General features: G+C 31.9%; 4 protein-coding genes and 1 long non-coding RNA gene across 10 annotated transcripts in view; 3 read left to right on the top strand and 2 right to left on the bottom strand.

Moving 5' to 3' along the window:
- The window catches only part of LOC130825272 (WRKY transcription factor 23-like), a 3,135-nt gene extending 1,344 nt beyond the window's left edge, over positions 1–1,791 (top strand). The window contains exons 2-3 of the mRNA XM_057690410.1: positions 5–151; positions 841–1,791. Coding sequence (XP_057546393.1) covers positions 5–151; positions 841–1,327 — 634 coding nt within the window. The 3' untranslated portion in view covers positions 1,328–1,791. The remainder of the gene's footprint in view (positions 1–4; positions 152–840) is intronic.
- An 8,146-nt stretch (positions 1,792–9,937) lies between these two features.
- Positions 9,938–12,295, top strand: LOC130825271 (uncharacterized). The gene is made up of 3 exons (XR_009046866.1): positions 9,938–10,118; positions 11,017–11,075; positions 11,960–12,295. It is a non-coding gene; the product is annotated as an uncharacterized LOC130825271 (long non-coding RNA).
- An 11,653-nt stretch (positions 12,296–23,948) lies between these two features.
- LOC130825269 (flowering time control protein FCA) lies at positions 23,949–48,611 on the bottom strand. Of its 5 annotated transcripts, none has more exons than XM_057690405.1 (19): positions 48,078–48,611; positions 42,098–42,168; positions 41,021–41,099; positions 36,669–36,751; positions 36,540–36,597; positions 35,664–35,731; positions 30,850–30,916; positions 29,961–30,040; positions 29,816–29,880; positions 28,072–28,128; positions 27,698–27,866; positions 26,995–27,075; positions 26,358–26,903; positions 25,479–25,673; positions 25,199–25,378; positions 25,070–25,108; positions 24,634–24,699; positions 24,507–24,552; positions 23,949–24,400 (listed from the first exon to the last, which is right to left on the bottom strand). In XM_057690405.1, exons 1-19 carry the CDS (start codon positions 48,490–48,492, stop codon positions 24,393–24,395), a joined length of 2,373 nt encoding a protein of 790 aa, XP_057546388.1. In that variant the 5' UTR covers positions 48,493–48,611; the 3' UTR covers positions 23,949–24,392. The 5 variants fall into 5 exon arrangements, with proteins under 5 accessions (XP_057546388.1, XP_057546389.1, XP_057546391.1 ...); XM_057690406.1 differs by having other exon boundaries at positions 23,949–24,343; XM_057690408.1 differs by having other exon boundaries at positions 35,664–35,725.
- Positions 48,612–49,462: 851 nt separating this feature from the next.
- Positions 49,463–51,144, top strand: LOC130824799 (uncharacterized). Its single transcript, XM_057689816.1, has 3 exons — positions 49,463–49,469; positions 50,465–50,781; positions 50,914–51,144. Exons 1-3 carry the CDS (start codon positions 49,463–49,465, stop codon positions 51,142–51,144), a joined length of 555 nt encoding a protein of 184 aa, XP_057545799.1.
- A 9,284-nt stretch (positions 51,145–60,428) lies between these two features.
- Positions 60,429–64,311, bottom strand: LOC130825268 (cell division cycle 20.2, cofactor of APC complex-like). 2 transcript variants are annotated; one of them, XM_057690404.1, is made up of 6 exons: positions 63,906–64,298; positions 62,991–63,260; positions 62,391–62,660; positions 61,705–62,283; positions 61,462–61,609; positions 60,429–60,937 (listed from the first exon to the last, which is right to left on the bottom strand). In XM_057690404.1, the coding sequence occupies exons 1-5, from the start codon at positions 63,963–63,965 to the stop codon at positions 61,472–61,474; spliced, it is 1,317 nt and encodes a 438-aa protein (XP_057546387.1). In that variant the 5' UTR covers positions 63,966–64,298; the 3' UTR covers positions 60,429–60,937; positions 61,462–61,471. The 2 variants fall into 2 exon arrangements, with proteins under 2 accessions (XP_057546387.1, XP_057546386.1); XM_057690403.1 differs by lacking the exon at positions 60,429–60,937 and having other exon boundaries at positions 61,163–61,609; positions 63,906–64,311.
- Positions 64,312–72,089: the final 7,778 nt, after the last annotated feature.

Genomic DNA, 72,089 nt, shown 5'->3' with positions numbered 1-72,089 from the left:
ATAGGTCGTTGAAGCCAAAAAAGAAGAACCAGAAAAAACAGAAAGAGCCCAGATTTGCATTCATGACTAAAAGCGAGGTTGATCATCTTGATGATGGCTATCGTTGGCGCAAGTATGGCCAAAAAGCTGTTAAGAACAGCCCTTTTCCCAGGTATTCTTATTTTACATTTTCATTACCTTCTTTTCTCTTTTAATTTAGTATACACCTGAGAATCTCTATTCTATGTACCATGGTTGAAGACCCAGTTTATGTTATATTTCCTTTTTCTTTTAAAATAACATCCTTTGACTCCAAAAGCTCTCATATTATTGAATCAAATGATGCGATTGGAGTATACTCTAATGCGACTCTTCACACAAAAGTCTTTTGAGTTAGAAGTGTGAATGTAATATTAGCACTCATCATGCCTAGTGCTAAATATTTCATTGTAAATGGGATGGTTGAGATTTAAACCCATAATCTCATGTCACGATGACTTCTAATACCATATCAAAGAATCAACTCAACTAAATTTTAAAATGATGGTTAAAGCCTTATATTATATTATATTATATACTGTAATAGTACATGATAAGAATCAAAGAAAATGTCCATAAATACCAAGCTAACCCAAGATTCTCCGTTTTTACTCCCTTTGAATTAATATTTTATTTCAAAATATTTGATTTTTTATTTCATTAATTCAATTCATTTATTTATGCACCCTCTTTTGATAAAAAGTGCCAAAATTAAGTAACCTTTTTGAATTTAAATTAAACTATTAAGACTTTTTATTGACATTATATAGAAGTATATCTATGATATTCACTAAATGATGTCTTTGAACTTTATGATTATAGGAGTTACTATCGTTGCACCACCGCCGCATGTGGAGTTAAGAAACGAGTGGAACGCTCTTCCGATGATCCAACCATCGTGGTAACCACTTACGAAGGCCAACATACCCACCCGTGTCCAGTAATGACACGAGGTGGGATTGGCCTTAGAGTGGATATGAGTATGGGGGTCGGAGTGATCCCAACACCAAATCCTATGTATCAATGCAACACCGATTTCACTGAAGTCGGTGCTGCATCCTCTATTTTAACTCCAAATTCACAAATCTATTTTCATAACAATTTCTTTCCTCTTAACAACCAATTTCCAAATCACTTTATTAACCCATCTCCAACTTTCTCACTAGGGGGTGGCCCACAAACTAAATTCAACAAAAACATACCATGTCCTCCTCATTCTTCCTCTTTGAACCAAGTTAAAGATGATGGACTTCTTCAAGATCTTGTTCCATCACAAATGAGAAATGATCAACTTCCTAAAGAAGAGTGAAATAAATCTCTTTTTAATTATGAAGGGCTCCAATTTAAAAATAAACAGAGCCTCGAAATTGTTTGCTCCGCCCCTGTTCAGGCCAATCATTATAATATGGGGATTTTTGTTACATAGTTGTAGTATTAGTGTATAATATTAATGTTTATTTTCTTAAAATTTCTTAATTAATTAGTAATTAGCAAGTATTAATTCTAACTTTCAAGGATAAGCTGGTTTATCACCATCTTTGAGGCAGGAGGAAGAGGATAAAGATTAACCCAAACTTCATCATTTTTAGGAGACTGCCCTCAGTAATTTTGATGTGGATTATTGTAATTACTGAGGTGTAATTTTTATTGATAATTTGGGTTTCTGAATTTCCTATATTCTTTTCTTCTTTTTTTAAAATATTTTTGTGTATATCAAACTGTTGCTAGTTTTCAGATATGAAGAATATTTATAAGTAGTATATATTCATATGCTTTTATTTGTTTCTTTAATTTTATCCATTTATTATATATATATATATATATATATATATATATATATATATATATATATATATATATATATATATATATATATATATATATATATATATATATATATATATATATATATATATATATATATATATATATATATATAGGAGAGAAGGAGAAGTAGTATATATGCTCTAAATTAAAACAGACTGAATTCTTATATTTAATTAGTGCTTTTTAAGTACATGTAAATCGATGGAAAATGAAGGGTAGCGAGAATATCCAACTAAAAATATATGCTCTAAATGAGAACAGACTCGATACTCGTATTTAATTAGTACTTTTTTAGTATATGCAAGGATCTAACATGGATTTACTTGGAAAAAGTAAAATATATTCTCTAAATGAGAATAGACTCAATTCTAGTATTTAATAAATGCTTTTTACTGAGATACTTGAATGGTTTTTTACCACAAAATTTTAGGGTTAGGGTTTTGGATAGAGCATTAATATATGAGTGAGAATGCAAGTTTCAGCAAAGGTTTGTTCTCTTTTTGTGTGCATGAAAGTTTAGAATAGTTGAAGAAGTGAAGAGGCTCGCATTACCAAATCCTTGGAAATTGGAACTTGAACCCTTGCCTTTTGTTATACTTCAGATGATAAGAATGAGGAAACCCTAAAAGATGATGGAATGTGAAAGTAACCTTCTTGTTTCATTGTTGATAGTAATTTTCTTTCATTATCACTACTACTTTACCATTTCTTCTTTAATTAATAATTCATTAATTAATTACTGTTTTTGTATTATTCTTTTGTTTACTGCTTTTTTAAGTATAATTTCTAGGTGGATGGGCTAAAAGTTAACCTTACTATAAATACTAATAAGTTTGAAATACTTTCTCCGTTTTCTAATGTTCTTCTTGTTTAGAATATTTTATTTTGGAGTAAGAAATTTGATTACAATTTTTAAGACATATGTAAATGATAAAATTTATCCATGTGAGATCTCGTTAGATTCGTCTTAATATATACTTTTTTTTCACTATACATATTTTTTTATAAGTTTTTATGATACATATTTAGAGATATTAAAGCTTAAAATTTACTTTGAGAAAACTGAGAAAAATTAAACGAGAATAATAAAAAAACGGAGGAACGAAGTATCACTTTTTTGTTAATTGTAATATTAATTTGTAGTTAAAAAAATAACAAAAGTTGTTAATTGGTGGGGAAATGAGTAGATGAAATGAACTGAGAAAATAATTTTGTAAATGAGATTAGAATGAAAAGCGAATAAAATAAGCATTATCCAAAAGGAAAAGAGTGAGATAAACTTAATTATAGATCAAATGAGTGCAAGTTCTTGAGGACAGAATAATTGTCTATCAAGATGGAAATTTAAATTTAATGACAGTAAGCACCATTTAGTACAATTAAATATTTTAAGTTTGGAAAATTTTATAATCTTTGACATAGTATTATATTCGAAGTATTATATGATTTTAAACTCGAAATATTTTCATTATTATACTCAGTAAGCAATATACAAGAGTGGGAAGACGAAAAACCATAACTTATCAAATGAGATTACGGTTAAAAAAACAACCCTCGACTCAAGAAAGATATATGTGCAAATATACATTCATATAGTTTTAATCTCAAATATATTTTTATATATAAATGTCTAATATTAACCATTCTTCTCATCTTACATTTTGACTAGTTCTTTTCTCATTATAATACAATTTATTTTTCTCTCTTCATCCGTATAATAGATATAAATTCACTAATAAGTTTTAGGTCAAGTTTGTGTCAATGACATATAATAAATCAATTTGAACCAAATAGGCAATCTTAGACTCATATGTGCTTGATATTAAAAGAAGACTAGTCTCACGCTTAATCTCCATGGTTAGTATGTATGTAGAAAAGACATGGAAACACAAGCTTAGGAACGTTCTATTAAGAATAGTCTCTCTGTCTTTTACAGTTTTCTCTTCAATGACAATATATCACTTTTAATAACAAATTCAAATGAATAGAGGTTTTTTTATTTTAAGAGCGGGTCTTGGACGAAACGACCTCATAATGAGACCGTCAATTTGGGTCGACTCAATTTGCGCGTGTAACAACCTAGGTATTTTTTTCATTTTCTGGGCATTTTTCAATTATGATCTTAAAGGTATCAATTTTCACCTTAAAAATATCAATTTTGAAAATCGATATATTTAAGGTCAAAATTGATAAATGCCCAGAAAATTAAAATATTGTTACACACGCGAATAATTAGGCCAGCCCAAATTAATGGTCTCATAATGAGACTGTCTCATCCAACTTTTTTTTGTATTTTTAAACCTTATATAATTCATTTCTTTTTTTTTTTTTTGTCATTTGAGAGTGGAAGGTTGAGTCTTGGGGAAGTGGACAACCAAACAAGAGACTATATTTAGTACAAACCATTCCCTACCGCTATGAGCCTTTTGGTAGAAACTAGAGTTATGGGTTTTAATTATGAGGATAATTAAGGTTCTACTCATAGTTCATTGTGTAATGTTCATCAAGTTAATGCATTGCACTTTCTTGTTTAGCTTCTTAATAATGGAGGTATGGTGTCTATTCAATTAAGGTTTTATTTTTGATCTCAAATAGCTCATTAGCTTCTAACTTGATAGCTTCTTATTTGCATATGAGTGTTGAGGTCTTAACATTTTCTTAATTATAAGTATACATAATTTTACTTGCTAATTAAACTTGTTATTCAAGATTCTAGGAAGTAAATTAGAGTTTGGCCTTATTAAGTTTATAAGATCACCTTTTATTTATTTTTATTATTCAAGAGTATGTTAGGAAACCCTACAAATAAAAGGAAAAAGTGAATTTTCTATAGTAAATAAAAACGAAAGGGATAAAGAATTGAAACGAAGTCATTTCTTATATGTTGCGAGTAATAAATTTTGTAATGAGGATTTGATTCTCATCGCTTAAAAAAAATATTAATCATCTCTCTCTTATTTGTAGAAAGATTCAAATTAAAGAATTTCTTCTTACAATGGAGAGATTTAAAAGAAAAAACTTGACTCTCTTTCATGCACATCCTTTCCCTTTATTTCTTTTTTTTTCTTAATCCAAATATGCTCTTACTATCAAGGCGTCTTTGACATTTTTGAGGCCCTGAGCGAAAGCGAAATATTAAGTTCTTAAAATATCTATTTTATGCCTTTTTAAACTACTAATTTTGTATCAATTAGACAAAACACTAATATACTCTATTAACTTGGAAAATACAATAAATTTAAAAATATCATTATTTAGTTACTTATATTATTGATGAAAAAACTATCAAAAGATATCCACAAACCAATAACCCAAAAACAAATAAGCAGTTATTAACAAGGTCACAAACGACCATTCATTAATTATGAAAAATCATTGTTATTAATTATATTATGTTATCACTTTTATATTATAGCTCTTTTTTAATAAATAATAAAAATTAATTTTTAAAAAAAATTAGGCGACTCAAAATAATGAGGTTCTATGCGGTTGCTCATGGTGCTCTTTTTAAAGAGCCAGCCCTGCTTACCATCACATACCTTCACGAGAATCTTGGTATATAAATTGTATAATTAGAGTCCAAACTGAATAAACTAGACATGGGCATACCTTCTTAGAAGGATCCCAAACCCAAAACGCAAGAGCTTGTTCGACACTTTCCACTCTACTCCACCCACCGGTCAAATTCCTTCAATTTTTTTATTTTAGTTTGTTTTAATAAATTTGTCCAATTTTATTTATGGATAAAAAATTCTTCATTTTACTTTTTATATTCCTTCTTAATTATATTATATTTAATTTTTTAATCTTCATGCCAAAAGAAAATAAAGTTAAATAACTGATACAGATGGAGTATATAGTAATCTCCTAAATGTGTATTTGACCCTCTTATTTGATTACTTGTTTGATTTGTTTAACCACCCTCATGAGTTAAAGCCTTTTTTGCTTGAAGTTCATTACTAATTAATCACATTATATTGGAAAAAAAAAATTATTATTGTCATTATATATAATAGTTGAAAATTTAGTGTTTGGATGTTATCCATTTATAAATTAACATGGAAGAATAATATCCTTTTGAGAAAGGCGTATGACATTATATTGATTAGAATGAAATCAGATCTAAAAATATATATACCGTACCATTCATTTTAAATTGTTATTTTTTTTTTAATCCTTGATGATCCATGTTTATAGTTTCCATGCTTTCGCTTTATTACTCTCGTAATCTCTCATCCATTGCCATAAACTTTGTATTCTATTATGGTTACAACAATTAAAAATGAAAAAATTTGTGGAAAACTATCTAGGAAATTTTTTTTCAAAAACTAATTAACTAATGATTTTTTTTTAAAAATAACTATGGTATAATCATTTCTGTCTATTAATCGTTACAATTATTTTATCAAAAATTACATTTAAAAAATTTTCTTTGTAAAAGAATACCTAACAAAAATATTTTCCTTGTAATCTTTGTAAAAGACTATTAATTTAAAGGTACTTTTCGATAAAAAACTTTCTAACGCTCAAAGCCATAGTTCATGGTTAATGGATAAAAACTATTATGCGGTAGTCTTCAAACAATAAAAATTTTTATTATGTAATTTTTAACAAAACAAAAATCATTAGACAATACTAAAAAAAAACTACATAATTTTTTTACAATTTTCCCTTTAAAATATTGGGAGCAGAAGAGTTAATGTGTGTGTGTATATATATATATATATATATACATATATATATATATATATACATATATATATATGTATGTATATATATATATATGTATATATATATATATATGTATATATATATATATATGTATATATATATATATATATATATATATATATATATATATATATATATATATATATATATATATATATATATATATATATATATATATATATATATATATATATATATATATATATATATATATATATATATATATATATATATATATATATATTGTATGGCTAATGTAGGGAAAACAAATTTGAATAAACTCCAAAAAATTTACTTAAGAAAATTTATTTTTGGAAAAGTTAAGGGAAAGGTTGGGGGGGGGGGATTAATTTTCTCATATTTTACTTAAGAAAGTCTTAAACATTTGTTTTGTCATGAAGAAAAATCATTGTCTTAAGAAAGTTTTTTCTTGTATATTCAAAGGCACCAAAAACACTATCATAAACTTCCTTAAGGTTAACACATTTACCAATTACCCGACCTACACTTACACTTATTGTGTGTTGGAATAATATGTTTAATACTTTATAATATACTCAACCATCTAATGTGATTACTACACGTACAAAAAGAGAAAAGAGTTGTTAGAATATGTATAAGATCAAAGCTATGAATCGATGATAAGCATAAATAAGCAATAAAAGCAAACGACTATCCGAAGAGCTTGTTCTAGCTAGCACTCTATGAAAAGGGAGTTAGTGCTCCTCCTCTATTGTTTCTAAATAAAATTTAAATCCAACAATCTGCAACAGAAGATTGTTTAGGGCTCAAAAGTAATAAAAGAGGGTAACTTGACTAAAGAAGAGTCATAACACTTGATAAAGAGTGAACTGCAGGAAAATAAGAAGCATAATAAAACAAAGATATTATTTCAGAATATTATGTTTTAAAAAGTTAAGAATTTTTTAATTTTTTTTAATATTTAGGATATTAAAATTATTTTATTTTTTATTATTTATATTTAGTAAATATTTTTTTTTCTTATATTAGTCCTTATTACTTGTATAAATAGAGGTAATACCTTTCATTATTATTTAATACAAATCCAATACTCAGCAGACTAAACCCTAACCAAATTCCGCATTATGATTTTCTACATGAATTACGTCTTGAACTCAATATGTTGTGGGGAGAGGTACTACAACTCACGGATGCTTGAGAGTGAACTACAGCTTGAACTCTAAGAACCCTTGATGAAAGAGGAGTTGTTAAATTTGAGCTGAAATATCCTCATCAAAAGATTCAACTCAAGACGAGCTTTATGTCAGCTCAAAAATACCACTAAAATGCTCTTTATATTAAAAAATTCACTAAGAGCGCAAAACATTAACATAGGAAGTTTAGGAAGCAATCCAACATCATATTCTTAATTAAAGCATTATATTTATCAATGATAGCTATTTTTGGATTAGGGTTCATATATTAAAACAATCTAATAAGATCTTATATAATTATTATTTTTTTTTTTTGTTATAGATGGATTAACATAAAAGCTCTTGGAATATTGCACGTTAAAAAAATTTGGATTAACAAACTTATAAATAGTGTAAAAGTCAAAGTATTGCACGTTAAAAAAAGGCTGAAAAAATAAAACAAAATTTGGGGAGAGGATCTTGGAATATTAAGCATGTTGATCATAAAAAGATTGAAAGAGATATATTGCTACCACCACATCACCTTTGTTTTGTAGTAGTAAATGACTAAAAGGTAGCCTTTTTTATCATCTTTATAATAAGTATGCCTTTTAAGTCTCCTCCAATAGGGCTGTAAAAACGGGTTAAAAGGTCGGAAACAGGTCGGTCAAAAACAGGTTCGGTAAAAAACGGTCGGTCAAAAGCAGGTCGTATAAGTCTTTCGGTACCGGTCGGTATCGGTCGGTTTATTCGGTATCCGGTCGAATCCGGTTTTTTTCCTTGGCGGGTGTCGGTCGGTATGGGTCCGGTATTTATCGGTCCGGTCATTACCGGAAACAGGTCACATTCGGTCGGTCAAAAACGGTTTTTTGCAGGTCGTAATCGGTATACAGATCATAACCGGGCGGTCAAAATCGGTAATCGGTCGGTCACAATCGATATGCGGGTCTGAATCGGTCGGTCACAATCGGTCGGTTTTGGTCGGTATCGGTTCAGTTCAATTTAGTTGAACCGGGATTCAGTTCTGTTCAGTTCAGTTTTGGTTGGTATCGGTTCGGTTCAATTCAGTTAAACCGATATTCCGGTTAATTTGGTTGATATCGGTTCAGTTCAATTCATTTAAACCATGATTTAATTCAGTTCAATTATGTTCCAATTATTCTGTTCCAATTTGGTAAAAAATCGCATCGTGTTGCCTCATAATGTCATTGATCATGCGTTTATCCATGATGGGAATGATATATAGAAGGTGGAACCTCACATCAAGTTTTATAGATGTCGTTAGGTTATGAGTTTTATGACATCAAATTCAACTAATCAACTCCGTCTAAGTTAATTAATAGATCATAACATGTTAATTGATCGACTTGACCCTTGTTAGCCCATGGGTGTGTTATTTTAAGCTAATGTGATCAATCTATCTAATCAATCTAGCTGCCAGCGATCTAAGTTAATTGATTGGTTTTTCATTCTATTTCGTCCTATCTAAGTCAATCATGACAAGTTAACATGTAAATCCATCTACGTTGATATGTTTGATTTTAAATGAGGTTTTCGAAAACTAATCAACTCGATTTAAGTTAATTAATTTATTTGATCATAAGTCTAATTTTTCAACTTGATAAATCGATTATAATTAATTAATATATTTGATCATATCATGTTAATTATTTCTATTTGATAAATCAACTCGTGAATTATTCTAACGATTATCTTTTTGGGTGTAATTTATAGACTTTTCAATTTCAATATAGAATTATATAAATACCAATAACATTATAACATTGTTTTTTTTTTGGCAAATAAAATAATAGTTGCATAATTAGAAGTATATATATATATATTTTAGAAATAAGAAAGAAAGAGGTTTATTTATTAAAATTAAGAAGTTTATTTAGAAACCATTAAATCAATGAATTACTCATATTTAAAAAAAAAATTTAGTTGTAAAAAAAAAAAAAAACACATAAGATTATCCCATTGGTGCACAACCTCAATACATGGATTGTCAACTTGGCAAAAGGCATGATAAATCATAACCCTTCATTTTGAAATCAATTAATCTAAACCATTGATTAAACATACTCTAATATATTAAAAAAAAAAAAAAAAAAAAAACTAATATGAACCGTTAGATCAAGGGATCTAATCTAAACCGTTGATAAGCCCAAGTGTATTTCGCTAATTGCTCCGCGCCTTCTCTGATTCTCTCCCTAAAAACCTAAAAACCCTTAATCCTAATTCTCTGATACTCAGCAGCGCCGTCCCCTAACCCCTTCCCTTTTTTTCATTCTCTCTCTAAATCCCGCGCCTAATCCCTGCCGCTCCTCTCCAGCCAGTTCGCCACCGGCCCACCGCCACTCCTCTCCAGCCGGTCCAACCGTCCAAGTAAGTCTTCTTCCATTTTTTTTTTGTTCGATTTGTTTTTGTGTTTAATTTTATGGGTTTAATGTGTTCGTTTAGGGTTAGATTTAGGGTTTTTTGTATTTAATCTTTGTTTTTTGTGTTTAATCTTTGGTTTTCGTGTTTAATCTTTGTTCGATTTAGTCTTCCAGTTTTTTTGTTCTTAATCTTTGTTTCGTTTTCGTGTTCGATTTAGTCTTGTTCCACTTTTTTTTTGTTCGATTTGTTTTTGTGTTTAATTTTATGGGTTTAATGTGTTCGTTTAGGGTTAGATTTAGGGTTTTTTGTATTTAATCTTTGTTTTTTGTGTTTAATCTTTGGTTTTCGTGTTTAATCTTTGTTCGATTTAGTCTTCCAGTTTTTTTGTTCTTAATCTTTGTTTCGTTTTCGTGTTCTTAATCTTGGTCCAAAAATCAGTTATTCGGTCTCAATCTTTGTTCGGTTCTTAAGGGAGTTTTTTTGTTCTTAATTTTGCAATACTTAATCTTTGTTCGGTTCGGTCTAAAGATATAAAATGCGGTTCTTAATCTTTGTTCTTAATCTGGGTTGTTCTTAATCTTCATTTGATTTTATTTGCGTTCTTATGAATTTTTTTGACTTTCATTTAGTTCTTCGTTCTTCATTCTTGTCTTGTTTTTGTGCTTTCTTTCTGGCTTTCATTCTTCGTTTTTGTTTTAATTTAGTTCTTCATTCTTCATTCTTGTTCTTGTTACTTTTTATTAGCGTTTTTGTGCTTTTTTTTTTTAGTATCATTCGGTTTTATTTTGGTTACTTTTTATTTTGATTTTTGATTTCTTATTCTTGTTTTCATACTTGGTTTCATGTTCTTGTTTTTGTTATTGATTTCAGTTTTTGATTTTGATGGAGATTTCATTTTATTCAGATTTTGTTGTTAGGGTTTTGTTTCTTCGGACGGAGCTGCAGTTTTCCACTCATTTCACTGTAAGATTCAAATTTTATAATTGTTTTCATTCAAGTATTGATTTTCTATCCTGTTTTTTTTTTCCTACAATTTTTTGTCATTTTCGGATAATTTCATTGTTAAATGCTGCATTTTCGGATAATTTTCTATCCTGAGTTGATTGATTTTGTGTTGATTATATGGTTATAATTGGAATTGAAATTTTATTTTTTTAATTAATTGTTTGCAAGTTTTGATCTTGATTGAGTTTTATTATTATTTTTGTTGTTTTGAATTTCATTCATTAAGCTGTTGGACATGTCATAGGTGGTTATAGCGTGCTTTACGTGGAAATTGTGATTGGGTTTATCATCATTTTGGGATTTAAGTGTGTCATCTGTATAATTGTTGTAATTAGTTTGTTTGCTTTGGAGATATCTGTATAATTGTATAATTGTTGGGATTTAAGCGTGCTTTGCTTTGGAGACATGTCATAGGTGGGTTGTTTTCTATTTTTTTGTTCGTATGATGAATGTTTGGGTTAATTTGCTAAATCAGTTGCTAGATTCATGTTCATGTTGGCAAATAAAATCAGGTATTTTGTATGATGAATGTTCATGTTCAAATGTACTGTTTATCTTCTTGATGTTTTTAAAGTCGTTTTTAAGGAGATATTAAGTGTTATTGAGGAAAATAACACTGATCATGATGATAATGCTTCAGGTAAGTGTAGTGCTCTATGAAGATTTTTTTCTTGTAATTGGGTTTTTTACCAAATTATCATATCTGAGCGCCCAATTTATATTTTATAATTAATTTATATTTATTTTATTTTATTTATTATAACTTTCTGTCGTTTTTCCATCTCATGCTCTTAATCATAATACTCAGTATCTGAAAGTTGTTACTTTTATATGATCTTAAGGTACACTAAGTTTAGTGGAGCAGTTCCTTACAGATTATTGAAAGGCGGTGTCGCATTGAGGATTAGGAGCAGGAGATCTAAGGTGGTGATGGAAGAGGAGGAAGAAGATGAAAGTGATGAAATGAGTTATACTTCTGAGAAAATTAAAGAAAAATGATGAAATGAGTTATACTTTTGCAATTTCTTATGCATAACTAAAATTTGGAAAAGACTTTTTGTGTAGTTAGGATTATTGATGTTTATATTATTGGTAGGGAAAAAATGTAATGGATCTATTTTAAATTTCGTCTAAACTATTAAATGAAATGAAAGTGGTTTATCAATTTCATAGGTTAATATTTTGTATTGGTTTATATTGTTATATGTTGATTTTAATACAGTATTAATTAGTCAGCAAATTAACCTGAACTTGGTACTTATATTGGTTGCAAAGTATGAACTATGTTTATGCAATTTTGCAATTTCTGAGTTTTGTAAAATTTATACTTAATTTTTTAGAAAAGAAAAAGGCTTTACTAAATTACTGAGTTAATATATATTAACTTATAATTTATATATTTATTTTATAAAAATTTATATTTAATTTAATTTTCATCATATAGAAATAATATAATTAAGTTTAATTTAATTATTTTATATAAAATTTTATTATATTTTGACAACTTAGAAGAATTATGTAGATAAGTTCGGTCCAAAACAGGTTCGGTACAAAACAGGTTCTAGGTTCGGTATAATACAGGTTCGGTACAATATAGATTCGGTCAAAAACGGTCGGTTAAAAACGGGTATTAAGCGGGTCGAAAACAGGTTTCGGTCTGAAAACAGGTTCGGTATCGGTCGGTCACGGTATGATAAAAACAGGTCGAAAACGGTTTTCGGTTTAAAACAGGTTCGGTACCGGTCGGTTTCGGTATGTGTAAAACAGGTCGGAAACGGTTTCGGTCACCATTCGGGTTCGTTAGCGGTCGGTATCTGGTCACTTGTATTCGGTCAAAAACGGGTTCGGTATCGGTCGGTAACAAGTCGGTAAAACAGGTTTCTGACCACATTTACAGCCCTATCCTCCAATAAAGATTTGGATATGTTGCTCTTTAGGCCATGTCTATCTTTTTATTTGGTTATTGCAGACAGCCCCTAGCTTTTTAGACATATTATTGTTTCTCTCTTAATATTCCAATCCAAAAACTAGATGTACACGCTTCCTTGTGTACATGCCCATCTTTATTCTTAATTTACTTATTCCAGTTTAAATGGCTTTGCAATTTTCACAATTTCTTTTTTATTTTATTTAAGTGTATTATTCAAGTGCTAATTAAAACATTTTTAGAAATAAATTCGGAAAGCTCTTGCATTCCGAGTATATTAAGAGTGCGTCAGTGTGTTTAAAAAAGTGTTGATGTTATATTTGTACCGTAGATAAATTGAATTTCTTTTAATGCAAACAAATTCCCACGCATTGCAATAATCAACAACTCAAAACCATTCAAATGAGTTCTGCCAAAACATAAATGTATGAGACAGTCTCACCGAGAGATGTACCTCATACATGTATAAATAGTCCATCTCATACATACTATTATGAGAATATAACTCATTATTTGAGGTTGTCTCATGATGTATGCATTTTGTACTATATTTTTATGCTCATTTCCCTTGCATTTTATGGCATTTTGATGTGTGATTTCGCATTTTCCATGTGGTTTTACGCTTGGTTGGAATTTTCGTGTGTCTTTGATTATTTCAGGCCATTTTACTCCACTCTTGTATTGGAAGCGGATCACTCCTGAGCATTAGAATGCGTGCTTCGAGATTTGACAGAGTTCGAGACCGCACTACGGCACTTTTGTGAGCTCACGGCTCCATTCGGATATGCTTTAGTCCCGTTGGGTCTCGTTTGTACTTTTGCCGTGTTCTAATGAAGAAAAGTAAGCACAAGATGATGGGCCTGGGCGAGTATTTTCATACCCGAGCGATTTCAAGTGAGAAATAGGAGTGTAAGCCTCAAAGCCCAGGACCCGGTCGGGTATACTCTAAATCCGGTCGGGTTAAACCCGGTTGGGTCTGTCAATAATCACTTGCATGAATGTTCAGCTTACGGACCCAGTCCGGTCTTACTTAAACCCGGTCGGGTCCTACGATTTCTGCTCTCTGGAAAACTCCCAGCACACGGACCCGGTCCTGTCTTCCAGAAACCCGGTCTGGTCCTGCTTTAATAACCGTTTTTCCGCACGATTTTTACTTTATGATGAGGAATGCAACAAGGGGGGCATGGCAAGCAACATTTTTCTTCTCTGTTTTTTAGATACTATTAACTCTTCACTTTTGGAGAAAAAACTTTGTAACTTTCGATTACTTTCGTTCATCCTTTGGTATTCAACTTCAAGTATTAATTCTTTATCCTTTCCTTGTTATTACTTTTAATCATGTTTTCTTTAATTAATTCTTGTTTTGTTGCAATTGATATGTATGAGTAGTTTCTTAATCTAGGGTTAGATGGAACCCTAGCCATGATGTTAATGATGAATTATTGAATCCGAATCCCTTTTTGTTATGCATAATCCTTGTTCATGCTTGGTTTCTTATGCTAGTTAACTCATGTATTTTCAATAGAAATTTTGGAAAGTGTGGTTAACGATTCATTCAATTGCTAACGAAAGTTAGAGTTGAATGAATTGCCTTTTAGATCAAGGGCTTGATAATCTTCATGAGAATAGATAGATTTGATTGTTGGATCTTATAGAATACTATGCTCAATGTCATTACTATACTTGATTTCATGAAAATAGGTTTGATAGTATGGTAGTAAAGCTAATAGTCTTCGAAAGGAGTTATTAGTATCTTTAATGGTGTATTCGTCCTATTGAACTTGGTTATGATTGTCGTAGGGGTAGTAGGATCTCATTGTCATCATATCATGCTAGTGGGGAAGTTTATCCCTAGATATTTTAATATTATTGATTTACCTTTCTAATTTAATTGCTTGTATTCTAGTCATTTAGTTAGTTTAGACATATATTCTCCAAATTTGTGTGTTACTTAGGATCAATTGGCAGCCGGAAAATAATCATTTACTACATTGTTCCCTGTGGATTCGACCCTAACTGCTGCTATACTAGTTGCATATCAGGAATTGTTTGGTAGTACATAAACGACCTATCATCTCACTGAGAGACTGTCTATCATAAAAGTAGCTCTTGTCTCAATTAAATATTATATAAAAATTAAAGAAATAAAAGAGACCACATGAGAACGAGATGGTAAAACAATGTACATTATCAAATAGAAAATTAAAAAAGGTTAAAGGATCAACTTAAATCCTCTACAAATAATAATATAACAAAAGAAAAATGTAATGAAGGAGGGAATTTGAAGTCCCACAATTTGATGGGGAATGGAAATTTAAAAGGTTAACATTTTTTCTCACATAATTTGACAAAACAAACATGTTTGAAATATCCCTAATTTTTTCACCACCAAGCATTCGAATTAAATTTCAAACCCAACATTAATTTGTTTGTTGCAAAGGTATTAATTTTCTTCAAACATGAATTTATCTATTATTTTTCGTAAGTTTCCCTTAGTATCCATGTAACTTTAGATCCAAATTTGTAATATGGCTTTTGTGATTTTGTGAACTAAAATGTACTTTGTTTTGCTATAGTTTTGGGTTTGGATCTTGCCCTCTCCTTGGAAGGGACAAAGGGCATAATCTGTGTGCTATCCTATTCACCGGAATTTTAATTTATGTTGTATACTGGTTGATGACTCTATCTCTATTGGGTTTGGAATTATATTCAAAATAAATAAAGGTAATGGTATTGCAAATGTGGATATGGAAGCTTCTTAGTAGATTTTTTTTTTTTTTTTTTTTTGGTATTGAATGTTAAGAAGCTTCTCAATTTTAGAAAGATGAAGGCTAATGAGGCAAAAGATGCTGATGAGTTTGCAAATGTGGATATTGAATGTCACCATGTTTCAAACACGGGTAATTTCTTAATTTGTAGATTTAATTAGAATATCATTTGTTTCAATAATTGATATCAGGAAAAATATTCTTGATGATAAGATAACAATATTCTCTATCAAGTATCATCTATATACTTGAGTCGTTAATCACAATAACTTGTGTTGCAACCATATTTACTTATATCTTGTTAAAAATCCTAAGGGTAAAAAAGATAAAAAAATATTTAACAAATTAGTAGATATTTCTTTTCTATTAATCATTAATATTAAGCAAGATATTCTTGATCATAATTATAAAAATATTCTATGTTATAAAAATATATTCAATTACATTATCAATTTAGTTTTATTTAATGATTCCAATAATAATAATTGAATTAAAATATTTCGTACATTTATCAAAAATTAACAAGTACACATAGATAACTGAAATAATTTTCGACTACTTTATGTAATTGAAATGTATTTTAACATGTAGACATATAGGATATATACATGCAAGTACGTATGAGAGTATCTTACTGTATTGACGCTCCATAATGAATAATTAAGGTGACGTACAAGATCTTCATTTAGTAGATGACAAACTATAAGTTTCACATGGTAGGAATAATACGTTACAGCTCTATCTCTTGATTTTGATTTGTTTATATCTTGTGATAGATTTAATTCTTTTAGTAAATCGTGGGAGCATCAAACAAAAATAAGTGATAAAAATATGAAAATGAAAAGAAATATATTATATTAAAGGATTAAATTACATAAAAGGTGTGAGTGCTCAATTTGTTGCCTCGGCTCCTAATTAATATCTTGTAAAAGTTTCTTTCTATAATTTTGAATGCAGTTTCATAAAAAAAATTATTATTATTATTATTATTATTATTATTATTATTATTATAGTAATATTAAAAAAATGGATGTGATATAATGTCTAATTTTCCATATATAAAAATATGACAACGTTAATGAGATCAAAGGCAGATCTTCCATAAGGTCGAAAGACTTAAGCCTCCCTAAAAACTTTTGAGTCATTTTATTAGATCAGACTATTATCAACCCTTCCACCCTGGCTTATTAATCATTTCTCAGCTATTATTATTGGATTTATAGTGGTTGATCTTGGCACTCCTCCTTTGTCCTTTCTGCAATGGCTCTTGATGCGAACATAGCGGAAATTCTCGCTATTATTACTGGATTTATAGTGGTTGATCTTCTCTCTTGGACCGAGTTTACTATCATCTCATACTCTAGAGTAGCAGTGGATAGTTTTTTAGGTTGTTCTCCTATTAAGGACAAATATTCTTTTCTTGGCACATTTTGTAGGGATCTACCATGCTGGAATCAAAAGAAGGAAGTGTGTAATGTCCCCAGAAAGGAAGTTCATACTGTGGATTACCTCTCCCACCAAGCGCGAAAAGAGATCCCCCAATAGCTTAAGCTCTTTAGGCTCATCGCCTCCCCAATATTTAGAGATGATACTATCATTTTTGATTTCAGTCAATTATTTCTTTATGAAGATGTATCCTTAGACTCTTTATTTGCTTCTGTAGTTTCTCCTCTTCCTCCTTTCATGGAGGACCATAAGAATTGTTCTTTCTCTTATGATGTACACTAAACTTATTTTATCTTTATAATATGTTGCCTTATTTCAAAAAAAAAAATTAAATATATAATTTTTAAACAAGAATTTAAGAGTCTTGAGTCTTGATCGCCTTAGGTTTTTAGTCGGATATGAACTTAAATTGAACCCTTTAATTTAGAGCCCATAATAGCCACTAAACAGGACAAATGTAAATAAATAAAAATATGGTAATTTAATTTTGTTTCATAAAAGTATTAGAAAACAATCAAATGCACATTTCAACATAAAAAATGAAACAAAATAAAAATTGATGACAAGAATATTTAGATAGCTGGAGATTACCAAATACCAAGTGATTGCAATACGGTTGCCATCACCTTTTTTTTTTAATCTTTTGGCCTTTTCATTCTTTTTTGAGCATTACTACAAGAATTTCCTTTCAAAATTATATTTTTTATTTAATGGTTTTGTGTGGTGGATAATCGAATACTTTGAAATTTTTGAAAGAGAGAACATTTAAATCATGATGAGTGGGAATACTTTTATATTTTTTCAATTAAGTCAAAAAGTAGATCCTTTTTATGGTTTTTGCCAAAATTAATCCTATCCTTAATCTTTTTTAAAATATATATTCTATTTACGTGAAGAAGTTAGCCAAAAGATAGGGATTATAATTAACTTTTATATAATATGTGTACAGTTTTTATGATTTTATCATGTATATATGTAAGAATTAGATAGTTTATTCTTGATATATTAATAATTTCATATTTAACATAAATTTTAGCGTCCACAAAAGTATTGTTAGTGTTTGATTAATAGATAATTTACTATCACAACGCCACTGAAATATGCACCTCAAAAGCTTAATGTGTAACACAATTTTTACTTCTCACCATTTTAAATAGTTTCACGAGATTTTTTTTGGAGGAATGTATACACATTCTCTTATTCTGATCAAATGTTTTATCACAAAAATTTGGACCTATAAACGATCAATTTTCACTTTAAACTGATCAATTTCTATCTAATTATAGTTCGATTTTCACAATTTTTAAAATGACGTTTAATAAAATGGTATTATTCTATCATTCTATGGATTAATTTCAAACAATAAATGAATAATCAATAAAACTATCAGTAATAGTGTTAAAACATTGCGCAATACAAGTACTCTTATTCAATGCAACATGATGGTTCTAATAGAACATAAGAGTACTTGTACTCTTTAATCATTGATCAATAATAGTGACATTGCTCTTTCCTCTCTGTTTCTATTTATAATGGACTTAAAAATAAAGTTGTAGATGTAGTGTTTGCTTATCCTTAATGTGAAGGCGGAGGAAGATCTCGATTATATTTTGTCAAATGATTCGATGAATGCTCTTAGAAATGATCAAAAGTTCTTAACTGCTTTTGTTATAAAAATTTAAATTTTGATCTAAAAATGATCAATTCAGACGTTAAAATGAACCATTAACTGAATGTTTTTTGAAAATGATCAAGAGTTCATGTCTGCTTTGTTATAAAAAATTTCAATTTTGATCTAAAAATGATCAATTCAGACCTTAAATGATCAATTGAAAAATCAATTTTGACCTTAAAGGTATCAATTATGACCTAAATAGATCAAGTACAGAAGGCATATTGAGCAAAACTATGTTTGGGCTGATTGGGCTATCCGTTTCATATTGGAGACGATCTCGTCCAAGACCAGCTGATGTTTCATTTGTTTTTGGCTTTATTTGCCAATTACTCAAGTTTGTATTTTATTTTTAATTAATTTATAATTAAAACATAGTCAAGTAAGATTTTGTTTGATTCGTCACAATGGAATTTTATTAGTATCAACTTTTTATAATTTCTAACCAAGGACAATAATAAGAGATATTTAAAAATAAATTATTACATCAGCAAGTATGTAAAACCAATTGAGACATTAGTTTCACTCACTCCTTTTCGTAGCAGGAACATATCATTCTCGAGTCAGAGAACTCTTTGGTTGGATCCTCTTTTACGGGTATAGGTTACCGTCTTCATTTCCTTCCCAGACCATGATCATAGTTTTCTATGGCAGAAATAATGATAAAATATCAGATAGATACTTATACAATGCATAAATGTGTTATTTTGTTAATTACCACTTGGTACATATAAAATGTATAGTAAAGGAAAAACAATTAATCTCCTCAAGTTTAAATTTAATCTCAATCAGTACAAAATAGGGTAAAGTGGTTGGAAATGGTGTTGAATATACCCACACACGTGATTACGAAAATTTATCGAGTATGGCTTATGGGTGGTGGATATGAAAAATTTAGATGGATATGAAAATGAGGATGAAGGAGGGAGTATTTGCACCAGCCAACCATTTTATAACCATTTCTAATTTTCGCCTAATTTAAGATATGTTTTGGAAATTAAGGCAACATATTATAAAGAAAAGATGTTAGGGTACATCATAAGTGAAAAGAGCAATCCGTTGCTCCTCAAGTATAGACGGAGAAGGAGAGGCAATAGGAACAAATAAAGAGTCTAATGTTAGATCATTACAAGGCAACAAAAGCCTAAAGTCAAAGATAATTGCACCGTCTATATAGTTTGGCAATGCTGCTAGTCTAAAAATTGTAAACTGGTGGGGATTTTCTGTACGAGCTTGGTGCAAGAGACAATTAGCATAGTAAACTTCGTGTCTGGAAACATGACAGACTTCCTTCTTGAGTTTCCAACTAGGGAGATTTCTGTAAAAGGTGCAAAGTGAAGCATAGTTGTCCCTAATATGAGTATTTCCAGACAAACTATCCACTGCGACTTAGAAATTCAAATTAATAGTAAACTCAATCCAAGATAGGAAATCAGCAGTCATAAAACCAGTAATAATAGCTAGGAGTTTCGCCATGTTAACATATAGAGCCCTTGCAGAAAGGATAAAAGGAAGAGTGGAAAAGATCATTTTGGGAGAAGCAGATTACTTCAATAGCACATAGGTTTGAGGAAGGAAGAAAGGAGGCATCAACTTGAATTAAGTGATGTTGAGAAAGACCCGAGGTTAAAAGGGATATGCTGGGTTTGGGGAATTTGGCCATGATGAGCTTAGGAGAAGAAGAAGTTAATAGCATTGGACTTAGCGAGGATGAAAGAGAGGTTGGTTGGAAGGGTGTGTTTGGAGAAGACTTTGTTGTTTCGTTTGGTCCACAAGGTCTAGAGAGCAAAGCTAATCAACCAAGTTGGCCAAGAGATAGAGTTAAAAGGAGGTTTTAGACTTGAGATTTGAGGTTAACCAACTTAAGATATTTTGATCCATACTAAATTGAAAAATAATTAATCTTGCCTAATTTAAGCTAATCTCAATGAGTGCCAAGGAGTAATTAATCAAGTGATAATCTCCTCTACTTTAAGTTACTTTTTAATAAAAAAGATTAATCGCAGTAAGTACGAAATAAAAAAATTAACTAACGAAATATATACTTTTTCCGTTATAATTTACTTGCAATATTTATTTTTTCATGTAATTCAATTCACTAATTCAATCTATGATATCTCTAATTATATAAAAAAAATTATAAAAATTTGAAATTAATAATCTTTGCAATAAGACGAATCAAACAAGATTTCACTTGACTATGTTTCAACTTATAGATTAAAAAATAATCACAAATTAAAAGTGATGAATGAATAGTGCCATTTAATTCAATGTTATAACTAAACTAATATGAAACGGAGAAAGTATTAGAAATAAGTCAAACATTACAAAATATATAAGATGTTTTTAAAGCTATTTAGTGATTTAGTGAAAATAAGATTAAATCAATTAAGGTCTAATTTAAGCTAATTTTAATATAGTATATATATTATAGGAGTATTATATAATCATCATTTTATCAATCGACCAAACTTACACGTAGGACGTTATTTGTTGCTAGAATATTATTTTTACATTATGTTTTACTTTGAACGTTCTGAAATACTTGCTACATTATGATTATTGTCAATTTTTATCGTTCAAATTTATTTTATTTATTATGACTGATTTGTAAAAAAAATATAGGCAAGTGAATTTTATTTGAATCATGTAATCACATATTTTAATAATATTTATTTTTCATAATTTTTAGATGTGTATTGTTCAATATATAAATTATCAAAATAACATATTGGATTGCATAAAAAGTTAAATGTTACAAGTATCGTCGCACGAAGGAAGTACTTTAAGTACTCTCCGATTATAATCAAATATCTCATTTGATTTTTTTCACTATTTATCAATGATTTTTATTTATTATTTTATTTTATATCTCTAATTAAAATATAATTAAGTGATATTTTACTTAATTTGTCTCAATGTAAATTTTTATTAATATTAAGTTTTTATATCAATATGTATAATTAGATATATTAAGCGGTCTATATTTTATGATGGAAAATAAAAATACTTGGTGGTGTGCTTGTTTTAAAGTTTCAAGCACTTTTAGTAATTTTACCATTATAATAGATTTTGGTAAAATATCAAGTCGGCTTCATGTACTTCAATTGAACATTTTGGGCCTTTGGGTGCAAATAATGATTAAACTACAGGACATCACAAATTATTACATAAGCCAGTACTATAATTGTAAAATACATTAAATATAAAACTTTTATTTTAAGGTTATTTTATTAAAATTTTATTAAAATACATTAAATAATTAACTCAACTAATATAAATTATGAATATATAGATTTTTTGTTTTAGGAAGTTTCACATTCACTCACAAAAGCAGCTATAATCGCATTAATATATGGATTGATTATTAAAACGAGTATAATGTGAATGGAATAATAAGGATATTAGTGGATAGTTTTTGCCGAATTTCAAATAGCATTTTCCCTGCATTAATCTTGTTATTCCCAACTTTGCATGACAGAAATTTAGGGTTTCATTTTGCTATCATATTTTATATAATTTCATCCACTGCATTTTGTTTGTTACATCTACTTTTTATATAGTTTTTAAGTATAACTCGAATCTCAATATACTGCTTTTTTTTTTTTTTACTTTTTTATAATTTTTAAAACAAATTTTAAATCTCAATATATCTAGATACGCATAATAAAAAATTATAAAAACTATATAATAAAAAAGTATATATTAAGATAAATCTAACGAGAGACTGAGAGAGCAATATATTTCATAAAATAAATAATGTCGCAAAAACGTCAATCAAATTTCACTTTCTTAAAGTGAAATATTCAAAATGGAAAGAATATTAGAGAACGGAGTAACTGAGAGAGTAATATATTTTATAATAAACTATAAAAACTATATACTAAGCATCGAAACCAAACTAACAAGATTTTCTATAGGTATTTTCTATAATAATCCATATTCAAACTTATCTCTCCTTTTATAAAATATTTTAAATATATAGAACAAAATAATAATTAGAGGGCATAAATGAAGGATACTAGTAATCAGCTGCATGTTGTAGGTGCGATTCGTATCTTTGCCTCACCTTATTAAAAGTAAGAATACAATAAATATAATATAATTTTAATTTACTTATGTTAAAGTTAATATTAATACATTCGAAAGAAAAAAAACTATTCTCTTGCTTCAAATGTTGCTTACATTTATTTTTTTGGCACATTTTTCAAGTGTAATTGGAGACTTGATATTTATAAATACACTTTATGAAAAATTATAAAAATTATGCATTAAAATCCATACATTGAGACGAATATAATAAGTTATCACATAATTGTATTTTAATTTTTTAATTTTGTGAAAATTACATTTAAAACTTCTCTTTCTGTATATGAAATATTAAAACCGGAAAGAGTATAATTTTTACATCATAAATAACAACTAGCAAGTTACATAATGATTGTGATCAACTAGTATATGGTTGATAACTCATATAACATACTTCTATTTTGAATAACATGGGAAAACACATTGTTTGGATTGTAATTCCTTATTAGTAGTCAAAAATTTAATATGTATCCTTATCTCTTGCATGTATAATTTGTTAATTTTTTTTTGATATGATGCAAAGTATAACTTTAATATATATATATATATATATATATATATATGTATATATATATATGTATATATATATATATATATAATTAAAATTGTGTATTAAATAGCGTAAAAACAAAAATATTACAACTATTAAAAACTAGAGGTAACCGCTAACAATGCCAGCAATTCTACAACACTAACAATGTTGAGAATTCTAGGGTGCTATACATAAAAAAAACACAAACCAATTACCCACATAGATGACAATGGGGGAAAACAGTTTCAAAATGGTTGGTCAATTTGGGTTCACCGGGACATAACTTCGAGCACATATTCGATAAAAACAAGCTCAATCCAAGTCATTGTATGAATCAAATACTAACAAAAGTACTTTTTTTTAATTAGGACAGTTCTGTAAGTTGCCCTTTTATTCGTTAATTTATAAAATTTCTCTATAAATACCTAAGATTCATTTTAATAATATGGTACAAATTTCCGCTGTTTACATCGGCTCTTTCCCGCTCCAAGTTGGGATTCGCACACCTAATTTAATAATTCTAGTATTAAACAACTAAATTAACTAAAACAAAAGGTATGTGCAACTTACTGCAAAGTGCAAACTCTACAATATGAAAGCTCCACCTGATTTCAATGACTGCCTCAATAACAGCAAATATAACAATGGTATGATCCGGAGCAACTAACTAGCGACTAAACATCCTGAGGCTCAAAAGTAAAACAGACGAGCAGCGCTCTCGATAAATACATACACCGCACAAAGGCATCTAACTGAAACTCCTTCCTTTCGAGCTTCCAGGACTTTAATGACCTATCCAGGATTAAGACCATTCAAACCGATGCAGCAAATTCATGTAGCTTCAGTTTCCTACGATAATCATTAATTAAATCATGCAAACATAACAAAATTATAGCTTATCCTTTTCATTTTTACTAATTATAACATCTAAGAACTTCAAACTATTTAAACCAACCTCCAGAGTTGTTCTTCCAAGCCCAATCTTGAGCAGCTTGAGGAACCTAAAATGTGACCAAATCCAAGTAAATCATATGGTCATTAAATAATTAAACACATTTATTTGACGAGCAAAAGCACATTACCTGCTGGAAGCGAGCACTATCGTTAGCAGAGTTCATGGGTGCCTGTAATTGTGAATAATTAGTACCCTGCAAAATGAAGAACATCAGCTTCTTTGGACACAAACATGCAAACACAAAACCAGGTGTTAGACCTCTCAAACTGTTTACAAAAAATCAAATGAATTCTTTTTCCTGACAAAAAACGAGGTGTGAATTCATTTACTACTACGCTTCTATCTTTTAATAATAAGCCAGTCCTGTTTAATACGCAATCTGAAAATGTTGTTTATTGGCTATCACAAAGTAATGTACTGCTTCACATAAATAACACATCCTCAATTCGGCTTTTTATGCATAGGGCTTTTCAACACCATCCCCACCCCCCATATGAATGCCATCATCTGGGAGGTTTTAACTGATTGGATCTTATGTTTCTATATTAAAAAGAGCAGACTACCTGAGCAGTCGGGTTGCTGACACCTCCGGGAGTTTGATACTGGTAACAAAAGGAGGCAGCAAACACGCATTAGACAAAGTACAATAAATTTTAAAAAAAAACACTGCAATAATATAAATAGTAACTTACCATTGATGACAAAGGCAGATTCTGCAACTGCCGAGTGTGGTGAAACTGTGTCTGAAGCTGTGGTGGTTGTGTTTGGCTTACCTGTTGGCTAGGAACAGCCTGCAAACTTGGCTGATTTGGTGGTTGAACAGCTAAATTCTGTTGCTGCTCATATGATTCCAATTCCTCAGGTTTCAACCACTACAAATATCAGATATCCATTTTGAAATGAATATTTCGATAAAGAAAAGTGGAGAGAAAACCTCACAATACTGAAAGATTTAGCAATTTAATATCTTACCCTGCTTTCACCAGTTACATAGTTATAATAATATTTGTACCCATCAGGGGAGGTATGCTCTGTCCAGTTACATTTAACAGGAGCTGGTCTAACAGCAGCAGCACTTCCCACAGGCACAGAAGATGTGGAAGTTGTCTCTGAGGATGGTCCAAGGGCAGGCACACTGGTAGCTGTCGATGGTGCAGCAGTAGCCCACTGTAATTTCAAAAAGAAAAATGCCGATTTTAAGTTTATGTCATATCTTGAATTCAGAGCATGATAATCATCAAGAAGCAAGGATGATGATGAAACTAAAAAATTAAGGAACATACAAGACATTCAAACTACAGAAATAGCCGATTTGAACAGATAATGTTAAAAACTTGAAATCATTATCAATATAGCACACAATACACAGATCTATAAGATTGGCTACAGAAAAACCTTGTTCAAACACTTCATTTTGACTCAAATACCCGTGTCAGATCCTTGACATTTCGACCTGGGGTGGACACATGAACATGGGAAGGACACTTGGAAACTTCAATTTGGTTGTATTGGGATCTTTTCATAAAATATACAAGTCAGATACTTGGACATATATCCAAGTCAGATACTTAGACATGTATCCAGGTCAAACATGGGCATACATTTCTGAGTAAAATAGCAGAAAAAGAACCTCTGCCACACTCACTCATCTGCAGAAAAGTTGACACAAAAGAATATTAATACCCTAATTACAGATTTGGTAAATTATAGAAACAAAACATGAAACCCACATTTTCTCAAACCAGCAAAATAGTCATAAATGAAGTTATGTTAATAACCTTAGTGGCATACTAGAACGACTAAATATAAATTGACAGATTAAAAAAATTACAGATCAGATTTTCTCGCAACCTGCTGCCTTGAAGCTTGAAAGCTCTGCGGTACAGCTTGGTTATGCACAGATGGTTGCATCATTTGTGCCTGTTGTTGAAGTTGAGAAAATGCCTGCTTAGACGACTGAAAGCTAGCTTGCAGACTCTGCCTCTGTTGTGATAGCATCTGTGTAATCTGAGACGGAGATTGTTGATAAGAAAGAGGTTTCTGTGGTGCTGAAGTAGGGAGCTGAGAGTCAGTCGATGGAGATGCAGCATTAGGCTGATTTTGTAGAGATGTAGAAGTTACGGTGTTCTGCTGAGCATGAGGCAACGCAGAAGGCACATGTCCGGTGGAACCATGAATCTCTTGCGATGGAACCGGCTGACTGTATGGACCTTGAACACTGACTTGAGAATTAAATGGCCTTATTGGCGCCTGAGAAGTGGGTGCTTGAGAATGTGTCCCATGTCCTTGATGTAGTTGTAAGGGAGGTCTATAGTACTGAGGAGACTGGACCGGTTTTGGCAGAGGTGATATATGATGGCCAGTTGAAGGCATTTGTGGAAATGAATGATTGAAATTCTACAATCCACATTTTGAAGTAATTATTACACTCAAAGATCCGCGGAAAACAGGAGGTAAGGAGGAGAAGCTTATGCAGAAAATGCCGGACCTGTGAGGATGGTAATGTAGCAGAAACAGCTCCACTGACTGAACCTTCTGTAAGACTGCCTTGACCACCAACATGGGCACCCTGACAATTTAAAGGTATTCATCTGTAATATATAGATTTGGCAATCTCAATGGTGTATTCACAGAATATCATATAAGCCCAAGACAAAGACAACTCAATATCTCTAGAATTTGGAGCTAAACCAGTAAATATAGTACCACCTACCAACATGATCATCAATATTACAGAAAAACAGGTATCCAGGAGTAACTTCATATTATAAAAATTACACTTCTCACTTCAGGCGAAAATATATTGCACAACATACTTTCATCATTTGATGTAAGTAGTTGTAACTATTAAAGGGAAAAAGTTTCCCTGCATCCAAATTAGACATCATCTCAACATATAAAAAAATAGTATGCACAAACTACAGTGAAGCTTGATGCTAACTTATCAACTCAGTTTTACCTAATTCACTTTTCAAATTGCAGTTTGCACACAATGGATAAAAAAAAATTCACTTATCTCATTCGCAATTCCAACGAGGATTAAAAAATTAGGTAACCTGTATCAGCCTAAAGACTAACAAGTCGTCAATATGTCCAGTAATTTTTTGGACAAGTATATTTACATAATACCATTTCACGTATATCCTAGGCCTATCTACTAAATGCACTTCAGGATATAGTTTACCACTTACAGGAGTTGAAGGAATTGTTGCATCACCAGATCTAGGAGGAAACTGATTGCTAAATCCATGCAAGCCAACATTACCAGATGGACCTAGATTCTGTGGATTCATAGACTGCCATGCATTTGGTGCCCCCAGACCGCCCATAGGACCAGGGAAATCGGGTCCAGTACCCGGCCTGAAAACAAAAGACCCAAACAAGCGTCAACTGGAAGTTCATCAAAGCACTTAAAGCTTTACCAAAATAAATTAAAATTTTGAGAAGTAATACGAAAACTAGAATAATCAATAGAGAAAATAAACTAAAAAGTCCTTGTACTCCCATGACCCCGCCCCCTCCAAAGACAAAAACCCAGAAGATGTTGAGGCAAACTGCACAGTACCTGATCCCTGTTGGTTGAGAAGGACCAAAGCCTGGACCTCCCAATGCAGGCCCGGACCTAAGAGAAGAAAAAGGAATAAATAAATAAATCACCCAAAAAGAAACAATGCATCCTACTCTGAACCCTTATTTCAGTGAGTAATATGATAACAAAAAAAAAAAAAAAAAACAAGATAACATTCATTTTTTTTAATCTTCGAACATGTATGAACTCAATATACACAACACATCCTGACCTGAACCCTAATATAAAATGATCAAAAAAATTAAAAAAAAAAAAAAACCAAGATATTACATTCACTTTTATTTAAATTACACCAATTCTCTCATTTATGCGAGAGCTTTTCAAAAGAAATGGTGCATTTAAAAAACAGAGGTGAAGGATAATAAGGAGATACAGTTGTCACATGACAATTAAAACTAAAAAAAATGGTCTCAAAAACAAGGGCAGATAAAAGTTCCAAAGCAAATATGTTAACAACCAACTCTCATAAAAGAAATTACACAAAATCCTCTTTGGCATGAACCATAAGAACATGATGGAAGACAAGGCTGAAATATTATCAAACTCCAATTTACATTTCATGTAACACGGATTGCTAACGTATAGAAACAACAGAAATAAGTTCCAGAGCTACACTCTTAATAAAGATCGAGATATGACTAGATATATCCGGATCACAGTTAAACTCAATAATCTTGTTCGAATGTTGGAGAAGAAAAAAATAAAGTCTACAACTCGAGAACCCACCAACTAGGCCTCTTCAAAAACAAACTGTTTCAAAATTCATACATCATATAATATGGGTTCAGGGTCAACCAAATTTGGGTCACGAATGGGCTCAATCCTGGGTAACTCTTCTTCCCCATATTTCCCCTCATTCCCAAAGCTTAGAAAGTGTTTGATCCACGTCATGGCCAAAGAATGTATAAAAGTTTGCGACTATCTCTTGGATGGCCCCTATATATAGGTGAAAAATTCCTCACCCTTTATCTAATTCCAAAATCCATACTACCAACTTACCCCATAGGTCATAGTAAATCATAAAAAGAATGTTCCCCCAACCTCTCAAATTGAGAGTTGTCAACATGTTCCTTACCCTTATCCATCCAAAAACACGTGAAGCAAAACAAACATCTAGAACTAAGCTTGATTTTGAACTTTGAAACAATTTGCTTTTGAAGAGGCCCAGTTGGTGGGTTATAGAGCTGTAGACTTTTTTTTTTCTTCCGCTGCATTTGACCAACATTATTGATTTTAACTTTGATTTGGATATGTCTAGTCAGAATGACATAATCTTCATTAAGATTGTAAATTCTAGAACGTACTTTTGTTGTTTGAATTTGTTGGCAATCCGTGATTCGACCCGAATCTGGTCATATGGTGTTGTTTATATCGATTTTATAAGCTCTGTTACATTTCAAGGGCAGTACAGCCAAAGCTCCCATGCCAATTCCAGTAGTACCACTATGCCCCAAAAAATAATTTTTAGAATATCAACTATCAATGAATTTGATAGTCGTCAAGACACCAAAAGGCAAACACGAATAAGGCAATTAAATAACAGCTTCAAAGGCAATTGAAAGTGCAGACTACACTTCACATTTGCATTCAACCAATTGCATATACTGTTGCCTTTAGGTATCAATAACAAAGAACTGAAAACATTGTTTACTAAAAAAATTTACACAGTTCTAGAAGGTCAAAAAAACATATGTATTTAAAAACCCTAAATTGGTCAAACCTTGGTTCTCCAGCCCGGGGCCTCTTTGGATCAGCAAACCTAACAATTAGAGGTTGATCGCAGCCCTACATGGAAAAAATGCCGGTTTAAGTTATAATGCTTACAATTCTTGAGAAGAAGGTGACAACAATGAAAACAAGCTTACCCTCATTGTATGAATCCCATTCAGATCATTTATCGCTGCCATTGCTGATTCCCTATTAGAGAACTTGACAAACCCACAGCCTTCACAATATAGATATAAATCAGTAACAAAACATAGCTGACTTGAGCAAGTAGAAGGATCCAAATTTCTTCTATAGGACTAATCATGTACTCATCCTACAGTAGATATCCTTTTTAGACAAGTCTTAAACTTTAATTATTGCAAATTCCATCATTTCAATGCAAAAGATCATAATTTCCAATATTGTACTTCATGTGAATTGTGACCCATTTACACCTTCAATATCATCTTCCATGGAGTTTTCAGATATTTTGGGACTTCAGGCAAATTAATTAACTTGTACATTAGTAATAGTAACCTCAATATGTGCATAAAACTAAACTAGGCCATATATTAAGGGAGAAACACATCATAGGATTTCTTAATGTTCACAAATATATAGGAAGGGATATCCATTTTGGTTGCACAAACACAGACATCACATACCCAATAACAATAAAAGGAGAAAATTCAGTTCTTTTTCCCTCCAAAAGCAGAATCATAACCCCATACTAGTTCATTAATTTGCTTAATCATAGCAAAAGATGATAGTGATCTTGATTAAGGAGAAATGTCGTCCCAAACAATCAAATGTACTCAGAGCCAAGAGGGATCCAGAATGGTCTATAACGTGTTTTGGGCAAACAAAGCGCTTAAAGCTAAAGTAATACAAGTTTTGTTGTTGCTAGGGTAAAAAATGATTGAAGAATTGTAACGACAAAAAGTCTAGAACAATAATAATTAGTAGTAATGACATAGTAATAGTATGCAATTTGATAGCATAAACAAAAAGGCAATTCACCAAAGATTTCAGCACATGGCAACAAACCTCTACTCTGCTTCCTTTCATCACGCATAAGGTATACATCTTCAATGCGACCATATCGTGCAAATATCTGATAAGGAAAAAAGAAACTTATTATAGGTCATATAAAAGACCTTAAAGCACAATATTAGAGTACATTTTGGTAAAACATGGCATAGAGGGCGGTAACATGGTTTAGAGACACACAAAAATGAGAAACCACTAAATATGAAACACAGAAAAGGTATGCAAACCATACTGCCCGCCCACCCAACCCCAAATAAAACCCAACAAAAGTTCACAACTCCACCTCCTGGGAGATGGACCCCTCGCCAAGTGAGCTAAACACTCTAGTTCTGATCAGTAACTACATGATATATTTTCACGTTCATTTACTTTGATTCATGTAGCAATCACCCCCTACTATTGGGATTCAAGCTTCGATATTGTTTATGGGAGTAAATGTCTATTATATGAATTTTCAAAATTATGTGCATTTTTTAGAGCACTATATTACAAGGTAATTTTTTTCAACTGTTCATGAGTATATGGTGAAAATTTCTCACGACAAATTACTCGAAACCTCAAAATGACAAAGAATTGCAAAATTTTGTCTCACTCAAGCAGTGATTAGTAGTAAACAGTTGCGGTATCCTCATTTTAGTCATACAACGTTTGAGACTTGGTTACTCCATAGTCCATGATAAAGAATTATGAAAAAAATGAGTACGTATTTGAACCCAAAGTGATAGAACCATGGAATAAAAATTCCCTCGTTAGGTTACGTAACGCCCGTTATATACACTGCTTGAAAGTTGTCGCGACATTGAATCCCATTATATAATGGTGCATGAGATTTTACTGTCAAAACATCGCGTTAACCATTACGTAACGTGTAGCGCCCGTTATTTTACCGTTATGACGATATTTCACCATTACAATGTTAATTGTCTTCCAGTTAAAATTTCATTGATACCCACTAACTTTAATTGTTACAATCATTTAGCTTATAGTTACTCGTAATTATAGTTGATAAACAAAATAATTAACTAATAACTAATAAGTTAATAATTATGCGCTAAAAGAATCTCAAATATTGCAATTATAATACTTAGTTGCATGTTATTACATAATGTTATGAATGGTATGTGTGACTTGAGTGCACAAATTAAAGTGTGTATTCATGTGTGTGACTCTTGGTTTGTGGAATGCAAATGGATGTTATTATGTGGAGAGTATTCGTGGAGAATTATGGGTGTTAATAAAAATTAATGAAGAAGAATAAGGGACTTGGTTTATGATAGCTCGATCAGAATTCTGACAGAGGAATCAGAGAGGTCGCTCGACCTACCCGCTCGACCGAGCGAGCCATATTGGTAGGTCGAGCGGTCAGACAGAAGGCTCCAGAATGTAGCTCATGTTCGCTCGACCGAGCGAGCTCCCTGTTTCGGTCGAGCGGATTTTCTGATATGCATGGGATGCTGATTTTCGACCTTTCAAGTTCTTGGAGTTATTTCATATTATTCATTACTCAATATTAACTATGTACTCAAGTGAGCTATTGATATTCTAGTACCTAGTACTATATATAGGGCTCTCATACTCACACATCAAACACATCAAACACAACCCCTAAGCCAAACACATAGCCTTTTGTTTTTATCTCTTACTCAATTGTAATTCTTCATTTAGAAGTGTTGTTTATACTCTTTTGATATAATATAAACAGAAACTACACACCACAGAGGACATAGCCATCATTGGGTGAACCTCCTTAAATCCTTGTGTCTCTTTTGTTTAGTTTACATTGTCAAACGTTGTTTTGTTCATTGTTGTTTGTATCGTTCTTAGCATCGTAACAGTTTTGGCAAACATTTTCACATAATAATAGTACTTCAACAACAAAATGCAATTATAAGTTCAAAACTCCCCTTACGTGAAATTTTTTTTTTAAATCACACCACGTCGGCCGCGATTTGCGTATTTCTCCGTTATAGTCGTTTTTCACGACACCGCGGCCGTTTTCGCAAACGCATCCCCGACCATGATTTTTTCCATGGATAGACCTAGGACGTAATCCACAAACAAAGGTTGTCTAAAAGGAGTGATGAAAGCTTCAGAGCCTCTAGTAAAACCAAGAACCATTAACACTAGCGCTTAAATACAAAGTAGGTGATAGAACCGGATTACCTCCTTAAAGCCTTGCCACATCAAAACCCCATAGAGAGAACAAGGCTAGCATAAAAGTAAAATTGTAGTGCAGTATAAGAGAATCCAAACATATCGAGAATGATCCCAAATTCAAAAGATACTAAGCATGTCAAGGAAAAATGTGGATTAAATTGCTATTTCTAGAGCGACACCAATCAAAAATATGATTAGCTTATTGAGAATGATCCCAAAAATGCGGGTTGGACGCCCAATCGTCAACCCAGGTCGTTCGCACCTGATAACAAGCATCCTAAAGATCATGAGAAAATGCAAGAGATTTTGGTATCTGGATGGGGAAAAGTGAAAATTACAATGCATTGCATGATTCCTGCTTCAATCATTCTTTGATGTAACTAATTGCATGTTTCTACTCCACCTAGTGAAACACTTAGACATCCTCTAAATCAAGATACAGAAGTTGTCTCAAGAACTGTCAAGCTTCTGACAAAATCGGGGAAGTTGATGTTGAAAAGAGTTAAGAAATTAATTATCCCAAAGTTGGCAGAGATTGGACTAAGTGCCCATTTTATGGACTTGAAAAAAACATACGAGGTAACAAAAGAAGCACTTTGTTGGCAATGACAAAGAAGGGCATTTCCAAGAATACATTAATATATTGAAAGATATGAATCAAGAAGCAAAGACGAATGTTAGGACATGTGAAGGGGCAACAGAGGATTTTCCAATCACATTTGCCTTTCATCAAGGGTCGGCCTTACGCCCCTTTCTTTTTGCAACTGTTTTAGATGACATAACTCGATGATAGTTTTGGTGTAAATTGTTTGTTGATGATATTGTTTTGGTAGAAGAGCCATGCAGGGAGTAAATGCTTAGTTAGAACGATGAAGACAATAGTTGGATTCACGAGGTTACAAATTAATTCAGAGCACGACCTAGTACATGGAGTGTAATTTTAGTGCAAACGAGATAACGAGAGGCATTACAAAGTTAGAAGAGAAAGAAATCGCTTTAAGTGGATGTTTTTCAAATACTTTGGGTTCATATTTCAGAGTAGTGTGGATATCCAACGAGATGTGACCCGTAAAATAAAGTGTGGGTGGAAAAACTAGATAGTGGCTACTAAAACATTATGCAATCGAGGTGTGTCATTAAAGGTAAAGGGTAAGTTTTATCAAACGACCATTAGACCGGCGTTATTATATGAATCAAAATGTTAGACAATTAGAAAGGATCATAGTATAAAAATGGGAGCAGCGGAAATGCAAATGCTTCAATGGATGAGTGGGCATACCTTAAGAGATAGAATTTAAAATGGAAATATAAGAAAGAGTTTAGGAGTAGCAAATGTTGTGAAAAAGATAAAAGAGAATCATTTTAAATAAATATGGCATGTCCAAAGACGGGATATTAGTGAACCGATAAGAAAGATAGAAAGTTGAAGCTCAATACTTGAAGGACAAAAGTGAAAACGGATATTAATGACTTAGACTTACAAATTGAGATTGTAGAAAATCGAAATGAATAAAATAGAGAAGAGTTCAAGTGGAGAACTATAGAATTGATACATTGGTTCATGTAGTCGATCACAATTTTTTAGGATTAAGTCTAGCATTATTGTTGTGGGTTTTTTTGTACGATGAAAAAATTTTGAAGGTAATTTTTAACAAAAATTTAACGGTCAACTGATGAAAACCAATATTTGGTAAGCTTTCACAAAGAAAATATTTCAATAGGTAGTATTTGACAAAAAAAAATCCAATAGGTAGTTTTGACAATGTTCCCTACATTTAATATATTTAACCTCGCTTATTCATTAATAACAAGCTATTGACAGTGTACTTTGAACTTTAAAAAGTCTTAAGAAAAAAATTAATAAAAAACTAAATTAAAATAAATATGGTCCCTATTTCATAACAGTTTAGCATATTTACCACAAGTAATCAAATTAAAAATGTGTTAACTACCATGAGGTAAATAATGAACACTTATTTGAGTAGTGAGATCTACTAGCTTCATGATAGAAAGTGATTTGCAAATAATTTAGTGGTGGAAACTAATAAAGTTTGACCAAAGAAGCTGCCAACAGTAGAAGAAATGGAGGATAAATTAATAATAAAAAACTTTTCGTTTTTCCAAATCAGAGTGTAAGGAACACAAGATTACTTTGTCAGATCCATTTCTAGAACTCTAAGAATATAACAGAAATCACAACTGAGTCCACAAACAACTGCACCAATATCCAAGACTCTGATTATTAGGATCCAAAACAGAAACATCATCAGCACTGGGGGCGAACAGCACTTGACACTCTTGAGTCATGACTGGATTCTAGTCCAAACATATAAAAAAGAATTTATCGCCTACGGGAAGTCAGAGCACATGTTATGACCATCAATTAAACTAAACGACTAGAAAATAGAGGTAAATATAGGTTTAAAAGATGATCAAGAGTCAAGACATCAACCACAAGAATAATAATTGTTTCATTAACAGAATAGCAAGTACTAGCAGACATAAGTGATCAAAGATCATCATAATTTTATAGCATATTAGAGATATGAAGTAATACTCGGTCAAAAAAAACGTTCAAGCCTATGAGCTAGATCAAAGACAACAAACTGTAGAATGTATATATCAAATACGTACAAAAATTATCTCAAACATACCTCCTCCACTTCCTTCACCGTAGCAAGCTTATTCAATGAACCCACAAACAACTTGTACTCAACTGCACCTAAGGCAACACATTGAGCTTAATCATTATCGGGCAATTAAATTCAGACAGAACATTGTCAAACACTTTAAAAAAGGTTCCCTCTCACAACCCCATCTTCTCCAAACCCAGAAAAAAGATAAGCAACTTTCTCTTCTGACAAAAATAGAATGCACAAGATCAAAGAATTAATAGAAGTTAATGAATTTGAGAGACACAACCACACAATGGTCTATGTACTGAAACTCATATATCTAAACATTCGAAATTATGCACAACTATACAAAATCTTTTTTTTCGTTTATGCTAGGAAATTTTTTTTATGGAAACACCACCTAACCCTTTCGTTGTTAATAGAAGTCAAGACAGGCATTACTCTAGCTAAACTTTAACCCCATTTATCAAAATTGTGCATAAGAAAAAGAGTCATGTTGGATATTGTCTGGTTTAAATTAGAGCAAAGTTTCCAATCATCAACTCTTCAAATTCCTAATAACCGGATGAATCCCTAATAGATAAACTTAACAGTTTAAATGATAACATTGAAAGGAGTATGATTATATGCAGAAAACAAATTACCATACTAGGTCTATCAATGAGCCTGATTCCTAAAACTGCTGACTACTATTATTTTTAAGCTTCAAGAATCGATTTCTTAGTTCCAAATTCCTCTTACACTCAACTAAACAAATAATGCAGGCGCACCAACATATTGACAAAATATGTTTACCATGCTAAAATTATCCAAAATAATTTACCAAACTATCCCTTGAAGATTTCTATAAGCAACTCAGAAACTTAACAAACGAAAGCCCTGAAGATTACGAACCATTACCGAGACGTTCACGTTCACCATCAGCATATCTAACTTGTATTGGAGCCACTCCCTGAAGACAGTCAGCATGAATATTTAGCAAAGACTAAAATGTCAGAACACTCCAAAGAGGGGAAAACTCACCCCAGGCAAAGTATATTGATTGTGCAAAGCTCTTATTGCCCTGTCTGCTTCTTCAGAAGTAGCATATTTAATAAAACAACACCCTGCAGAAGTCAACAATTGCTCCATGTAATGATTTACTGAGCTACTTTATCCATTCAACGCAATATAAAATGCAAGGAAATAAGAAACGAAAAATAACAATGAATATAGATGCTGCAACAAGTAAAGCCCTGGTACAAATATGAAAAACTGCTGCCTCAACATTCAAATCTCAAAATGTCAGACTATTCCTGAAGCTGAGAAGACAAAACTGGCAGCACCTGCTAAGGGACAATCCAAGCCACTAACATGTAAATACGTAGAATGTTCAGATAGGAAATATCCACATTCATTAATATTTTAAATTTCAAGGCTAATAGGCAACAGGCAACATTCATTTGCCAAATCCAGTGTAAACTTCCTGAATTTCAAAATCTGAAAGAATAAAACGCTATTGAATGCCCAACAAACAAAACATTGCGATAATACAAGAACAAATATTGTCATGATGCACAGATCCTCTGGTTGGTGTGGCCTCAAGGAAGGGCACTTAAGAAATAGTTGCCACATAATATGCAATCTACATTCAGAAATAAACAAAGTTCGCAGACCCACAGGCCTACAGGAATTATCATAAATATCAATATTAGTTTCGTAACATCTGCTTAACAATCTTGAAAGTCTCCAGATGTCCCTGACACTTCGCATTAAGAAGGCACAAAACATTGGTCCAACACAAAATGAAAGGATTAAAAGATCTCCAAACAAATAGATACCTAACAACATTCTGAATCCCACCATTAAGTGGTTCTCAAAAAAAGTGCTTGTACTACCAGTAATTACGTTGAGCTCTATGCTACTAGTCATGAATACAATAAACAATGTCTCTGTAACTTACAACTATTAAGGTGTAGATTAATTGTCACTAACATCGAGAAGACATAAAAGCAGCAGTAAACTCATCCTGCCTTGGAATTTTACAAATATAAAACTTCACTATAAGATTATAATTTAAAAATCAAGGTCACAGAAGCATTCGATTTTAATCACAGCCTAACTTACCGTAGCAGAGTGCATTGGACATAAAAATAAAGAGCATTAACATCATTAAAATATGCTAATCACTGATGACATAATCCTAAAAATTTTAAGGTGGATTATCAAACAAAATAGCAAGCATGAAAATCTTCAAGATCAAAGAAAGAAAAAATAAAGTTAACCATGACACATTCTGCAGCTAACGTATACATTCGCATCTGTAAATAGTAAAATTGAAGCTCGTTTAAGATGAGTAGAGAAAACATAAACAGAAATTCCATGTCTTCTGTGCAACAAGATCACAACACTATGTAATACTTTAGCAGCCAGGAAGAGCCAATATATGTTGGAGCACCATTGTTTACAGATTACAATATAACAGTTGAACTATACAAGGACAAATGTTGTGACAACCAGTTTATTTTTTGAAAGTCCTCCAACTCGCCTCAGGTGCTACAAACTACCAATATCCTTCAATAACCGCCAAACTACAGAGACAACTATTCAGGAAAATAAGATCACTCTGTCAAACAATGATTGCTCCGGCTTTCCTAACACAGCAAATAATAGCATCCAACAATGTAACAGTAAGTGAAATTGTTGAGAACGTAAGAAAAAGCATGAAAAATCCTTACACGAAAAACAAGCTCCTTATCACAGTAATAGAATGCTATAAATCTTAAAGATCAAAATTGATCTTGATTACAGCTCCTTGACATTTTTACTCTACGAAATATCAACTGTATAGTGAAAAAATAGTTGGTCACGGTTGCAATAATGGTCATGAAAGACTTTTACAGTCACTCGCAGTAGGCTCAAAAACCTTTACGATATGGTCATGCGGCAATATTTTGCACCATAATCAACACTTAACAACGCTAACATTGGAGTATTGGACACGAGAACACACAAGCTTCCTAAAGCTACTAGTCAACTGAAACCATGGTATAAAATCTGGTGTGGTCAAGGTTGCAAGTTGCAACAATGGTAACAGATGCCACTTCTCCTAGCAATTTCAATGGTTGGCAGCTGCCACGTGCTCTTATAAATTCTTGTAATGTTCAAATTTCAAAACCCTTTAAAATGCTTGGTAACACAATGATCATAGCATAAAAATGTGGTAATGGTCGCAATCGCGGTTGCAGCAAAGTGATGCGGCAACGTGAGTAATGCGGTTATCGTAACGCCAAATATCGGCCGAAAGCATGAGACATCTCTCGAAGCGGCCCGAAATGTTTTTTTTTTAATACCTTGACAAGAAATATCAGTTCAATTTTTTAGAAAACCTTTACAATGTGGCTGATGTGATGCAATGCAATGCAGCCATATTTTTACATTATGACACTGATACATAGAGATTTGCTGCCATGACCGAAACTGTATATGACAATATAAAAAAAAAACATAATTGAACCATCACTCTAATCAATGCAAACTGATTTGAGAAAGAGGCATCACCGTATCAAGCTTGTTTCATCCGAACTTCGAAAAACTAAAAGGTGATACATTCCAAAATGGGATAAGACACATTATAGTGAATGATGTAAACGTTGATCTCTAGACAAATCCCCAAATCAATAACTTAAACCTAAATCAGAAAGACAGGGTATGAAGCCAATATGAAAGCAAATTTATTAAGTCAGTAAATTTTTCCCTAGTCTGCAAAAAGAAGTGATCCGGGCATTTCGAACTGTATGAGTGCAACCTGTTACTGGAATGCACCAACACTACGCACAAAACAGCCCTCTGCCAATTTCCACATCCTCTAAGTTATACTGTTCAAGCACATCCCATTACAAGCTATAAGCAACAAAAAGAAAGATTCAAGATTACACAAGAAAGTCGTATAAGAGGGCACGTCACAACATGCGATTCACACAAACAGCACATATTGCCAGCCAAAAACACAAAAATAACCAGATCAGAAAGAATAAAACCGTCGCAACATTCAACTATGCACAAGGCCAAGTAGCAAAAGACAAACAATTAGATTAACGAAACAGTTCATATTCAAACACACTATCACCATTGATACTTCCTGAATACAACAGTTGTTGCTCCATCTTTCGCTACAATTCAAGTCATATCCTCATAATTTCAAAACTGAAGAATCAGGAAATCAAATTAAAAAGCTATTGGATACAGCAATAAAACAATCTAAATAAGCCAGCTATGAGATTAGAAAAGATATAAAGGATGAAGGAGCAAACGGACTGCAGTGTTGCATCCAAATTTGGGCAGATGAAGCATTCACACAAATAAAAGGAAACGAAAAGTGCACTGTTGCATATTTTAAAAATATGCTTGATGCTGCGATTCTGCTATGAAAATTCAAGAGCCCAATCATCCTACGTAAAACTAGCTACAGCAAGCGCATCATAGCATAAATGTGCCTCAGCAACCTCAAGAAAAACACAATTCATGACCAATTTACGGAAGAAAACTATATACTATGCAAAGAGACTTAAGCACCACAGTAAATTCCACGACACTGAATGTGTACCAGGTCCAAATGTCAACATCCTCAACCTGTAAGGATAAATGGAAATAAAAGACAAACGTTCTGATATCATGTACCAAGACCAAGTTTCGTAACTCATTATTATAAACTCAAAACAACTTAATCAAATAGAAAGAAACATTGCCATAGAAAGCTATTAGGCCCACAACAAGAGGCCTGAGAGGCTCAAAACATAAATCATCAGACCATCCCATTATAGCACCATATAGTTTAGACAAACTTCAATATCATCTCATCCATCAACTCAACAGCTAGAAAGAGATTCCAGGGAATTAAAATATCACATGATTCCATGGTAAGAGAATATGGACCAATAAGAACCCCTTTAGATTTAATATCACGATGCCCATTTAAAACAAAAGTCAAAATATTTTAATGGTGCTTTCTATACAGCAGTTTCAGGAATAGACATCCTGAAATACAATTAGTTATAGTTCTGCAGAAGACATTCCCATTACAAATGCCTTTTGCGTTCCGGGTAACATCTCCCCTCTGCTGAAGCCACTAGTACCAGAGCAGGGGTAATTGCTCTATAGACTGATCTACATAGAAAATTTTAAGTAGGTCTACATCCCTCGCTTCTTCTTGATTGAAAGTGCAGACTTAAAGTAAGGTCCCAACCAAAATCAACAGGCCCGAAAAATCTTGCAAAAATAAATGAGATGAAACAGAGGTCACAGCTTACAGTTGCTTCCATCAGCCACACAGTAAAATAGCACACCTGAAAAAAAAGGTACATAAACAGCAATCAATTAAAAACTAAAACACATACCTTGTTGTTGTCCGGTTCTCTTGTCCTTTATTAAAGCAACTTCCAAGACGTTTCCTTGTTCTTCAAACAATGGTCGTATCTAACAAGAAGAATCATTATATATCAGTGATGCACACAAAATTGCAAACAATCACACGGATGCAACTAAATGATTTGATTCATTTCCAAAAGTCAATTCGTCTCTATTCCTATGCTTTTGTTATTATTTTCTGTTATTAATAAGTGACAAGTGGTAAAACTGAACACATCTGAGTCCCCTCAAACCTTACCTATGACAGCATACATACTGGACAATGGTTATGGTTGCATCAGAGCAGATTATGATCACCCTACTCTGTTGTTCATCAGAGAATTCAAGTGCAAAACGTTAAGAACTTGAGGCAATAAGAGAGACGTGCTGCAGAGTCTCACTACAATAAACCTCAGGGATGAAGGAGATTTGAGAAAATGCCCAAAGTTATTAGGCTTGACAACACTCATTATGAGATGAACCGATGAAATAGACTACGCCCTCTGACCCCTCAAAGAAAAAAGGGTCAGGAGTAGACATGTACATAACCACTCAAGAGAAAAAACAATAGACATTCCTAGTATCATAACATGTTTGGAAACAATTTCAACTTAAGAATAGTCCCTTGCTTGCTAACCAATGTTAGGGTAAATCCTAATAAGTTGGCTATGAGCACAGCCGCTAAATTGGATGACCCTTAATACTCTCATTGCCTTGAGTTGAACATATGCCATTAAAGTGAAATACACCAAGAGCCAAAAGGCCCAAAAGCATCCAACTCATAGACTGGAAAAAGCAAATCCGAATACATCGGTTAGAAATACAATAACATCTCATGATGAAAGCCAAAACTACATCAATCACCCCCAAAACACTTTTACATACACATATGCACATACGCGAATGTAAACATTGCAAGCTGTCTAAGGAGCATAAATACACAAACCACAAGGCAAATATACCTAACAACCAATTGCCTAAATGGCTAATTTATAATCAGACACTATTCCCTCCATGACTTTTACAGTAAGAAACATCAAAAACGCATATTAACAAGACTAACATACCTCTTCTTCGGTGGCTGTTCTGGGTACAGACCCTACAAAAAGCTTAACAAAACTCTTTCCATCAAAGTGCTCTGCAAGTGAAAAACAAAAGCCATATGAAGATGCATCCAGTGACTAGGAAGCCACAAACTCAAGTACAATCATTTTCATTTTTCATTCCCATTTTTGAGGGGGGAAGGGGAGGAGGAAGAGTAGGAAAGAAAATACAAGAACTGGATAAGATATTAGGAGAATAAGTGTGTTCCACAACACACAAAAAAGGATTATAATGAACTCAACAAACACAAATCACAAAGATAACTGAACCTCAATCTTGGGAAACTAAGAACAAGATGAGAGTTTCACCAAGAATAGGCACATATCCACAACAAAAATCAAAGTGTTCTTGGTTAATTGATTGCAATAAAGAGCTAGGAAGCATGTCTAAAAAACAATAAAGACTGAAGGACCCTCTCAAACTAACTAACTCCATCTTAAAATTTGTCAATTTAAGATATAAAGCACTACCTCACTATAGAGATTGAGGTACAAAAAATGTCGTTAAAGCGGCTCCCACCCCTTCGCGAATTAAGGGAAGATCGGATATACGGGAACTCACCCCTAGATTGTTTGCAATTGAACCTAGATTGACAAAACAACACTTTGATTCCAAATTCCAAATCAACACTGGTCAAATTGATATTACATCTAATGCACTTTATAATACATCAATACATAAATAATTTTAAGATTACAAAGGATTTTTTGAAATGGGGCATTGGTTATATTCTTCATTGTTTCTTGTAAATAAAAAATAACACGATTTTTTGCTTTTCACTAAATGGGTCACTTTTAACTATTTGCATCCAAAACTGAAGAAGTCAAACAATGAGTTGAGTTAATAGTTAATAATCATAAATACAATACAATAATCGCATCACTTCTGTTACCACATCACCGTTTTGTTATAGCAATTCTGACCGTTACAACAATTTTACACTATTATTCTAATTGAATGTCTTATATTGGTTTTACTCCAATTTTAATTAAAATGGGGGGTGAACTCCAATTTTAATAAAAGAAAAAAAAAAGGGAGAGGGGGGACCACATGGATGTGAGTAAGGGAAAAAGTGGTTTTTTTTAATGACACTCATGTAAATAGTCAGATCCAATGAGGGCATAAATAAGGATAAAGGTTCCCAAATAAGAAAATGAGATATTTAATGTCAATATGTCAAAAAGGAAATGAAACTTGTGATTAGAATATAAGGGAGTATGAGATTGCAATGGAGGAAGAGTGGTATCAAAAGTCTATAAACACATATATGTAAGATGAATTTTTAGGTCAACATGAATCAAAGAAATCATGAGTTTCGTAAGACTGCATAGCAAGGTTGGTTTTGAATAAATTCGGAAATTCAAGCAATGTTAATATAGAATTAGGTGAATACCACAACGTAAAAGGACCCTTTACCAAGCACAATTCCATTAGACACAATATGAATTTCAAACATAAGCTGAATGTTGATTTTGGACAAATAATCAAAAGTTTTTAGTCCTACCAGCAAGCCTATTAACCATTTAAGGCTCACTTGCATCAAAAAATTTTCTAGGGCATATAGGCTCAAACCTCATAAGCCTATCTCAGTTTGAGAATCAGTGCACAAAAAATGAGGAAAGCTAATTAACTTAAATCTGGATGACAGAGACCTAAAATAAAAATTCCTATTATTGCAATGTGTAGTGTACGAATATTGCTTGGATATCTCTTTATCGTGCAAGTTTCCTTCAAGTGGTTGAACATTGCCAACACAGCAACCGTGCTTTGCTCATTTTTTCAACACCAACCCCCACCCCCCAAAAAAAAATTTAAAAAAAAAGGGTTAGCTTCTCTCTTTGATAATCGACACTACCCTCTTTATCTTTTCAAACTCTTAGTTCCTCTCATATGTTACACACTTTAATTTTCCTCTTTCTTTCTACATTCTTCTCGATATCTCTCCGCAAACATCCTCTGTCAAGCTCCATTCCCAAGGAAATAGCAATTCATTAGTAACTTAGTACACCATATTTAGTAAGTTAATTACATCCGTTTAAGTTTCTTATCCATATACTTCCTCCTATTCTTCTTACTTGTCCCATTTACTTTTTGGTTACTATTCACTAATCACTTTTAATTTGTATTTTGTTCTTAATCTATAATTAAAATATAATGAAGTGGGATCTTATTTTATTCGTCTCAATGTAAAGATTATTAATATCAAGTTTTTATAAATTTTAATCATGCACAATTAAAGATATTAAAGGTTAAAATGTTGTCTCGGCATGTGTGAAAAATGTGAATGAGACAAGTAGGGTGAATAGGAGGAAGTATAATTTAAGCTTTGTAAGTTGCTTAGATGATGTATGTTCAATTTGAATAATGAGCAATGTCAATCACCGCAGCTTTGAATCCAGGCCTCAAAAAGTAAAAGTAAAAGTTATTTCGATTGGTCTAACCCAAAAAAAATATATGGTTTGGTATTTTTTTTTCAATATAGTTCGAGTTGGGATTGGAAAAGAACAAACCGAATTAGTTAGGTTTGGACTTGGTTTCACTTAAGTCAAAATCGAAAACCAAAATATAGAGCCAAAATTTAAAAACTTTGCTTATAGCCATGAGTCCAAGCGTTCATGAATGGAGGAATTCTTGTATGTGGCGATCCTAAAATTAAGACCAGCCCACACACATATATGATCAGTTTTAAGGCTTATGTGCTTACTGCATGTATGATCACTTTTAAGGCTTAAGTGATCAATTTTTAAGCATATGTAATCACTTTTTACTATTGTAAGTGATTACTTTTAAAGCTTATGTGATCATTTTTAAGGCATATGTGTAATTACTTTTAAGACCCATGTGATCACTTTTAAGGCCTATGTGTTTATTTTTTATATAGTGTATGATCACTTTTAAAGCATATGTGATTACTTTTAAAGTATATGTGATCACTTTTAAGACTTATGTAATCACTTTTAAAGCATGTGTAATCACTTTGATTATTATAAGTTATTACTTTTAAGACTTATGTGATCACTTTTTAAAGTATGTATGATCACTCTAACTATTATAAGTGATTACTTTTAAGACCTATGTGATTACTTTAAAAGCCTATGTGATCACTTTTAAAGCATATATGATCATTTTTATTTTTCACGTCCATCACCACCACCACAAAACAGAATCTTCATAAGCTTTAAAAGTGAACACATAAGCCTTAAAGTGATCACATTAACCTATGCTTTAAAAGTGATCACATTAACCTATGCTTTAAAAGTGATCATATAAGCTTTTAAAGGATCGCACAGTAAAATAAAAATGATCACATAGGCCTTTCAAAGTGATCATATAAGCCTTAAAAGTGATCAAATAAGCCTTACAAAAAAGTAATTACATAAGCTTTAAAAGTGATCACATATGAAATAGGGAAATGAAGGAGTTATCAAGAACAAATAAGGTTTTGGATTTGGACTGGAAAAAAAAATTGAAATAATTATGGTTCAATTTGGTTTTATAACCCAAATCATACACCAAACTTTCACTACTATCTAAAAGAATTACAAAAACTATATTGATTTATCCTAATTAAAAATGCCCCGCTTTACTTCTTTTAGTTAATTTCTAGACTAGTAGGAATATGGAGCCGACTATTTTGGTTTTCAAACACTATGACATAATTCATCTATAAAAACTGGGACTGGATCAAAAGACAATGTTTAACTGCTTAGCTCACTAAAATCATTGCACCTCCGCACCTCAGCCAAATCGGTACCCTTCTTACTTTTGTCAATTCTGAAACAGTTACGCCTATCAAATTATCTCACTAAGATCATTGCGCCTCCGTAACTCAGCCAACTCGGTACCCTTCTTACTTTTGTCAATTCTGAAATAGTTAAAAATCTTATCATTCTTGAAATGAGAGCTAGATTAGAGTCTAAGTTCAATACACAAATATTTACAAGGTGCACCTAATGTAGATTATACCCTCGGAGATGTGTAGTATCTTTGTGTATACTAGAACAAAGGAGTTTCTAGAACTCTTACAACAAAGTATTGCATTGATAATAATAAGAGAATAGGTTGTGTTTAGGCTTAGGGGTTTGTGTTTGATGATTATAAATGAGCACATAAGTAAGGGTGTTCAAAACCGGATACCTAAAAATGCAACCCGGTTCCCAACCGGATTAAAAAGGGTATCCGGATTTCAGATACTCGGTATATTTCGGGTCAGAAACTGGATATCCGATTTTTTTTTTTCCTTAAACAAGTTTTTTACTCTTTTTTCTTTATTTTTGAGTTGGACCTATTTTCATTTAGTTGTTGACAATGTTTCACTCTGCCATTTATGAAAAACTGTCAGAAATTTGAAACATAATAGCTCAAATTCATTAAGTGTAGAATTTTGTTCTTCCATACGATTATACCACAGATCATACAAAGGACACAAATCGGTCTTCAATTACCAAACCAGTTTGCAACGAAGACACATCTATTGCTGAAGTCGTGCAAACATCAAATTTCACACCATTTTCACTCGGCCAAAGTTTACGACACAGGAAATTATACTGGTCAGCCTATTAACGTAAATAATATGTTCGGCTTTGGTTCAGTGCCATCTGAAGTAAGGAAAAATGAGGTTAAATTAGCACCCTCAATAGAATTTACTACTATCTTTGTTCAGGGACGGATGAAATTTTTTCAGGCTGAACATAAATGAAGTAGTTATTACTTATCCAATAAATAAAAGAAAAAAAAAAGCAATGGCGAGGAAGAAGAGGTACTACGATGCGGCGGTGCCGGTGATACTCCTTGGGCTCTGCGGTATGAAGGAGGAAGAAGACAAGAGGCACTAAACTCAGATTTGAGAAATGAACAGCCGCCACATTATATTTCTATTTTCTAGGGCTTTCTTTCGTCTTGCTGGATTAAAAAATTAAAAAAAAAAAAAATCAATGCAATCCGTATCCACCCCAATACCCGGTTTGAAAGCCGAGTACCCGGTCCGGATTATCCACTTTTTACTAACCGGGTAAAATACCATTTTTAAGAATTAGATACCGGACAATCCGGGTCGGGTTTTCCAAATCGGATATTTTTAACACCACTACACATAAGCTCTCTACCAATAGAGCTAAATACAATTATGAGCCTTGCACACTTAAAGCTAAAAATAAATAAGAACATGACGGCTCCTAAGCATCCCAAGAGTCAGAAACAGAATCCAAGGCCCTGAAGCCAGTACAGAACTGCGCTCAACGACATTGTGGCAGCTACAATTTGCAACAGCACATTGTGCTCGTTCGAGCTTCCCTTGTGCTTGTTTGAGCACAGTCTTCCAGAGGCTAATGTATGCTTCTGATCTTCATGCTCGTTCAAGGCAATGTGATTCTTTGAATGCCTTGTTCAAGGCACCTCGTGAAAAATCTGATTCTTGGTCTTCAACACACCTTATTAAGTTCATTTATCATGCTCCATAGTGGACACTATTACAACCATGTTTAAGTCACTTCTAAATGGTCATGCATTTTACATACACAATTAAACACCACTTTAAGTCGCACTTAAACACCCATATTATTCCACATCCCTATGCACACATCAATGTGCATCATAATTGGTGCACTCAGTTCACCATTACTCTCACAATTACAACCTACAAAAGCAAACCTTAAGGGCTACAATTCTCCCGCCTAAAATTTCCTATGCAAAGAGCTGAACCTAATTCACATCCAAATTTCATTGTATTCAAGAAAAAAAAAACCCATAATTCCTTCTATAAGCTTCGAGTGTCAACATCTCAATACAATTCAAAGTGAAAGAATGCAACAAATCACCAAGAAATTAAAATGCATACACGTAGCGCGAGCATGATAATCATAACCTGGTCCTAATCGACATAAAGAAAATTAAATTAGATCTAATGTAACCCTGATTTAATAAAAGACAAATCAAACAAAATACCTGGGGAGCCACCACGGCCAGAGAACGGAAACCCTCGTTTCTGACCAGAAAGAGAAGGCGATGGTTGCAAGGGCCGGCGAGGGCCTGGAAAATCATTCCCGAAACCCCCTCCCTCTCCCGGGCCTCCAACTTCACCACCAGCGGGCCAAAATCCTGCAGGAGGCCCACCAACCGGGGGAATGAAACCTCCATTACCACCTACGGGAGGTTGCTGAGGCGGACTCTCAAAAGCACGGCGACCATCGGAGAATCCATCACGGTAGTTGACAGGACTACGGCGGGTTTCGACTGCAAAAGCATCGGAAAAGCGAGAAGGACGGCGATGTTGATGATGGAAATTGCGGTCGCGGTCTCGGTCACGATCGCGATAGTCGCGGTCACGATCACGGTCACCGCCTCGGTGCCTTTCCATCATTAAAGATTTGTTGTAAATGAAATTGTAGGAGAATTGAAAAACCCTAATTTAGTGATTGAATGTTCGCCGGAGAGAAGTGTGTGTCTCGTGCAGGCAGTGAAATTAGGAAAAATTGAACGTTCTCGCTAAATAATGTTTTTTTTTGGCATAAATATTTTCTATTGTTGAGATATAGTGTGAAAGGTAATTAATGAATATAGTGTGAAAGGTAATTAATGAATTTACTCTAATGTGAATGCATTTAATGTAATTGTGAATGAACTTGCCTATAAATATGGAAGTTCACCATTGTAAAAACTACGTCAGAGTAAAAACATTTTTATCTTCTAACTTTTACTCATTCTACTTCCTCCTTATCTCTCTAAGTTTTAACACGTTATCAGCACCAGCTCTACCTTTAATAATCAAGAAGGTAATATTTTAAAAACCTAATTAAGCATTTTTTCGTCATCGGTACCCACAAATGGACCAACAATCAAATAGTGTCAACATCATCATCCAAGGTGTTTCTAACACATTTTTATATTTTATAATTGAGCATAATTCCATACCCTTCACTGCAAACCCAGCAAGGACTGATTTAAATCAGCTCCGACATAATAATCCCAATAATACTAATGGTCCATCAGTACCACCAACTCGTAATTCACATGTACGACCAACTAATAATCCACTAGTTCCACCGACTAATATTCCACCGATACGACCAACAAATAATTCATCAACGCAACCAACTAATAATGCCCCAACAACAACTGAAAATAAACCCTCACCAAGTAATAAAAGAACCAAAGATGATGAGGGAGAAACAAGTACTAAACGTTACAAGATAAATTTAAATGGCCTATAAAATAATTTATTGGACAATACGTCACCTTTACGGATGACAAGGACACTTTATTGCTTTTGTTATTGTTTTATTTTATACCGCCTATATGACTGGTTAACTGTTTTCTTTTTTACCGCCTAAATGGACGGTTAGTATTATTTATTTTTTTTGTTATTCTTTAAAGCGCCTATATGGCTGGCTAATTGTTTTTCTTTTACCGCCTAAATGGACGGTTAGTATTATTTTTATTCTCGTATATTTATATGTGCATTTTTTTATTTGCAGTATTTGCATTTATATCCATGTGCATTTTTTATTTACCTTTTACTTTACGTATTTCTTTTAAGTATACATAAATAATACGGTATATTGTACAATTTGGGATAACCCTCTATAAAATCGGATTACCCCAAATTTTTACCACATATCCCTTATCCTTTCAACTTTACTCTTTACATCAAAAACCCTCCTTCTCCTTCTTCCTTCCACCGACAATGTACCACCATCACAAAAACAATCCATCTTCTTCCTCTTCCCATACTTTTAGATTTGAAGAAAATTTTGCCAAACTCAAATTATATATCTCCTTAATTATGGGTTTGGTGGTCCTTCTTGTAGCATTAGGAATTATAATAATTATGAAGAAATAATTTATTTTGAAGAAGAAGAAACAAAATGCACATGATTTTCTTTGTCATATTTTGTTTGTTAGTGCACTTTGTATGATAAATTATACTAATTTGTTATGTAAATGCTATTCCTTTTTACCCTCTTTAGCATTTATTGTCTTTGATTTTTTTTCGTTCTTCTCCTTGTTATTATTATTATTATTATTATTATTTCTCTTGTTCTTGATTTATTCCTAAATTTATTATCTACAACAAATTCATAACAATAAACCAAGGGGGAGAAGATTATGAAATTAAAACATCATTATTTTTCTAATGGTTTATTATTATGAAAATATAAGAATTAATGCATTGTCATATACTTACAAAATAATTATATATTATGTAGCAAGTATGGCAGAAATTACCAAAAGACTATTCAACATATTAGACTTAACTAGACAAAAATTCTTAGAATGGAAAAAAAATGCCATCATGAACTTAGAAGCTCAAGGACTTGAACATACTGTATTAGAAGTAAAAGAAAAGGATCCAATAGATGGAACTCAAACTACCAAAATAAAGATAGCTACAAATCAAGAAAAGGCCAAAGTCTTAGTCCTCTTGAGCCATCATATTCATGATAGCCTTAAATCAGAATATTTATTTATAAAAGATCCCAAAACATTGTGGGATTCTCTTGTTGAAAGATTTGATCACCACAAAAGGGCGCTTCTTCCACAAGCTGGCCATGAGTGGAAGAATTTAAGATTTTCTGATTTTAAGACTCTCAGTGAGTACAATTCAACATTATACCGAATTGCATCAATGTTGAAATATTGTGAGCACCTGGTGACTGATGCAGAAATGATTTAACTCACATTATCTACTTTTCATCCATCAAACATTATTCAACAATAATATAGAGAAAGAAATTTCAAAAGATATTCAGATCTGAGTGTAGTACTCTCACTGGCTGAACAGCATAATGATCTTGTCTGGAAAAATTATAATATGAGACCTATTGGATCTCAAGCTATCCGTGAGACACACTCTACTAAAACACATGTGCCTGAAGCACATGCTGTTGAAAATAAAGGCCGTAGAAATTATAATAACCGTGGTAGAGGACGCGGAAATTTCCGAGGAAGAGGACGAGGACAAGGTCGTGGAAATTTTAATGGACATGGTAGAAAGTTTCAAGGATTCGGCTGAGGCCACTTTCCCCAAAATTATCAAAATGGTTATTACAATAATAATTCTCGATGGGGGAAACAAGTTGGTTATCACAATAAAAATAGCCATCAAGAAAGAAAAGAAAGTATTTGTTACAAATGTGGCATGACAGGGCATTGGTCACGTACATGTCGTACTGCCAAACATTTGGTGGAGCTGTATCTAGCTTCCCAAAAGAAAAAAGGAAAAGGTGTGGAAGCAAACTTTAATGAAGCAAGCACCTCAATGCCTAATGTCGATCCTTATAATAAAGCAAGCACGTCAATGCCTAATCTTGACCTTTCAGACTTCTATTTAGAAGGCGATGAAAATGATAAAGAATATGAAGAAGATATTTGAATTTTTCTTAACAATGTTGTGGTGCTTATTTAGTTGTATTTCTTTTTATATACAATCTCCTTTTTATGTATTGATATCACCTTATGTTAATGATATTTTATTCTACCTATCTATTTATTTAATATAAAGATATAGATCAGTTTGAAAATGGAGTCAAATATCAATGCCACCTAGATAGTGGAACAACTCACACTATCCTAAAGCACAAAGAATACTTTTCTTCTGAGTTGAAGATGGTGAAAGCAGATGTCACCACAATCTCTGGAACCACTACACTAATAGAGGGATATGGAAAAGCTCAAATAATACTTCCTAATGGGACAAAGCTAGTAATTAATGATACTTTATATTCGAGTAAATCTCGAAGAAAAATCTCATAAGTTTCAAAGATGTACGCCAAAATGGTTATCATTTAGAAACAATGACCGAAAATCATACTGAATATTTATGCATCACATCTGAAAAATGCGGCAAGAAAAACATTCATGAAAAATTACCAGCATACTCATCGGGATTATATCGCATTAATATAAAACTGGTTGAGATAAACATGGTGTCTAACCAGAAGTTAGATAATAAAGAAATGATAAATTTATGGCATGACCGATTGGGTCATCCTGGTGTGGGAATGATGCGAAAAATTATTGAAAATTCAATTGGGCATCCAATGAAGAAAATGAGAATTCCCCAACCAAATGAATTATCATGTTCCGCATGCTCACAAGGCAAATTGATAATTAGACCATCTTTAAATAAAATTGCTACTGAAACTCCGAAATTTCTAGAAAGAATTCATGGAGCTATATGTGGGCCAATTAATCCTGCTTCTGGGCCATTTAGATATTTTATGGTATTGATTGATGCCTCAACACGATGGTCACATGTAAGTCTCCAACAAACTAGAAATGTGGCATTTGCGAAATTACTTGCTCAAATCATTCGATTGAGAAATCAATTTCCAGATTATACAATTAAGCGAATAAGGTTTGACAATGCCGGAGAATTTACATCTCAAACTTTTAATGATTATTGCACGTCAATTGGAATTGACGTAGAACATCCAGTAGCTCATGTTCATACTCAAAATGATCTGGCTGAATCATTGATTAAAAGACTCCAATTAATAGCAAGACCATTATTAATGAGGTCGAAATTGCCATCATCTGCGTGGGGACATGCAATAATACATGCATCGTCATTGATAAGATTGAGACCAAGTGCTTATCATAAATATTCACCACAACAATTAGTGCATGGTCGAGAACCAAATATATCACACTTGAAAATATTTGGATGTGCAGTATATGTCCCTATTGCGCCACCCCAACGTACAAAAATGGGTCCACAAAGAAGGATGAAAATTTATGTTGGATTTGAATGCCCATCAATTATCAAATATTTGGAACTAATGACTGGTGATTTATTTAATGCTAGATTTGCAGATTGTCATTTTAATGAGACAATATTCCCATCCTTAGGGGGAGAGAGAGTGGACCCAAATAAGAAGGAAATAGATCTCACATGGAATGCAATGCATTTAAAAATATATGATCCAAAAATGAATGCTTCTAAACAAGAAGTTAGAAAAATTGTTCATAATCAATATATTGCAAACAGATTCCCTGATGCATTTGTAGAAACAAAGCAAGTGACAAAATCATATATTCCTGCCTCAAATGTTTCGGCACGAATTGAAATTCCCACTGATAACAAAGCCACTAAAAATGATCTATTGCACGCCGGAAGCGTGGAAGACCACTTGGTTCAAAGGATTTGAAACAAAGAAAATCCAAAAGGTTGAATGAAATGGCAAATGTCATCAATATTACTTCTTCAATGAATTGTAAAGAAACAAGTTTTGGAGATGAGGATGAAAATCTAAGAGAAGAAGAAAATAATGATATCAAAGATAACAATGAAATTTTGATTTATTACATTTCAACTAAAAGGCAAATAAATCGAAAGAATGTTATTGTTAATGATGCACTCGCTCATTCAATCGCCACCGAAATAACACTTGATGAAAATAATATAGAACCAAGAACGATATAAGAATGTCGGCGTAGGAATCATTGGTCAAAATGGAAAGATGCTATTCAAGCGGAATTAAAGTCACTTGAAAAACCAGAAGTTTTTGGACAAATTACCCAAACACCAAATGGTATAAAACCGGTCGGCTATAAATGGGTGTTTGTAAGAAAAATAAATGAAAAAGATGAAGTGGTTAGATATAAGGCACGACTTGTAGCACAAGGTTTTTTCCAAAGACCAGGGATTGATTATGAAGAAACGTATTCTCCAGTAGTAGATGCGACTACACTAAGATTCTTGATAAGTCTAACTGTCTCAAATAGTTTGCAAATGCGACTTATGGATGTTGTGACCGCATATTTATATGGTTCACTTGATACAGATATTTATATGAAAGTCCCTGAAGGACTTAAGTTGCCAGAAAACCACCAATCACGAGAAATGTTTTCCATAAAGCTGAAAAGGTCACTTTATGGACTAAAACAATCTGGAAGAATGTGGTATAATCGTCTTAGTGAATATCTCCTGAAAGAAGGATTCAAAAATAATCAAATCAGTCTTGTGTATTTATTAAACGGACTCAATCAGGATTTTCTATAATTGCAATTTATGTTGATGATTTAAATATCATTGGAACTCCCAAAGAGCTTGAACAAACTGCAAAATATTTGATGAAAGAATTTGAAATGAAAGATCTTGAGAAAACAAAGTTTTGCCTTGGATTACAAATGGAGCACTTAAGGGGTGGAATCTTTGTACACCAATCCAACTACACAGAAAAAGTCCTAAAAGGATTTCATATGGACAAAGCTCATCCGCTGAGCTCTCGATCCATTTCGACCTTGTGAAGAAGACAAGGAGATTCTTGGCCCTGAAGTGCCATATTTAAGCGCAATTGGAGCTCTGATGTATCTAGCTAATAATACAAGACCTGATATTGCTTTCGCTGTTAATTTATTAGCTATATATAGTAATTCACCAACAAAGAGACATTGGAGCGGAATAAAATATTTGTTGCTACCTTCGAGGAACTAAAGATCTTGGACTATTTTATAGATCAAAGCAAGATACTACACTTGTTGGATATGCAGATGTTGGATACTTATCAGATCCCCATAAGGCTAAATCACAAAATGGATATGTATTCACATATGGAGGTACCGCAATATCTTGGAGATCCACGAAACAAACACTGACAGCTACATCATCAAACCACGCAGAATTAATCGCCCTTTATGAAACAAGTAGAGAATGCGTTTGGTTAAGGTCAGTAATTGTTCACATTCAAGAAGAATGTGGGATAAACTCGATAATAAATTCTCCAACTGTAATTTTTGAAGATAATACCGGTTGCATTGAAAAAGTTAGTGAAGACTTCATAAAAGGGGATAAAACCAAACACATAGCACCAAAACTCTTCTTTGCACATGACCTCCAGAAGTACAAAATAGTAAAAGTCAAACAAATTCAATCAAGTGAAAATCTTGCAGATCTATTCACAAAGTCCCTTCCATCAAAGAGATTTGAGCAACTTGTACATAAAATTGGAATGTGTCATCTACGAGATATATGTTGAACTCAGGGGGAGAATCATATTTACTACACTCTTTTTCCCTTCGTTCAGGTTTTTATCCCATTGGGTTTTTCCTGACAAGGTTTTTAACGAGGCAGTTTTAAATAGAAATATTGTAATAATATTTTACTCTTTTTTACATAATTAGAATGCATTTAAGGGGGAGTGTTGAGATATAGTGTGAAAGGTAATTAATGAATATAGTGTGAAAGGTAATTAATGAATTTACCCTAATGTGAATGCATTCAATGTAATTGTGGATGAACTTGCCTATAAATATGGAAGTTCACCATTGTAAAAACTACATCAATGAGTAAAAATATCTCTATCTTCTAACTTTTACTCATTCTACTTCCTCCTTATCTCTCTAAGTTTTAACACCTATTTTATATTAGCGAAAATTAATTTTCTAATAGTGTTCATATAGGACAACTAATCTAATTATTTTTTTCTTTTTTTTTTGCATAACCGCTATCTTAAAAAGCGGTTTTTTGTGAAATCTATAAGTAAAACGTTATACTAAGTGGTGGTTTATATTAAATCAAAAAAAAACTGTGCAAAAAAACTGCCAATTAAATTGACGATTTACTTATAATATTTAAAAAAATATTATAAGTAAACTGCCACTTCACATGGCGGTTTTGATGTTGTATATAAATTACAGCTCAGCAGCATTCGACACACACAATTCTCCTTCCTCCTTTTGTGCCAATAAAACTTCAAAAAAAACATATTTTACTCTTAATTAAATTTTACCCTCAATCACTCATATACTTACTCAAGTACTTCAAATCATCTATATTGAATTCTTTGTTCTTGATTAATTGTTCATTGCATCAACAATTTAAGGTAAAAAATAACCCTAATTCATCCCTTTTTTTTTCAATTTTGTAATTTGATTTTTATTATTATGATTGTAGTTGTATTGGCTTGTGATAAATTAATTAGTTGTAGCATTATCTAATTTCATATGTTAAGCTAAGATTTTACACCAATAGAATTGAATTAGATTATTTATTTTGTATGCATATTAGGCGTTTGGTAAAAGGCTTCAATGAAAATTTCATCAATTTTTTAGCTTTATTTAATGTAATTAGCATATATTTATGTTATTAGTTTTTTTATACTTAAATTGAATAATTTTATTAGTGTTGTCATACTTCAAGTAAGTTAATTAGTGTTGGTCATTGATAATTCACTTATTCATGCCTGTATACCAAAAAGTGTTTGTGGCAATGATGTAAGTAACATGCTTGTGTGTGCAGAAATGGATCACTTTCCTGTAATAGTGTATTGGGGTGGGGAAATTAGTCATAAGGAGGTTGATGTGGTGTATAATAATTGTAACAACCCGACTTACCGTTGACTGAGTAAACAAGGTCGTCATCACTTTAAGTCCACTACAACCGACATAACCAAGTCTAATATACATTTATCCAAAAACCTAATACAAACTACAAAATTCCCACATGCTCAGCTCAATATGACATCCTTGGAACTCTAATCAACACCGCTAACCCATCGTTCCCGACCGGTTCCGATCTGTAATCAGACTAAAAGTTGGAAACAACAGAGAGCAGATTAAACTGAATGAGAAGTAACAATCTAAAACAACAAAACACAATAATTCAAGTCATAGGTTTAAAAGCAACATCAGTTTTCTAAATCTATGTGCGCACAGAGAGTCTAGTTGAGAGGAACATCCATAGCTCTAAGGCGATGTCACTCTCGGGTGAGGCTAGTCAATATTTAAATGACAATTCACCTCAAAACAAAGGAGTAAAGAGACAACGCTCCTCTACTCCGTCAATGACCAGCTCGTTAGTTTATTCTAATTTACGATCTACAACTCACAATAATCAAGTAATTAACTCCTTCAAGATTGTTAGTTTATCACACATTCAATTCTTACAAGGATTCTCCAGTAATTCTATGACCTTAACATTCTTTAACCAAAACAATCATCATAGGGCTCATCTAATTTGATTAAAACCTACATACAACAAGTCTTGATTCAATCAAATAATCTCATATTTGTAATAGTGCTTGGTGAAAACAAACATGGTACTACAATGAAATAACAAAATAAAGAACAGGAGAATATCTATATAGAAATTGAAAGAAAGAATTAGGCAAATAGAAAATAATGATACCTTTGCTAGGGAAATGTGGGCGAATCACATAATATTTGCTGTTTACATATATATATATATATATATATATATATATATATATATATATATATATATATATATATATATATATATATTCTAAGATTATATTGAATTATACAAGAATTTCAAGACCCTATACTTATTCTCCAATTCCTTCTAATTGTTATTCTAAATATTTATTTTAAATTCTCTATTCTAAAATTTTAATTTCTCATATGTTACAATGATGGATTGAATTCAGTCATGTTTATCCATCGTCAACATACGACTTTTGAGGTGTTTCTTACCAAAGTGTATGATATTATTGCTTGTGATCGTAACTCTTATGAATTAAAAATGAAGATGAAATATCCTGTGACGGAAAAAAGTGTGTTAGTTCCGGTTAGGAATGATGAAAACATAAGTGCTCTTGCTTATGCGGCGTCTCAAACCCTTGGAACGGCAATAGAGGTGTATGTCATTGCTCTTAATGTCATTGCAGAAGCTGACGAGTCTACACCATCCTTATCCACCGGTGCACGCAACAAAAGGGGGCGAGGATTGTAGTTTAATAGACTTTGTTTTATATGTCTTGAACTTCTTGTATCACTTTCGATGATTGTAATATATGTGCACATTATTTTCATAATTAATGTTTACAAATCAAGTTGGTTGTTGGTTGATTATCATGGAATAGATAGTATTGAACTAGTTTAATGCAAGTTGTGCTAACTATATATGGGAATTGACAGAACAAATAAAGCGTTGCAAGGGCACAGGGAAAAACACCATCTTAGATGGCGGTTTACATGGTAAAGCTACCCAGACAAAACCGCTACTTCATGTGGCGGTTTGCCCCCACTCTGTTTGTAAACCGCTAAATAAAATGGCGATTTTCTTTTTAAGGTAAACCGCTATTTTATGTGACGGTTTGGTATTGCAAATATAAAAAATTTAAAAAAATTAAAAAAAAAAAGCCATGCCATGTGAACGGTATATTGGAAAATAAATTAATATGATAGAAAAGTTTAAAGATTAACTAAAAGAATTGGATGTGCTCTAATACTTCTGAGTTCTATGATAAAAGAACCCGGCAAATTGTGCATTCTAGTAAACTTTAAGTATTAACTAAATTTATATGATCAAAAAGTTTTTTAAATAATTTGGAAAATTTATAAATTAATTTTTAATAATTGATTATTAATGTCTAAATTGAAATCAACTAATAAATAAGGCATTTGTTACTTAAAAAATATTAATTACACTATACTGAAGTTAAACTCTAAAAATGATTTGGTTTTATGATATAAAATTATTGTAGCTTATAAAGTATAAAAAAATATTAAAAATTGTAGCATTTTAATTTCTTTATATAAATAGAATATTTTTCAAATCAAAGTCTTAAAGTTTTTTTTTTTTTTTTTTTTGCGAATTACAGTCACTTATGTATCAATGTCTAGAGCATTCACACCAAATCATAAGTTTCTGACAACTTAATCTGTGATTTTGACCACTAAAATGATTCAAGCTGAACACTATAGACATTGGTCTTTTGATAGCTGTAATTCACAAAAAATAATATTGAGATTGTAATTTGCAAATGACCAAAATTTTTAAACAGTAATTCATAAATAATTCAATAAATAATGACCAAAATTATTTGTTTGAAATTAAGTAATGAATAATTATTTTAAGAATAGTGAGCCTCATATAAACTGCATCATCTAGCATTTCTAGAGGTAAAAGTTCATATGAGAAAGTGAGAAATAAACAATTTTGATAATGATAACATGAGCAGTGTTTTAGTTTCATAACAGTTACTGGATAGTGCATGTGTTCATATTTTATTTTACTTTATATTACGTACATTATATTATATTTATATTTTGCATTGTGTGTATAAGTTATTGTGAAAATATAGTTCATGATAAATAAATCACAACAAAAGACAAAAAGTATATAATGTTTTAACCATCTCAAAATATCCATTACATTAAATAATACTCATTTAATAAATAAAGTTGAAAATATTTAAAATAATTGAAAAAAAATGAAATAAAATATATGATCTCTAATAATACTCATTTAATACATAAAGTTGAAAACAATTTAAATAGTTGAAAAAAAATGAAATAAAATATATGATCTCTAATACATTAGATGATGTAACATACAAAGTAAAAAATTATATATGAAAAGTTATAGTCAAAGATATAAACATTAATCATAGTAAAAAAAATGGTGTTGTCTGCAGTGTTTTATTTTTGTAATAATTATTGATTATATATGATTAAACCAAAGCTTGTGATGCATTAGAATCTTGGTTATCTTATTGGTTGGCCACTCTCTCGTTATTTGTAGTGATTATCTAGCCTACTCCTAAATAAAACAATTGTGTGAGACAAACTATTTTGCTTCACCACTCACCACAAACAAGAACATTTTGAGCTTTGAAGTTTCAGTTGGTCTTAGACGAGACGGCCTTATAATGAGACCGTTAATTTGGGCTACCCAATTCGCACGTGTATCAACTTCGGCATTTTTTTTATTTGTGGCCATTTTTTAATTTTGATCTTAAAGCTATTAATTTTGATCTTAAAAGTATCAATTTTCAAAATTGATACATTTAAGGTCAAAATTGATAAATACCCAAAAAATAAAATGTTATTACACGCACAAATTGGTCCGGCCTAAATTAACGGTCTTATTATGAGACCGTACCGTCAAAGTTTTTGCGGTGAACATTGACATTTGATGCCATTCATTTTCAAACAAGTGAGTGCATTAAGAATTGAATTCATACACCAAAATTCCTTCTTTTTTTTTTTTTTGACAAAGTATGACATTGATGATTGATAAATTACGTTGTTTGCAACTCTTATTTGGATTTATACCATAGCCTAGACAATGTGTGCTATGTATATATCTGAAAGAACAAAATGTTATTCAATGCCCAACAAACAAAACATTAGGATAATCAAGGCCGGAGTAAAAATTAACAAATTTTATGAAGATCCTGTGTAATTTTAAAAGTTATAATATTTATCTAATAATTTTGCATCATTAAACACCTAATATATACTAAGTAATTTAATATTAAGGCCAATAAGCAACCAAACATGTTAAACATGCTCAGAACCTCCCATGGCAATAATACAGGAACAAATATTGTCTAGAACAAATAGTTACCCAACAAAATTCCGAATCCCACCATTAAGTGGCTCCCAAAAGAAGTGCTTCTACTACCAGTAATTAGGTTGAGCTCCAGTAAGTGCTTTGGAATTTTACAAAATACAAATCTTCACTATAAGATTATAATTTAAGAATCAAAGTCATAGAAGCATTTGATCTTAATCACAGCCTAACTGAAACCATGGTATAAAATCTGGTGTGGTCAAGGTTGCAAGTTGCAACAATGGTTACAGATGCCACTTTTCCTAGCAATTGCGATGGTTGGCAGCTGCCGCGTGCTCATATATCATTTCTGTAAAATACAAAACCTTTTAAAGTGCTTCGTAACACAATGATGATAGTGTAAAAATGTGGTACTGGTCGCGATCGCTGTTGCAGAAAAGTGACGCGAGTAATGCGCCTATCATAACGCCAAATATCGGTCGAGAGCATGAGTCATCTCTCAAAACGGCCCAAAATGTTTTTTTATACCTTGACAGCACGGCTGATGTGATGCAAGAGACACAATTAGATTAACGAAACAGTTCATATCCAAACACACAATCACCATCATAATTTAGTTGATACACATCCTGAATACAACAGTTGTTGCTCCATCTTTCGCTACAATTTAAGTTATATACTCATAATTTCAAAGCTGAAGAATCAGGAAATAAATTTGAAAAACTATTGGATACAGCAATAAGACAATCTAAATAAGCCAGATATAAAGACAAACGGATTGCAGTGTTGCATCCAAATTTGGGCAAATGAAGCATTCACACAAATAGAAGGAAAGGAAAAGTGCACTGTTTCTTATGTACAAGTATAACTATGGTTTCTCTTAATGGACAATGAACTATTGTCGGAAACCTACCGCTTCTATAATCTATTAAACAGTTCATTGAGGGTTCGGAGCACGTGCCCACCAACTAATGTATATTCTATAATTGAAATATATTAATGATCAGCAATCTACAAAAATACGACCCTAAACTGTACAATCTTAAAAACACAGATCTTCCATACCAGATAGTCATCAACGGATGCGACACACATAGGCAAATGGTTCAGGATCACGTTTTCGTGCAGGTTTAGTAACTTCAGGAGTCCCAAACATATTCCAAAACCTCAATATCTCGTCACCGGCAGAAGCAACTGTACATCCATCTGGACTCTGCAGTATAGAATTACCAAACATTCATTAGAACACCGGGAGATAAATAATAACCAAACACCCAATGTCTAAAACCAAGAAAAGTTGGAAGTTACCTGAGCCATGAAAAGTGCTCTGGATGTATGTCCAGCAAGCTCGGTCATTTTCACCATAGAAGGATACTTCCACAAGATCAGCTGGTTGTCGGTGTAACCATGTGAGCTAAGCAACTCGCGCTCATTCTTGCTCCACAGTAAAGAACAAACCTGAGAACCAGTGTCCACTGACTTTAAGCATGCTCCGGTATGGGTGTTCCAAAACTTGATGCATCTGTCGGCCGCACCTCCTCCAGAAGCCAACAAATTTCCCTGGAATGGGCACCATGCGAGGGCTTTCACAGCAGCTGTGTGCTCTGTAATCCTGTGCAGATACTGAGAAGAAGTATTTGACGATGCTGATATATCCCAAATATGAAGAAGGTTATCATTGCCCCCACTAGCTAGTTGTTGGCCAGACGCAGACCATTTCAGCCCACAAACCTCTTGCTGGTGTCCTCTGTAGATCCCCACAACGTGATCTCTAGTCCTTACGTCGTTGTTGATAATTTTGCTGTCCATTGATCCGGTTGTGAGGATATTGTTGTTCCAAGCTAGAGAACCAACACGAGCTTCATGGTAGCCTCTAAAAGTCCTCAGCTTTAGATCAAAACATAAAAGTCAGAACATAATCAACAAAACAAGTTACTATTACAGAAGGAGCAATGACAGTAGGAACTAAATTATTAGGAGGAGGTGAATTTTACCAGCCGATTCACTGAGTAATCCCAAAGCTGAACTTCAGCGTTGTTCAGCCCAACAGCAATGTGACAGCCATCTGGAGCCCAGTTAACACTGTTTATCGGACCTTTATCATCATCAACTGTAACATGTCCTGAAATAGAACCACTAGATGCATCCCAGAAGTATACTGTGGTTCCAAGTGCTACTGCAATGACGTTGCTACTACTCCAGTCCAGCAAATTCACGTAGTAATCATCCATGAGATCAGGGCAATCCAAAGTGCGTTCCGAAGTCTGTAACAAAGCAGCAAATATTTCAAGATTTGCATAAACAAAAATTAATTTCTAAAAATAATAACTCGAATTCTTTCATCCTATTCAATGTGGCAATACAGCAAGATGACACAACTTATCATATATTACTGATATTGAGTTTGATTTCTTATTTTTCAAAAAGTTAATGTAATTAGAAGAAAGGTATATGAATCAATCCAAAATGCATGTACATATAGTCACTCAAATGCCAAATTCAATTAACCAAAAGAATATCAGCGCTCCATCCGACCAAATTACTTCATAAACATAGACAAATTCAAATATTTGATGTAAAGTATCGGTTACTACCTGAGGAATGTGTCTGCGAGGCTTGATGGGCTTGGATGGTTGTACTGAAGCATACTCTTGTGGCATAAACTCAACAGGAATGTGTGGCTTGTTCTTGAATTCAAGAATCCTAGTCCTGTTCTTGTGGAATATCTCCTTCAGCTGCTTCTGGTAGGCCAACTTTGATGGTGAGGTAGGTGCAGGATTTTCCTTATCTTTCCTCCCATCGGTCAGCATGTAGTGTGCGTAGTCGAAATCCATAGCCGACCGATTTGGTATAAACCTGTCCAACTATTACATATAACATCATTACATCAGTCAAATGCAAACCAAACATTTGATGGATGTTGAACAAAAATTATAAAACAAATTCTTGACATGCTTAATTAGACAACAAAGCCCTCAAACTAATTCTACTTTGGGTGTTGTAGTACACAGAAATCAGCACATCAAGAAAATGAATTAGTAATTAATTTGACAAATGAAGACTGTATACTTAATGAAAGCAGACAATTTGGGTGTTTATTTTAAGATATTAGCTTCTAATTGAGCATGAACACTTAAGTCAATCCCCAATTGCAAAACTCATAGATTATTATTATCTGTTTCTTGATTTTTCACAATTGCAAAATTCCGGAATCATGAACCACCAATGAAGCATAGTATACCGAATTGAAAAATTAAGTCAACCCCCAAAATCAGAACCTAATCCTCATTACACTTCAAACCAAATTCATTGATGATTATACTTTAGAAGAAGGATTAAGAAAAAGAAAAATGGGTATTTTTATGAGTACATCTTTTCATTACACAATCCATCAAATTCTATAAGAAAATAAGAATTATTATTTTAAGATAACATTATACAATACAGCAAATAAGAATTATAACATACAATGAAATAAAACATCAAAATTAGGGTTACGAAAAACTTACATTCTCATTACAATTCTTCTGGCGAAAGGAGATATCTCGAAACACACCACGTCGATCCATCTAAACATTCAAAAAGGTTTCTGCAACACAAAAAAAAACAATGCACAAAAGCAACAGAACAGGAAATGTATGATATACAACAAAAATAATGCAACACAAAAAGAAATTCGAGTTAAACCCTGCAAAACAAAAGAGACAGATTATTATTAGTAAACAAGAAGGAAGAATTAAGATGACGATGAAATTAGAGAGAGCAGATTTAATTGTTGAAGATTAAAATAATTGCAGATTGAATTTAGGGGTTTTAAACTCGTTATGTTTTTTCTTGTTTCTCACGGGTCCCAACGGCTATATTAAATTAAGAAGCTCAACAACCTGGCGAAAATTGAGGAGTAACGGCCCTCAATTGGCAGTTAGTTATAGGTTTCGGGCCGGCTTTTATTACGGCACTGCCGCTAGGATGGTCATTGTCTACGACCTAATTGAATCCATCCCAATTTTTGAGAATTTACAGTCCGTTTGGTACATGGTATTAGAGGGCGGTAATGGTAATAAAATTAAGTAATAAAAAATTTGATTGTTTGGATGCCTTCAATGGTAATGGATGGTAATAAAATAAGGTAATGAAATTACCAAAAAGGGTCATTTTTATTATCATCAAACAACCTGGTATTAGGCTGTAATGGTAATGAAGTATTACTGTGCTAATAAAATAATGTAATGTTGTTTCGAGCTAAAGAAAAAAATAATGAAGAAAAAAAAAGGTAATGTATGTAATTATCCAAAAAAATATTATTATTAAAAAAGAATCATTAGGTAGAATGATTTAGATATAATGCTTTTAAATACAAATATACAATAATGAAACTAAGAGTCATTTTTTATTACTAACAACCAAATGCAATCAATGGAATATTATCTTCCATTACCATTCTTTAGTCATGCACACCAAACAAAAGAATCTTTATTACCAATTCTCATATTCATTCCTTCATTACTATTGCCATTACAACATTTCATTCCCATTACTTCATTACAATCAACCAAACGGGCCGTTGGGACCAAATTTTTAGCACACAAATTTGGGAGTGACGATCTCATATTGAAATCGTTTATATGGATTGGCTTTTAATTTAAAAATTAAAAAATAAAATTAGTCAGTCTTTTTGAAATTAAAGAATAAAAATTAATTTTTGACATTGAAGGTATTCATTTTGACCTTATAAGTATCAATTTCAACTTAAAATAAACCTTAAATAGATCAATTAAATAAAAAATTTCATTTTGACCTAAAGATAAATTTTAACGTTAAACTGACCAAGTTATACCTAAATATGATTTTGTTTTCACAATTTCACAACAGAGATAAGAAAATGGTAGGAGTACTACTCTATGGATGAACTTCAAACAACAATTGAATGGTAAATAACACTATTAATAATAGTGTTAAAACATTGTGTAGTAGCAGTAGTCTTATTCGATGCAACATGATGGTTATAGTGGAACATAAGAGTACTTGTATAGTTAAATCATCGATCAATAATAGTGATGTTGTTCTTCCCCCAACGGTTTTTGTTCATAATGGACTTGGAAATGAAGTTGTAGGTGTAGTTGTTTGCTTACCTTGGATGTGAAGGTGAGGAAGTGTCGATCTCGAGTTATGTTTGCCAATTAATTCAATGAATGTTCTTGAAAATGATCAAGCCTTCATGACTGCATTGTTATAAAAAAAAATTCAATTTTGAGCTAAAAATAATCAATTCAACCTTAAAGTGATTAATTATGATTAATTATAACTTATATAAAAAATAAAATTTGACCTTAAATAGATCACTTATTGATCGCGTATTAAAAAAAATAATTGGGCTAATTGGGCTATCAATCTCATATTTAGACCGTTGCTCACAAGGGTGGCCGATGTTTAAGACCTTTTGGAATTCAATTATACTTATAATTAAAATAAAGAAAATTGTTAAGGTTTTGTTTGGCAATGTAAGGAAATAATCAATCTCATATTATTCATGATTAATCAAAAGTTGGTATTATTGTAAGGAAATAAGCAAAAAGTTGTATTATTTCTAATATTTTTTCCAAAGATTTATGAACAAAAATAAACAAGAGATTTAAGTATTAAAATTAATTAGTGTTGAATTGATACATTGCCCTGAATTGAATTATACATTGAGCCTATTTGTAATAAAGTTGATAACTTCAATTAAAATAAAAAAAAGTGTAATTCTTTAGATTTTTACCAATCACACTATTTATCATTTAAAATCTTACATACAAGTATACAACTATACAAGAAGCAATACCATAAAATAAAGAAAGAGAATAACAAATTGGTTCTCTTTTGCTTGAACTATATATATTTAGAGGTGAAAAAAAGTGAAAAAAAGTGATTTGACATTTCCACTGTTTTATACTAGTTCTAATATTGGTAAAAATAACACTATTTATTCATCACTTTTAATTTATGAGTAATTTTTAATCTATAGGTTAAAATATAATTAAATGAGATTTTATTTGATTCGTTTCATTACAAAGATTATTAATATTAAATTTTTATATTTTTTTATTATACATAATTAGAGATATTAAGGATTGAATTAGTGTATTCAAATGTGCGAAAAAACAAATGTTATAAGTAAATTGGAATGGAGGAACGAGGAAGTATTGTTTAGTACCTAAATCAATCAAACTATACATTGCAATACATTATATATTTTGGATATAAGAATGTGTAAGAGATATAATTTACAACAAAGTAGGAGATCACTCTAAATTTTATGTGTTTAGGCTTATAGGTAAAGGAAAATCTATACATATAGTTTAATAGATATTAATACATAAATCAACCAAATTGTAAATCGATAAATGGTATTTTAAACTCTTTTAAAAACTATAATGGAATATATACAATAGAGTTAGAGATATTTCATGGCTATGTGTTTAGGGTAATGATAGTTACAAATCACAAAGGCATCAAATAATTTGAGGGTTATTAAAAAGATCTATTTATAGAGAGAAAAAAATCAAACGAATAATAGTTATTATGACAAATCTACATGCAAAATAGAGTATGAAAATCGTATATCATGTGCTTATTGAGCACTATTTTCGCTCATTCGAGCAACCAGACCCAAGACATTAACATAACCCTTCTAGCATATTGTACACTCGTTCGAGCAATAAAGCTACTCATTCAAGCATAGTTACACATAACCATAATGATTTCTTTTTGAAATTTTGCTCGGTGAAGCAATATACTAGCCTCAAAACACTCCTTAAGAGCCTATGCTTATTATGATCAATACTCTTTCTGTCCCTACGAGAAAGCATAAAAAATTCAAAAATATGATAGCTTTTCGAATTATATAGTACAAATTCAAAGACATAGAGGTAGTAATTATTATATCATGACTCAAATTATGAATGGAGCGTTTTGTTAGATTGATGCATGCAGTTTCCACGTCATATTGTGCTTCTTTGTTTCATTTTTCTTAAGAAGGAAGAAAGATTGGATTTTTCATTATTCAAAAAGGACATGCCTATTCCGTGCTCATGGAAAATCTTTTGGTCTACCTCCCCAATCACTCATCCTAACATATAACACACATACACTAACTTTTAATCACGTAGACAAACCATTCAATGATACTTAAACGCTTAAAATTGAAAACAGAAAAGAAGTTCAAAACTTCAATTTTGGTTGTTTCTGTGCATCAAACAGAAAATTCGTCTTCGCTATTGAGTTTGAAAGGTACTAATTATTTTGGGTACATATTTTAATGATCTATAGCTATTTTGCACTAAGAGCATTTGAATCGGTTTCATTCCACCTTTCAACTGACATTTCAGCGGACATTTTTACAACCCATCCAAAGTCTTTTGTACACCATATTGAGTAAGAAAAGCCTTCATCTCGACTTTCCACTAGCCAAAGTGTGATTTCTATCAAACTCCTCAACATCCAACTTCATTAAAACCATGTTGGATACAAAGAACTCAAATGAATCTCCGATAACCTTTGCTCTGATGCCAATTGAAGATTTAACCCCTAAAACCACCTAAAATCTATTATTAGAGTCTTGAAATTAAATATTGGAAAATTTGATTTGAAACCTAATAATAGACCCAATTACATTAATTTATAAGTTTTAAAGCTGTTGCGCCTATTTATGCGACTCACCATTTCAAATGTCATCAGTTTCAACCTTTTCCCCTAAAACATAAATTCTAACTCTACCATCTTTCATCAAAATCATAGATTTTCCCCCAAATTCAAAGATGGTAGAATTAGAGTTTATGTTATGGGAGAAAAGGTTGAAAATGATGGCATGCATTAATAAGTGTACATCAGCTTTAAAGCTTCGAAATTAATGTTTGCTAAATTTTTATGTTAAAAAATGTCACGGTGGAACAATTTAGTAAACCTCATGATTACCACGTGGATTTTTTTAAAGTTTTGGTTACCACTGAAAAACCCAAAACCTCAGGGTTACCACGTGAAAAACCTAAAACCTCAGGTTTACCACGTGGAATTTTTCCCTAATTAATTACTCCCACTTGAAAACTTGATGGGGTTCGCATGAAGGAGTGTTGGAATGATTTATCCCACATCGACAAATTAGAGATGGTGTGTACAATTTATAAGTTATCAAAATCCTTTTTTCCATTGTCATTTGGTTTTAAAATGATATATATCTTTTTAGCTTATGGAGTGTGAAACCTCGTGTTTTCCTGCTTATATGTTGACATTTACGATAAGTCCTACTAAACTAAACAATCCAATCCCGTATGGGACATTGTAGATGGGACAAAGTCCTTCAATCGCATATTTTGAAGTAAATTATTGATTGATTTTTGAAAGAAAAGTAAGATTTTTATGGGAGTATTATAAGCATATTATATATAAAAATAAAAATTAGAGTAGATTCAGCGGGTATAGATTATTAAGCAACATTACATCAGTCATCAGAGCAATATTCCGTCGGTATAGATTATTGAGCAACATCAGTCATCAAACCAATATGAGCATATTTTAGACAAATAGTAATACCGTCACAGTCCATCCCACCGAACATCCTAATTCTTGAGAATCCATTGATTGAATCACCTCAATTCCAATAAATTGCAAGCTATTCACATAAATTAATTATCAAAAACTACAATACACGCACTATACACAATATAGTCATCAACAATTATATGCAAATTCATAGAAAATCAATTTAAGTTCTAGCAATTGACAATACATTAAAGAGTACAACCACAAAAAGTATAGAAGAAACAGAGAAGAGAAAACAAAGCAAGAGATTCAATCATAGTTACCAAACTCCATAACACGTTATCAAAAACCCATAGATTCAACCACTGTAAACTTTCCGTCGGAAAATTAGGAAAATCGAACTCCGGCCATCGAAAAACTGAAGAAATTGAAGATGAAAACCCTTGGATTCCCGTCTCCGACCACCGGAATATCGATATTGTTGCAGTCCATAGCATGCACATCGATCTAATTCTTCTTGTATGTTTACTTAATGAGATTATAATTTGTGATATTTTCTGAGTAAAATTTAAATTACAATGGTGCTTGGTGGAATGATGATTTGGTATTTGGAATTTGCAGGAAGAATCGAGTGAAAAGGGAAATATGTCAATTGTCAATCAAGGGTTTGGAATTTGGATTATATAAAGGCAATACTGTAGAAGTTAAGGGGGTGTTTGGTAGCTTTTAATTTTTTTTTTTTGACTTCTTAATCCATGTTTTTTTTAATATCAAATATTTATCAAATAATTAAAAATTTATTAAATATTTTCATAAATAATTGACTTTTTCAGCTAGCTAAAAAGTCAAGAAAAACAACAAACACTTTTAGATGGTCAATCAAGCCAAGTAAGGAAGCCAATAGCCAACAATCAATTGTCAAACACCCCCTAAATACTACTTCGTCCCCTTTTGTTTGTCCATTATTTTTTGCATGTTTAAAGCAAATTTTAAACTTTAATATTTCTATGTACGCAATATAAAAACTTATGAAATGAAAATTATATATTAAAAAACTATTAAGACAGATTCCATGTGAATATATTTTATTTTCGATATATACTTAAAAATTTTAATTTAAATTTCTTTCATCTAAAGTAGAAAAATATAGAGTAGACGAATAAAAAGGAACATAGGAGTATTTCCTTTGTCCCATTCATTTACCATCATTTTCTATTTTGGTTTGTCTAATTTTTTTAGATCATTTTTTATTTTTGTAAAATAGTCCATAATTTCTTCTCATCTAATTCAAATATTTTAACTTTTTTAATATCATCAAACGATATTCTCTTTTCATTTATTATCAAATATCCACTTAAAAAAACATCATATCTCTATTTGCTACTAATTCAAATGAACAGAGTAGTACTCTCCCTCTATGCTACAGATAAGATGAAACAATAATTTAAATGTGTGAAAATGTAATAAATCTCACAAAACAAACGAATAAGGAAAATGTAGCAACCAAATATAGGAACGGAGAATTTAAATGTGTGAAAAATATAGTAGTAGTTATGGTTGAGGGTGATTGAAACTTGTTTTTTCTTAGGCATAATAGGATTTTGGATTTTGTGACAACAAGAGTACTATTTAAGTAAGCAAGTGCAATTTGCATGTTTTGTTTGGAAAAAGTCTTCTTATTGAAATTCATGACAACATGATATAGAATAAAGTTAAAAAAATTGGAATTGTGATTCATATTGAGTTGATTATGTTACACCTCTTAAATTTCTTATTAAATTTCTGATTATGTTCTATCTATTGTTATTATTATTTCTTATCTTTATTATTATTTCTTATCTTTTACATATTTTTTTACGCTCTTTTTACCTTTTTACCTTCTTATTTTTATTTTTTTTTCATTCCTATGTATTTATTTATTTTTATTCTTTTTTAATTATTACTAATGATCACCGAGTATTGTAAGTTGCAGGCTTCTGAGTAGATTCACTCTCTTTAAGGATTTTCTTGAGCTGAAAGACTTTTTGACCGTATTCTCCTTTATGGATATGATTGCCGTCTTTCTTCCCTTTCCAAACCCTGATCATAGTTTTCCTATGAGTGGGATATACCTTGGTATGATGATGATGATTCATATTGAGTTGATACATTTACTTCCTCCGTTCTGAAATACCTGCTACATTATGGTTATTAACGTAATTTATTGTTCGAGCTTATTTTATATATTGCAACTAATGTGTAAGAAAAAACATAGTTAAGTAGGATCTTGTTTGAATCGTCTTATTGCATATTATCATAATGTTAACATTATATAATTTTTAGTTATGCATAATTCAATGTATAAATGATCAAAATAACGCATCGGGTTGCATAAAAAGTTAAATGTAGCAAGTATAATAGAAAGGTGGAAGTATATTTTAGTGTCATATACTTCCTTCTATTCACCCTAATAATCCTATTTGATCGGCCACATTTGTCAATGCAATAATTTTATCATTATTATTTCTAATTGTACGTAATTTAAAATTGTAAAAAGATGATATCAACGATCTTTACATTAAAACGAATCAAATAAAATTTTTCACTTAATTATGTATAACTTATAAATTTAAAATAAAATACAAGTTAACAGTGGTTGATGAACTATACAATGTCAAAAGTCAAATAGAATTAATAGCTTGAATATGAGAAATTATTAATATTGACTTAGAAGGTGTTCTCTTCAACTTATTTTTTTGACTTATACTTATTCTTATTGGAATCAGATCAGATCAGAAAGTTTCAGATCAAATCAGATCAGATCAGACCAGACCAGATCAGATCAGACCAGACCAGATCAGATCAGATCAGACCATACCATTATTATTATTATTATTATTATTATTATTATTAATCATCGACACATATACATTAATGAGGTTAAGAAAGAGGTCCACCAGGAGTATAATTAGACACATATTACATTAAATTAATTACTTGTATCATGTCATTGTTTAAGAACCACGAGTATAAAATTTGGAAATGAGATTTTAAGAACCAGGAGTATAAATATTGATGTCATTGTACGTTGACTTACAACTACCTTTTCTTATTTCTATTAGCTTCTAGCAATTAATGATGTATCTAATATTTTCTTGTATTAAAGAGCCATCAGTAAATACTTCACCTTTTCT

Source organism: Amaranthus tricolor, chromosome 10, assembly GCF_026212465.1.
Source record: "Amaranthus tricolor cultivar Red isolate AtriRed21 chromosome 10, ASM2621246v1, whole genome shotgun sequence".
Classification (NCBI taxonomy): domain Eukaryota; kingdom Viridiplantae; phylum Streptophyta; class Magnoliopsida; order Caryophyllales; family Amaranthaceae; genus Amaranthus; species Amaranthus tricolor.
This window is presented reverse-complemented; position numbering and strand designations above follow the sequence as displayed.

Coding starts and splice junctions, on each gene's coding strand:
- LOC130825268 (XM_057690403.1), bottom strand. CDS start 63,965: ATGGATCGACGTGGTGTGTTTCGAGATATCTCCTTTCGCCAGAAGAAT. Junction 62,661..62,990: donor CTCGCAGACACATTCCTCAG/GTAGTAACCGAT, acceptor GCTTTGTTACAG/ACTTCGGAACGCACTTTGGA. Junction 62,284..62,390: donor ATTACTCAGTGAATCGGCTG/GTAAAATTCACC, acceptor TTTGATCTAAAG/CTGAGGACTTTTAGAGGCTA.
- LOC130825269 (XM_057690405.1), bottom strand. CDS start 48,492: ATGATGGAAAGGCACCGAGGCGGTGACCGTGATCGTGACCGCGACTAT. Junction 41,100..42,097: donor GAACAGCCACCGAAGAAGAG/GTATGTTAGTCT, acceptor TCTTCTTGTTAG/ATACGACCATTGTTTGAAGA. Junction 28,129..29,815: donor CCCCGGGCTGGAGAACCAAG/GTTTGACCAATT, acceptor TTCTTCTCTTAG/GTCCGGGCCTGCATTGGGAG.
- LOC130824799 (XM_057689816.1), top strand. Junction 50,782..50,913: donor TGAAATATTGTGAGCACCTG/GTGACTGATGCA, acceptor CTGGCTGAACAG/CATAATGATCTTGTCTGGAA.